Source organism: Canis lupus, chromosome 3 (assembly GCF_048164855.1).
Source record: "Canis lupus baileyi chromosome 3, mCanLup2.hap1, whole genome shotgun sequence".
NCBI classification, from domain to species: Eukaryota; Metazoa; Chordata; class Mammalia; order Carnivora; family Canidae; genus Canis; species Canis lupus.
In genome coordinates, this window is record NC_132840.1 from 70,176,924 (window position 1) to 70,249,012 (window position 72,089).

The 72,089-nt window shown below is 38.0% G+C and overlaps 1 protein-coding gene across 1 annotated transcript; it reads left to right on the forward strand.

Moving 5' to 3' along the window:
- The first annotated feature begins 19,198 nt into the window (after positions 1–19,198).
- Positions 19,199–29,588, forward strand: REXO2 (RNA exonuclease 2). Its single transcript, XM_072822083.1, has 7 exons — positions 19,199–19,436; positions 20,323–20,406; positions 23,543–23,620; positions 24,231–24,342; positions 25,706–25,814; positions 27,160–27,213; positions 29,151–29,588. The coding sequence occupies exons 1-7, from the start codon at positions 19,290–19,292 to the stop codon at positions 29,278–29,280; spliced, it is 714 nt and encodes a 237-aa protein (XP_072678184.1). The 5' UTR covers positions 19,199–19,289; the 3' UTR covers positions 29,281–29,588.
- The last annotated feature ends 42,501 nt before the right edge of the window (positions 29,589–72,089 follow it).

The following is a 72,089-nucleotide window of genomic DNA, read 5'->3' on the forward strand; positions in this document are numbered from 1 at the left end:
GTCAAATAATTGAATAAAAAAAAGGAGGCCTCAACATAGTTCTTTTTTTTTTTTTTTTTTTGGCCGTTTCCTAACCCTGAACCATCATTGCATTCTGTTATAAAAACTCTGTATTATTGTGCCTTTAATAACAGTCTAGAATTATATTCTTCAAAAATATTAAGATTTGGATATTCATGAGGTTTTCCTTAAAATATTATTTGATTTGGGAATTACAATTCTGCTAGTCTTATAGGAGTTGGTAATCAGCTTACCTTTTTTTTTTTTTTTTTCTTTTTCTATGCCCTGGAAAGAAAATTGAATAATACAGGAAATATCTGTTAATTTAGGACTTGTTGAACTTAAAAAACTAAGTCTTAGAGGTAATTGATTTTTTCCTCTATTTTCTTTTATTAGCCATAAGGGAAACTATTCATGTTTTCTACTTCCTCGGCAATTTGAGTAATTTATACCTTTAAAGCAACTATTTTCTTTATCTTTCCAAATTAATCAATAGACAGTTGTACATGATATTTCTTGTAATTTTTGAGAAACTACCTCCAGCTATAGTCAAGTTTTAGTTCCTGATATATTTTACTTTCCCTCCCACATCCTGGCCAGACTTGCTTGAGGCTGTGCTATTACACAGTTTACATTCATATATGTAAAAGCTCCATTGCATTGTTTTTTAAAACATTCTCTATTAAAGAGATTTAAATAAAAATCATATATTATTCCACTAGTTAACCATTTCTGGAGCTCTTTGTTCCTCTACGTAGATCCATTTATCCATCTGGTATTCTACTTGAAGTTTTTTTGGATATCTTGTACAAGTGCAGGCTGGCTGATGATGAATACTTTCTGCTTTTTGTCTGAAAGTATCTTTCACGTTTTTTTTTGAAATATCCTTTTGTTGGGTATAGAATTCTAACTTGACAGGTGGTGGTGGTGGTGGTGCTGGTTTTTACTTTCAATATTTAAAAAATGTGGCTCCACTGTCATTCTGCTTGCATTTTTTCCTATAAGAAATATGCTGACAGGTGCCTAATGTGTCATTTTTCTCTAGCTGGTTTTTAGCAGTTGGATGATAATGTACCTTAGCACAGTTTTCTTCATGTTCCTTTTGCTTGAAGTTCATTGTGCTTTGTGGATCTGTTGGTTTATAATGTTTATCAAAATTGGAAAAATTTTGGCCATTATTCAAAAAAAAAAAAACCCCTCAAAACATTTTGTCCTAACTTTTCTCTTTGGAAACTCCAACTACACTTATATGAGACCCCTGATGTTTTTTTATCCTATCGCTCACTGGTGTTCTGTTCATTTTTTAAATTATTTTTTCTCTCTGTGTTTCATTTTGGATAGTTGTATTATGAAGTCTTCAAGCCCACTTTTCTTTTTCTGCAATGTCTAGTCAGCAATTAATTCCAATATAATCTTCGTCTTAGACATTATTTTTCTCTCTAGAAGTTTGATTTACATCAAACATTTTCTTCTTTTACTCTTTTTTCTTCAGCTCTATTGAGGTAGAGTTGACAAAATTATAAGCTATTTAAAGTATACAACATGATTTGATATACTTGTGAGAGGGTGCTCCCCCCTACACACACCTTAATTAACACATGACTTGGATTTTTTGTATCTTCCCCATATTTACTTAAAATTTTCAACAAATAGAATAAAATTATAGTAATTTTTAATGTCCTTGTGTGCTAATTCTAATATTTTTGTCAGTTCTCAGTTGGTTTCTGTTGATTCACTCTCATTATTGGATATACTTTCCTGCTTCTTTGCATACCTTGTCATTTTGATTGAATGCTAGGCAATATGAATCTTACTCATATTGGATGCTTGATAGTTTGCATTTCTTTTTTTTTTAAGATTCTATTTATTTATTCATGAGAGACAGAGAGAGAGAGAGGCAGAGACACACAGGCAGATGAAACAGCAGGCTCCATGCAGGAAGCCCGACATGGGACTCGATCCTGGATCTCCAGGATCAGGCCCTGGCTTGAAGGCGGCGCTAAACCGCTGAGCCACCCGGGCTGCCCGATAGTTTGCATTTCTATAAATATTCTTGAGCTTTGTTCTGGAACACACATACATGTAAGCCGTTGTATCCAGGATATGGTATAAAGTTTATGAGGCAGAGTTTGAGAACTATTTAGTATTAACTCACCCCATTACTGAGGCAGAAGGCTTGAATGCTGTAACAGGTGCCTCACGAATTACGAGACTTCCAGTCTGACTAGTGGGAACAGATACTGATCCTGGTCCTATGTGAGTGCTAGTAGCAGCTCCTCTGATTCTTTGAGACAATTCTTTCCTCAGCCTTTGATAGTTTCTTCAAACCTATATGCTGCCTGTTACTCTCAAGAATACTGGAGGAAACTTGCAGATCTCTGAGAGTTTTCTCCTGGGCAGCTTAATCCTCTTCAGTCCTGTGTACTGGACATTCTAACTGCCTTGGTGTCCCCTCTCTCTCTAAGCTCCCCATCCCATGGAGTTTGCTAGGCTCTGCCCACCCTGCCCCCAACCACATTGCAGGAAGTTCCCCCCTCCACTACCCACCCCCCGCCCCCGCCCCTGCCCTGAGCAGCAAGCTCACCTCATTTGTCTCCTGCTTCTCAGGATCACTGTCCTTTCTAGCTGGTGTCCATGGTCTTGTTTTGTGTTTTTTTCTATGTATTGGTTGTTTCGGGCAGGAGGGTAAATCCAGTCCTTGTTACTTCATCTTGACTGGAGGTGGAAGGTAATTCCTGGGTTTTGACATGTAGTGTCCTCGCCATTCTTCCTTTTATATGGTCTGTATTTTTATGTTTGTTTTTTCTCTCTGGGTTATTTAGATCCTTTTTAAAAATTCTAAATGACTCCCCCGCACCCCTTCTATTGTGACTTTTAATTTCATAGCCTGTGGACAGAGAATGTGGCCAATGTAATCTAAACTTGTAGAGATACAAATCAGATCACTAGATGATCACAAGCTTTTTCTAGGTTTCCTGGCAGGGAGCTGACTGGCTGACCTGTGGCCCAGACACACCTCCCCGGAGGTTGCCAAGGAGCTTCTGGGGCCGCACCCATTCTCCCTGGCTGGCCTTTCTGTCTAGGAGTTCCATCCTGTACAGTGTGATGCCTGCAAGGTGTTTGTTGAAAGGTTTCTTTTCCTAATTTTTATAATGGTTCCATGCATGTTTGAAAAACATTCATTTTCTCTGTTTCAAAATTCTGTTTTTACAAAATTATCTCTTACCTGACAAGATTTGTAAATCAAAAATGTCAGAATGAGGAGTCATTTAAAAAAAAAAAGGAAATGTATGCATTTTAGTTTAATACACATAAATATCCATTCATTTGCCAGTCTTTTGATGTAGGGCCAAGGCCTTTTCCTTAATCTAGCTACACTAATAGGAGTTTAGTGGCCTTTCTCGTATAAATCACTGCCAGACTGCGTTGCTGGTAATTTCCATTTGGGGTTCCTTTATGGTGGAACGCAAATGCAGAGAAACTTGTGAAATATTCACATTTTCTAGAATTCATATCTTTTTTTTTGTAGTTGTCTTGCTCATACTTAATCCGACAGCAAATCCTTATAGTGATTTATCCTTACTGAATCTTTACAATGTATTCAACTAGTTTTCTAGAAATTATTATTTTTCAAATTCATATTCATATTTCACATTCAGATTCTTATTTGTTTATATAATATGTAGGCTAAGAATATACATTAATGGGAACTAACATAAGCAGGTTTAGAACCACTTAACTAATAAGAGTGAGAGTGGGTTGACCAGCACGTAGCCTGAAGTGTGTCCAGGACAAAGACATTTATTACTGAAAGAATAGAGATTATCAGTTAATCCAATAAATCAGTTATGTGGAATTCAAGGAGTTTAATGTGCTAACTTGGTAGATAAGTTCTGTTAATTATATGTTTTATGTCCTATATGTTTTTCTTGATCTCTTAGTTGTGAAAGGGATGATTTTAATTTATCATTTTCTCTGAGTAATAAATATATCCTGAAGTTGGTGTATATCCTAGAGCTATGCTAGATGCAAAAAGAGGTATGACATTCCTTCACTGTGCACTGTAATGTTATCAAGGTAAATATCCTTGACCCGTGTTCATACTATTAACTAGATTCTATCCTGTTTTATATTGATATTTCACACCTTTATTTTTGTTAATATTGGTCTGCTTTGTCTTTGTCTATTTGTTAATTTTTAATACCTCTATGTCACTTGAATTTAGGAATACCTCTTATAGTAAGGTATATTTTAATTTATTCCTACTTTACTTCCTTGCATATGTAGGTTTATAGGATTGATCATCTTTTCGGTTTTTTTTTTCCTCCCTTCTAGGACAGCATTTAATAACCCTAGATACATACTGGTATCACCTTTCAAAAAATGCTTTAATGCCTAAACTTTACCCCAGAATCTCAGGGGAGAAGAGTGGTATCAATATTTTTTTAGAAGTCAAATGCGCTATCCATTGTGCAATGGAGCCACCTTCAATATTTTTTTAAAGGAGTCTGGTATGCGGTCAGGATTGAAAACCATAGTGTCATTTTTTTTCTATTCCTGCAGTGTATTCCTTTAAATTCTCATCCATCATCTTAAAGCTTTTAAAGCTTATAGTTTTTATCAGACAGAGACAGTTATAGCAGTCAAGGTAAACTCAGTGTAAAGTATAAGGGACTTGTAGGGATTTCGCCTGATGCAATTGTGATTGCAGTTGGAAAAATCTGTTGCCCTGCATCTGGTGTTGAGTCTGAAGTCATTAAGTTAGCCAGATCCACAGCTGGGAAGAAAAGCTGAACAAGAACTGGAGCAGGGACCAACCGGAAACTGCTAGAAAACCAACACAGAGCTTGCATCTGTCTCTCATTACTTCTGCCTTCAATGACTCGGACAATGCCTGCAGGTGCCGCTGGTGCTCTGGGCTACAGAGCTGCTCTTTTGTTTGGCCCAGGACTCAGAGAAGTTGGAGGACAAGCGGTGGCGGGACCTGGAGGAGCCACATGCTGGGTGCCGCCTATGCCAACAAGGCAAGCCAAGAGATCAGCAATAATGTGTGTGAGGTACTACAGTGCCTGGCACTCTCTGCTAATCTTCTGGAGTGTAAAATACATGACTGCTGTTTTCCTTATGATGTCCAGATCTCAAGTGAATTTCTCTTGTGGTCAAAACTGCATTGCAATTCTAACACCACCCAGAGTTAGGACAAACTTCACAAGTTAAGCCCTCGCTTGAAACACCAGCTGCATGCTCAGGGATTCCTGGGCCACCCACACTTCTGACCAAGTGGCTACAAATTCAGGAATTCCCACTAATCCCTTGGGTTTGATAATTCACTGGAATGACTCACAGAACTCAGCTAAAAGCTATGTTTATGATTACAGTTTTATTATAGCAAAAGGATACAAATCAAATGAGACAACAGAGGAGACACATAGGGTGAGGTCTGGGAGGGTCTGCAGATGCAGGGTTTCTGTGCCCTCTTGCCATAGAGTCAGGATGCACCACCCTCCTGGCACATCAATGTGTGTTACCAATCAGGAAGCTTATCTGAGCTTTGTGTCCAGAGTTTTTACTGGGGTTTCACTATAGAGGTATGATTGATTGAACCCTGGCCATGTGATTGAACTCTCTCAGGAGTTTGGACTGGTATCAAGTGGCTCAAAGCCTCAACTCTAATCGCATGGCCAACTCTAATCTTTCCAGCATGGCCAGCCCCAATCCTGAAACTAGTATTAGAGATACTCTTCTCACTTGGGAAATTCCAAGGAGTTAGAGACCTCCTCTCCAAGGGAGCAGGAACAAAGGTCAGTCAAAATCTTTACTACAGAACACCAACTCTAAATGGAACTAGACAGGGGAACCATAGTTAAGTTGACACAGTGCAAAACCACCACAACAGGATTATGTCTGATGCCCTTGCACCCCATCAAGAAGATACCTTTAGCATGCCTTCACTGTCTTTATATAAACAAATATAAATATAAATATAAATATATATTTTATTCACTTGAGAGAGAAAAAGAGAGAGAGAGAGAATGTGCATGAGCTAGGGGTAGGGGCAGAGTGAGAGGGAAAAGCAGACTCCCTGCTGAGGAGTCCTCAATCCCAGGACCCTGAGAACATGACCTGAGCTGAAGGCAATCCTTAACCATCTGAGCCACCCAGGCACCCCATGTCCTCACTTTCTTTGCCACTTCTCACCCACAACAAGCATACAGACCACCTTCAATGCTTTATCACAATCACTTGGATTTTAGTTTCAGATTGCTATTAATATTTAAACATTTTATCTTCTTAGGGTGCCTGTGTGACTCAGTTGGTTCAACAACAGACTCTTGAGTTCATCTCAAATCATGACCTCAGGGTGGTGAAATCAAGCCCTGCGTCAGGCTCCATACTGAGCATGGAACCTGCTTAAGAATCTCTCTCTCCCTCTCCTAACCCTGACCCTAAATAACCCCAAAACTTACTGTTAGGGCAGCCCCGGTGGCTCAGCGGTTTAACGTCGCCTTCAGCCCGGGACTGGATCCTGGAGATCTGGGATCGAGTTACGCATCGGGCTTCCTGCATGGAGCCTGCTTCTTTCCCTGCCTGTGTGTCTGCCTCTCTCTCTCTCTCTCTCTCGCTGTATCTCATGAATAAATAAATAAAATCTTAAAAAATAAAAAGCAGTGTTAAAAAAGCAGTCATTTGGGGGATCCCTGGGTGGCGCAGCGGTTTGGTGCCTGCCTTTGGCCCAGGGCGCGATCCTGGAGACCCGGGATCGAATCCCACATCGGGCTCTCGGTGCATGGAGCCTGCTTCTCCCTCTGCCTGTGTCTCTGCCTCTCTCTCTCTCTCTCTCTGTGTGACTATCATAAATAAATTAAAAAAATTAAAAAAAAAAAAAGCAGTCATTTGGCTGGGGCTCAGCAGGGATGGCTCTTCTCTGCTTCGCATCACTGGGGTGACTCAATTTGAGGCTGGATGATCCATTGTCAAGTTGGTGCTGGCTATTAGCTGAGAGCTCAGTCAGAGTTGTGAACTGGGTGGTTTGGTTCTTTTCCAAGTGGGCCTGCTGGGGCTTCCTTTCAGCATGGTGAATGTGTTCCAAGAGTGGGGATCCCAAGAAAGCAAGGTGGGAGTACAAAGCATTTTATAATCTAGTTTGAGATTTCCTGTTCTTTTCTTTTATTTTTTTTTATTTTTTTTTTATTTTGTGCAATGACACAGATGGAACTAGAGGGGATTATGCTAAGCAAAATAAGTCAATCAGAGAAAGACAATTATTACATGATCTCACTTGTATGTGGAATTTAAGAAACAAAACAGAAGATCATAGGGGAAAGGAGGGGAAAATAAGACAAAATCAGAGAGGGAGGTAAACCATAAGAGGCTCTTAATCACAGGAAACAAACAGGGTTACTGGAGGGGAGAGGGGTGGGGCAATGGGGTAACTGAGTGATGGGAATTAAGGAGGGGACGTGTAATGAGCACTGGGTGTTATATAAGATGATGAATCACTAAAAAAATTATTTACATTTCTCAAATGAGAAAAAAATATAATTTCTAGCCTGATAAGTCACTTTTACTGTATTCTGCTGGTCAAAAAGGTTACAGTGGTCTACCCCAGTTCATGAAGAGGGGACACAGAATCCAATGATCAATGAGAGGAGGTTTTTCTTTTTCTTTCTTTTTTTTTAAAAAAAGATTCTATTTATTTAAGAGAGAGAACTAGTGAGAGAGAGCACAAATGGTGGGGAGGGGCAGAGCAAAAAGGAGAAGTAGGCTTCTTGTTCAGCAGGAAGCCCAAAGTGGGGCTCCATCCCAGGACCTCGAGATCATGATCTGTGCAGAAGTCAGATGCTTAACCAACTGAGCCACCAGGTGCTCCAGTGAGAGGAGTTTCAAGATCATATTGTAAGAGAAGAATGTAGGACAGGAGCTATGGTTGTGACCATCTTTTAAAAAATTAAATCTGCCATACTGCTCTTCCAGGACCTAGATTCTGCAAAGCACAACTAAAAACAACTGTTGTTTTCTTTCTAGCAACTTTATTTCTAGTTTTACCCACTTAAATGCTTAATCCATTTAGATTTTCTTTTGGTGTAAATTTTGAAGTCAAGAGCCAATTTAATTTTTTCTTGAGATAGCTGCCTAGTTGCTAACAAAAATTTATTATCAATCCATCTTTCATCACTCATATGAAATGGTGTCATTACCATATTCTAAGTTCCCCTTTGGATTGTCTATATCTGGGCTTAATATAATCTATAAATGTCTGGCTATAACTGCCCTAGAACCTAATTATTGTAGGACTAGTTTCTTCTACACCCACCTATCAGTCTTCTTTTTCAAAATTTTGCTGGGTAATTCTTTAAAAAAAATTATTTATTTATCCATGAGAGATACAGAAAGAGAGGCAGAGACATAGGAAGAGGGAGAAGCAGGTTCCCTACTGGTAGCTGGATGTGGGACTCCATCTCAGGACTCTGGGATCATGACCTGAGCCAAAGGCAGAGACTGAACTACTGAGTCACATAGGCATCTCTTGCTGGCTAATTCTTGCATGCTTATTTTCCTATGTGAATTTTTCTGTGTCAGCTTAGCCTCTCTAGTTTTATTTTAAACCAGTCTATTGGTATTTCCATCAAAGTACTGATTATTAATTTTAAATCACTTTTATCATTAATGGGGTATTTTGACTACTTTCTATCAGCCAATTCCATTTCTTCATGAATTGTTCATACCCTTTGACCATTTTTCTACTAGGGTTTTGATTCTTCTGATCAATCTGTGAAAGCTCTTTGTATTTGGGAATATTAGAGCTTTGTTTGAAATGTTTCTTATAAATAATAATTTTCGCCAGTTACAGGAGTCCTCCCCCATTGTGGTTTTGTTTTCTCTGGTTTCAGTTGTCCACTGTCATCTTTGTTCAGAGAGCAGATTATCCTCCATCTGGTCATCTGTCAGTAGTAGCCTAAGTCTAATGTCACAAAGCCTACGTCATCCCACTCCCTTCATTTCAGCACTAGACATCTTACCATTTTGCATCACAAGAAAGGTGAGTATAGTTACAATAAAATATTTTGAGAGCAAGAGAGAGAGACCACATGCACATAATTTTTATTACAGTATATTGTTATGATCTAGTATTTTTTATTTTATTTATTTATTATTCTATTGTTGTTAATCTCTTACTGTGCCTAATTTATCATAGGTGTGTATGTATAAGAAAAAAACAGTATATATAGGGTTAGGTACTATCTGGTATCCACTGGGGGTCTTAGAACATGTCTCTTGCAGATAAAGGGAAACGGCAATAGTTAATTTTGCTTCTGATATTTTTTTAAGTACTGAAATAAATAGTAACTGTGTGTGTGTGCGTGTGCACACGAGTAGGCATGGGGAGTGAAAGCTATCTTGTGTGGTTTCTTTTGTCATTTTGAGCAGATGTAAAAATATGTAAATAGTCATATTTTTTCAGGATTTTTTATGGCCTTGTTTTTCTATTTAAGTGTTTAACCCATTTAAAATTTATTTTAAGTATTGTGTGAAGTTCTGATCGAACCAGTTTCTTTGCTAGTCTATTTCTCCCAACACTATTAAACCAGTGCCTTTATTTAACTATTTTTTCAGAATTCAAAATATAATCAAGAAAACATAATTTTTCAGGTTGGAAGAAAAATTCAATTATGATTTTGACTATGATTGTATGAATCCCAGAAACTAATAACAGGCATTCAGGTTTGAATGTGAAATGACTCATTGCTGGAGTATAAGCACATCAAGTCACAGATTTGAGATCCTCTAGTATCTATTTTAAGATGGGCCTCCCTCCAAATTTGGCAGATCTCTAAGTTTAAATTAAAAAAATTAATTCCTATTCATAAAGAAATAATTCTATTAAAAATTTCTTATTGTGGTAAAATATATAAAATTTGGTATTTTAACCATTTTAAATTGTACGGTTCAGTGGCATTTAGTACATTCACATTGTGTAACCATCACTCTGTATTTCCAAAACTTTGTCACCGCAAACACACTCTGTACCTGCTAAGTAGTAACTTCCCGTTCTACTGCCCTTCCCACCCCCAACATTTTAGCCCACAGACTTTCTGCCTCTATGAAATTGCCTTTTCTAGATATACAGGTGAAATCATGCATTATTTGACCTTTTATGTCTGGCTTATTTCATGTATCATAATGAAAGGAGTAGTTGTAGGAAGTAGTTGTTACTATTTGTTTATGAATGAAGAACAAGATGCTTAGACAGTTTTCATTACTATCCCAAGGTCATATAGGTAAGTAGTGTCAGAATTTGAATATAGGTCTTTCTGACTCCTAGTACCTCATTTTACCCCCATCGCTGGTCCTCTGGTCATCTCAAGATGAAGTGTTTTGCTTTGGAAACCACTGTACAGATGGGGGAAAAAAAGGTAAAAATAATTTATTAGTTTTTTTATGTCTGTAATTTTTTATTTTTTTAAAAGATTATATTTATTTATTCATGAGAGACACAGAGGGAAAGGCAGAGACACAGGCGGAGGGAGAAGCAGGCTCCATGCAGGGAGCCCGATGCAGGACTCCATCCCAGGACCCCGGGATCACGACCTGAGCCGAAGGCAGACGCTCAACCACTGAGCCACCCAGGTGTCCCTACATCTGTAATTTTTAAAATCCATACCTTTTCCTCTCAAAATGGAAATCAAAGACTACTTTGAGGTCAGTGCAGAATGAGAAGATAGGAATTGGAGAATGTCTTCCTTTTTGAATAGTTGGGATGAGTCATCAAAGTTTTCTCTAAAGTGAAGTACATATTTCTTACTGCTTTTCACAGGAAGCGAAAGAGATAAAACAAATTCCAAGAATGACATAGTTATACTAAGGAGTTAGTAGAGTTTGCCTTTAAAGCAATGCTTACATTTAGCTGTATGAGTAATAAGTCTGTGAAATAAAATGAGATATGTGAAATTAGATGAAACAGAAATAGGTCATTAAAATTTTGGTTGTGGCCTGAGATGACTAAAATACAAAGGTGAATGATAAGCTCTGAAGAGAGTCTAATTTCATGAACATACTTCTGGTGTATTAGTTCACTCTTAGTTTATTTGCTGTTAAGGAAAATTCAAAAAATATGGAAAGCTAATTATGCCATTTTCCCAACAATTACTTTTCTGCATGAAGTTTTGTTGTTGGTGTTGCAAGATTTCTCCCCTTTCAAAATTACATTCTGAGTGCTGTTATGCTCATTTAAAATTTAATGCAAGTGTTTGAAGATGGCACTTAATTTACCATGTAGAAATAGAATTACTGCTGTCAGCACTTATGTTTGAAAAATTTTGTCAGGACAATATAATTATTTTAAAAAACAATGTTCATTCAAAGGAGAAGATTTCATTTGTGAAAGTGATCATTCTAAAGCTTGTCCCAGCAGCTGTGCTTCTGTGGTTTATTCTCCTAGAACCAGGTATCTTTTCTCAATTTCATTGTTTTTTATCTCTTTCCCTTTATTTCTCAAGGGTTTTTTTTTTTTTTTTTTAATCAGTGGCAGTGTGTTTCTTAATGAACTTAATAAACTGATTTGCTCTTCCATTCTCTCCAAAGCATCAAGAAAGAACCTTTATGGGACACGTGGGTGGCTCAGTGGTTGAGTATCTGCCTTTGGCTCAGGTCATGATCCCGGGTCCTGGGATTGAGTCCTCAATCCCACTCCCCAGAGGGAGCCTGCTTCTCCTTCTTCCTATGTCTCTGTGTCTCTGATGAATAAATAAATAAAATCTTTTTTTTTAAAAAAAAGAACCTTTATTACTCACTTTGTCAACTTGTAATTCTCTGATTTGTTTCTCAAGCTGCAGCAGAATTTTGTTCTTTTTAAAAAAATATTATATTCATTTATTATTTGAGAGAGTATGTGCACACAAAAGTGGAGGCAGTGTGAGGGGAGGCAGGAGGAATAGAGAGGGGAAGAGCAGAGGAAGAGGGAAAGGGACAAGCAGACTCCACGATCCATGCAGGGCTCAATCTCACAACGCTGAGATTATGGTCTGAGCTGAAACCAAGAATCAGAAACCCAACTGACCGAGTCACCCAGAATTTTGTGTTTTTTTTTTTTTTTTTAGATTTTATTTATTTATGTATGAGAGACATAGAGAGAGACAGAGGCAGAGACACAGGCAGAGGGAGAAGCAGGCTCCATGTAGGGAGTCCGACATTGGACTGGATCCTAGGTCTCCAGGATCCTACCCTGGGCCAAAGGCGGGGCTAAACTGCTGAGCCACCGGGGCCACCCAGAATTTTGTGTTCTAATGACCAAATACGATGACATCTTTCCAAACTCCTCCTGAGTTTGAGACTGATGACTTCATTCACATTTTTTCTTCCTTTATTTTCTGTAATGCTGCATTTTGTTAAAACGTTTCCTATTCTTACCATCTTGACCAACAGTTAATTTGTCTCTGATTTCCTTTCTTCACTCACCACTTAAATATAGGTAATCTCCAAAGCAAGTTCTGTAGGGGTTAGGAATTGAGTTAGGTTATCAAAAACAGAGGCTCAAAGATAGTAGCTTCACAAAGTAGAGATTTTTCTTACACCCAAACCAAGTTTCTAGCTAGTATGGAAGCTCCCCCAAGTCACTATGCCTAGAGAGACCAAAATTGCTCCTATCTTCCTGCTGTAGCGTCCACACCACTAGTTCTATGTTCAAGATTGTACCATGGTGCATGATAGATGCTAAGGCTTCAGCCACTGTGCTAAAATTCCAGGTAACAGGAAGGGCAAAGAACACTTCCAGTTATGTCAATTCCTTTCAAGAAACCTTTTGGAAACCCAATCATATCATTGACTAGAACTTAGTCACATGACTACAGCCAGCCACAAGGATGGCAAGTGTTTTGCTAAAACTCAGAAATATGTCATGCCTGAAGAAAGAGGTGTATTTGATAGTTAATGATCAGTCTTTGCCACGGTCTGTTTTCTCAGATGCTGGCTAGATGATCAGAAATGATCAAGAAGTGGTGAGTGGGGTGGGTCTGTCATATACTAATGATGATTTACGCTATTTATTAAGCACCTGCCCCATGCCAGGTATTAGAGTCACCTTGTTTAAGGAAATATTGGTAGCAATGAGCTGAGGTAGGTTTGAAATTCAGCTAGTTTGTCTCCAAAGCTTTTTTTATATATTATACATTGCCTACACTGAATATTCATGTACATATACATATTCTTTGTCCAGTAATTAGACTGCTCTAGCCTGATGTCATAATTTCCAGGAGTATTACACTGGACTATTCAGAATTATAGAGTTGTCTAAATTTGGTTGCAATGTTAATTACTAATCGATTCAAGTTTGTAATCAAGACACCTAGAGATCTCCAGGTAAATTGGTAGTAGCACAGCACCAGGTGCAAGAGGCTAAATCTGAACAACCTGAGGGTGCCAATGAGAAACTGACCGAACGGACTCACACTTACCTCTCCGAGGCCCTCCACCTGAGTCACACAGGACCTCAGCTCTGCAAAGCCTTCACAAGTACTTGCAGGACTTCTAAACAAGCCTAACCTCAGGACACTGCCTTTGTACGAGGTTGCCCTTGTCTGATTTCCTGTTTCAAATCTTGAAATGTTACTCCATGTTTTCATGGAGAAATTAGCAAGGCCAGGTGCAAGAGGCCAGAACTGTTACGCCAGTGGCCCTTCTTCCACATGGAAGGTAAGTATGAGGAATGAGAAGAAATATTCCTCTTGATTCCCCACCCTTGCTCCTGCATTGCTTCGGTTTTGTCTTTTTAAAAATTTTGTTGGACTGGTGGAGAACTCAAGCAGTGTTGTGTGATACCATTATCATATGTACTTTTTATTGAAAAAGTTCTTCTGGAACACCTGCATCCTCTCTGTTCTCCATAGACTTTAGACACATATCCAGTAGGGACTAAGCCAGGAGACAGATCTACTACATGATAGGTGCTGTGTTGTCAGAATTACCCTCTTCCTCCCTCTGACTTAGTCGGCTTCTGTGCTACACTATGCTTTGTTTCTGGCTGCTTCTTCCTTTAGTTGATTTCTCTCCCAGGATTTGTCCTACTCTTCCAAGAAACCTGCTTCTCATGGGCTTGCTTCACCAGTTTGTTCAATATGTGCCAACATGTATAAATCCAGCTGGGATTTTTTTTTAATGTGTGAACTGGGCTTAAAAATTAGGTTTGCAAAAAATGAAGTTTGGAATGAGCCTATAGCAGTATTTTTTAGACAACTTGCAACCTTCTCTCCCATTGCTCCATCTATCCTCTCTATGTATATGACTTCCAAGTTCATGTCTCCATCTGTGCCCTCTTCCTAGCTGCCTGCTGGATACCTCTGTGTAGTTGTCTAACCTTTCCGAAGTGTGACTCCAACCATTCCAAAATTGAACTCTTTTCTTGCATTTGTTCTCTCCATTGGGTTTCTCTCTTATTTTAAAGACTAATCATTCTAGTTGCTTAGATTCAAGATATTTTTTCTATATCAGTGAGGGTGACAAAACACGAGAGACACCGAACTCTGGGAAATGAACAAGCGGTAGTGGAAGGGGAGGTGGGTGGGGGGTTGGGGTGACTGGGTGATAGGCACTGAGGGGGGCACTTGGCGGGATGAGCACTGGGTGTTATGCTATATGTTGGCAAATTGAACTCCAATAAAAAAATTTAAAAAAAGGATATTCTTTCTATCTAGGATAGGCTTACCATAATACCTGTTGTAAAAGTTACCTTTTATAAGAATTTAATTCAATTTCCATCCTCCTGTATTTCTTCAGACAAAATGAATCCTTTCCCCTATATTCCCATAGCACTCTCTAATCTCTAAAGCATTGGCACAACTCCCTTTATTAAATTTTGTATCTTCTGATTTGCTTACAGAAATAAATGAGCATATATTATATATTACATTAGACATTTTATATGTTTTTGTTTAGTCAACCTATTTTACAGATGGAAAAATTAAAGCTGTTTCCTTATCTGCAAAAGAAAGAATTCTTTTTTTTAAAAAAAATTATTTATTTATTCATGAGACACAGAGAGAGAGAGAGAGAGAGGCAGAGACACAGGCAGAGGGAGAAGCAGGCTCCATGCAGAGAGCCTGATTTGGGACTAGATCCCGGGTCTCCAGAACCACGCCCTGGACTGAAGGCGGTGCTAAACTGCTGAGCCACCCAGGCTGCCCAAAAAGAAAGAATTCTAAACCCAAAATAAGCCATCTTATTCTTGGATGGTAAGACCATCTTAATATCTTAAATACCTACAGTGTCTGGTATAATAAATATCATCTTAATAAGTGTATTTTTGCTTTGATATTCTAGCATAGTGTTTGATATACACCAAGGATTCAGTGTTTGTTGAACTGAATCGAGATAAAATGCAATTCAAATGCCATGAAAGCCTTTATAGAGTGTCCATTTTGTGCAAGCTGTATTTTGAAGATTATGTTTGGCTTCTATTTTTACCACTTTTTTTTTTACAGTGATAAAGGGTAAAGGCAAAAGATTTATCCTTTATTCCCTAGATCACTAGAAGGAAGTAAATAACAGTTATCAGTAGTTATCTGCAGTAAACCTGATGTCAACATTTCTCAAGACAAAATTCCACAAAGCAGTTGAAAGGAAGAGATATTATCATCAACTGGTAAGTATTCATGAGGTACCTACTGCCTGTTTAAAGATATTTTATAAACTGTAGGACAGTTTACAGGTGTGAAGTAGTTTCATTACTTCGGTGACTACTAACCAGTACAGCTACTATTATATGGCTTTGTGCTAGTCTTATGAAAATACAAAAATAAATGTGTTTGGGGACACCTGGGTGGCTCAGCAGTTGAGTGTCTGCCTTCGGCTCAGGGCGTGATCCTGGAGTCCCACATCTGGCTTTCTGCATGGAGCCTGCTTCTCCCTCTGCCTGTGTCTCTGCCTCTCTCTCTCTCTCTCTCTCTCTCTCTCTGTATCTCTCATGAATAAATAAATAAAATCTTTAAAAAAATGTGTTTGGAAATTAAAGTCTAGTTTAATAGAATGGTGGTAAAGCATATCAGATCAAGTTCACAACACAATTTTATTTTTTTCAGTTTTAACGTTAGTTTTATAAACTCGCTATCACAATTAACAGGATGAACCACGACTTCTAAGAGGGAGTAGTATAGGGAAGGACATTTTAAAAGGTAGGATTTGGAATGGTTCTAAAAGGGAACCAAGGGGAGTGGGGATAACCTCTGGATTATTGTATTTATTGTATAGTCTTTGCTTAGGAAGTGAGAGAGCAAAGTAGGTCTGGGGAAGTCCTGGTAGGAAAGCTCAAGTAAAAAAAAAAAAAAAATATATATATATATATATATATATTAAAAACCATGTCAGTATTCCCAATAGCCAAAGGGAAGAAGCAACCCAAGTGCCCATCAACTGATGACTGGAAAAACAAGATGCTATATTAATAAAAATATAATGAAATATCATTCAGCCTTAAAAAGGAAGATAATTCTGATGCATGCTATGACATGGATGAAATTTGAGAACATTGTGCTAAGTGAAATAAGCCAGACACAAAAGGACAAATATTGTAGGATTCCACTTATCTGAGGTACTTAGTGTAGTCAAATTCAGAGACACAGGAAGAATGGCCAAGGGTTGGGTGGGTGGGAATGGAAAATTAGTGTTTAATTAATATGTATTTTCAGTTTGAGAAGATGAGAAATTTCTGGAGATGCCTGGCATTTATGGTTGCACAACAATGTAAATGCACTTAATGCCACTGAACTGCACACTTAAAAGTGGTTAAAATGGGAAATTTTATTTTACTATAATTAAGAAAATCAAAGTAAAAGCAATGTAAAAAAATAATGATTTCCCAATTAGGGGAGAGTTTGTGTGGCCTTGGCCATGTTCTGCTAGAAACATTGTCTTTGATTCTGTTGGAAACATCAAGGGCTGACTACCAGCCGTGCTGAGAAGCTAACTCAGAGCCCTGCTTATTCTTATTTAGACACTAAAAAGTCCAGATAAATGTGGAATGCTGTGTCTGAACACCTTTTATCTGATCTCTGCCCCCTGGGGTGACAATTGAAGCAGCTTCTCTGTGTCAGTGACTCACAAGGGCTCAGATTCTTTGAGTAAGAGATGTTCTATTGTCACTAAAATGACTTCAAACACCAAAGTTTATCACGGTCTGTGATATTAGAGGACAAGATTTCTTATCACTATAACCTTGTTAATTAACAAAAGCAATTTTTATGGGACCGGAACAGAATTGAAAAAAACAAAGTATCTGACAGAGTGGTGTGGAAAAGACAAAGAGATGATTGAGCCCGCTGTGGGATGAGGCTGCTTGCAGATTCTAGTGTTTCATGTTCTTGTGTCTGTCCTCATATACATGGGGGGGCGCGGAGTGGGGGGGGGGGAATCTGTGAATTTGGTGCATACGTTGCTCTGCTTTGGGACCTTAAGATCTTTAAGATCACCAATGCAATGATATGACACACAAAACCCAACAACTGTTAAGTCTCCTTACATTATAGCACCATTTACCTAACGTGTGTCTTTTTCGTCATAAAGTACGTTACTATGAAAACCTAAGTCTGAAAAATGTCCACACATAATTTTAACTACACAGCATTTTAAAATTAAGGTCATCCGTTTTTAGGATATAAGTTCTTAAATGTAAAATAGCATTTTCTAAGTTGTGATTTCTAAGAAAACAATGTTCCAGTAATAGCTCTGAAAGCAAAAGGTGTTCTGTGAAAATTTAAAGAACTAAGAATCCTTCAGAAGGATGATGAAAAGCCCAACTGATAAAAGTTTCTGCACTCCAATTGATTCTACTTTCTATGAATCAAGTTAAAAACTAAGGGGAAAAAAGGAAGGAATGTAGACTCTTTATCTTATAAAGTAGGCTACACATGAGTAAAAAGCTATAGCAAAACAATGTGACTCATCAGGCAATGCAGTTATAATGTATACAGGCTGTGCACAATAAAAGGCTTTATGAAATATGCAATCTGTGCACACCATTTCATGACCCTTCAAAGAGTTTCTATGTGCCCTGGCAGGTGGTGGGTTGGGTTACACCAAAGGAATTGCAGGTGATACCCAGTATACTACACTGTCCTTACAACTCTGATTAGGCAACAAGTTTCTCTCTCACAAAACCAGCTCACCAGGTATGAATTACTATGCGATGGACCACAAGCTCTGTAATTAGTGGCAATACGGCTTTCAGAAAAAAAAAAAAAAAAAGAAAAAGAAAAAAGAGGGTATATTAATTCCAGGCCAGGCCAAGATGCGTGACAAAGTTGCACGCTGCACGCGGATTTGCTACTGAATAGCCAAGATTTAAGAGACTCATGCAATTTGACACCACAGGGTCCACTGGTTCTGTTGGTGGCTCTCTGGACTCCTGGAAATGATGGAAACAATAGTTACCTCTGACAGATACTTCGATCAAAACCAAAGCCGATTGCAGAGCGAACCAGCTGTTTCAGTTCATTTTGATTTGCTGCATAGGTTCCTTATGAAAGGACGAGATTTAAACTCCGAGCACTTGAAAGGGTGAAGCAGGAAGTCCTTCCCATTGACACCCCACAGCTGAGCTGATAACACAGACCACCTCCCTGCATCAGGAATAAGGAGCGACCCTTTGCCAAAGAAGGAAAGTCTTACTGAACAGGTAACGTTCAATCCCCCCTAAAGGGATCTCACGCATCTCTAAAGGATTTGACAGTAGTCGACTTGGCCTTCTAGCCTAAAAAAGCAGCACACCGCAGTCCTGCTGTATGTCGACGAGATAAATACTCAGTGTGGACCTGAGCTGCAGGTAAGTTAAAAAAAAAAAAAAAAAAAAGGAGGGGGGGGGCAAAAAGGGCAAGGATATATTTGGAAAAAAAAAAAAAACAGTTCTTTTTTTTTTTTTTTTTTTACCAAATAAAGTAGAAGCTTTCTTTCTTTCTCAACCAGGCGGTTTGCAACTAATCCAAAACTCAGGAAATAACTCTGCGAAACGAATAAACTTAGTTCAGGAAAACATGCGCGTCCAGTAACATCCGAAAACACGTGGCGGGGGTGGGGAAAGCGGTCGGAACACCGCGCGAGACTCCAAATCCCATGACCCCATTCGGCAGGTGAGCCGGGCTGTGCAGGGCCCGCCGGCGCACTGGATGCTGGGGCTTGTGGTTTGGGCTCCTGCGCCTCCCCGCGGGTTTGCGACGTTTAGCGACCATCGCGCCTGCGCCCGCGCCCGCGCCGGCTGGGAGGCTGCGAGGCTGCGAGGCTGGGGCCGCGGCGGCTCGCGCCGGGTGATGCTAGGCGGCTCCCTGGGCTCCAGGCTGTTGCGAGGTGTGGGTGGGAGCCGCGGGCGGTTCGGGTCGCGAGGTGTCCGCGAAGGTGGCGCAGCCATGGCGGCGGGGGAGAGCATGGCTCAGCGGATGGTTTGGGTGGACCTGGAGGTGAGTGCGGCGGGCGGGGGCGGGGGCGAGGGCAGGCGGGCGGGCGGGCGGGGCAGCGGCGGGGCCCGGGGCGGCAGGTGGGCGGCAGGTGGGGGGCGGCGGGCCGGCGGGGCGGGCTGTGCGCTTGCTTTCCCGAGGGGACGGCTCCTCCGTAGGGCTCCCCCGCCCGGGTGCCGACCCCCGCCGCCGTGGCCGCTCGGGGCTCGGGGTCCCTGGGCTGGACCCCAGACGCCCCCGCCCCGCCCCCCCGCCCTTCCGCAGCCTCCCGGGATCCTGGCTTGGTTTAGCCGGACGGGACTCCAGAGATGACTCAGCCTTACCTCTTCTCCCACAAACGAGAAAACTGAGGCCCGGAGAGAGGATGGAGCCCCTTCAAGGTCACGCTGTTAGGTCCTGAGTGGGGACTAGAACCCAGTTCTGATCCCTTTGGGGTTTCCACACTCCTGCCGAAGCCTCCCTCCTCCTCGGTTGAACCTCAGTTTTCTTACCTAGGAAATGGGGGTAACAGCAGTGCTTTCTACACTCGATGGTGGTGGAGATCAAGGCGCGTCATTGACACGAAAACTTTGTGAACTGCGGGGATGTAGTGATGGGAGTTGTCTAACTCTCACCAAATTGAATGCTGTCAGCACTCAATTTTGCTGACTTTGCATCCGTCCCACAGTAGAACCGGGGTGCCGGACATATAGCCGGCCTTTGGTAAATATTTATGGAATAAATGACTCATGTTTAGTGCCTCGGGGGCTTGCCAGAGAAGCATTATTGTCTTTTATCCTGGCAATGGGATATAAATGGAATATGCTCGAGGGAATTACTGTTAAATGAAATTGAGAAAAATAGACCGGGAAGATGGTTTTGTGTGTTTCATATTTGTTTTTGATTGCAGATGACAGGATTGGACATTGAGAAGGACCAGATTATTGAGATGGCCTGTCTGATAACTGACTCTGATCTCAACATTTTGGCTGAAGTAGGTGATGCCGTGTAATCCAGTCATACTGTTTATAGAGTATTAGAAACCTAAATCCTTTCTCCCCCCCCCCCACATCTCTTTATTTAAAAAAAGTAATAATAATAAAACTGAGGTACATATAGGTTAACTTCCAAAGGAATATGCTAGGTCATAGTAGGGTTACTTCTGGAACCAAAGTAGTCTATCTCACAATCTGGTTATTTTTCAATAATCCACGCCCAAAGTTACAGAAACGTATAATGCTCTCGTCTACTGAGACCTTACTGTGTGCTGCGCACAGTTCTAAGTGCTTCACATCTCTACTCTCAGTCTTCACAACAACTATAAGGTTGGTAGTTAATACTCATTTTATAGAGGAGGACGTTTTGGCACAGAGGTATTGGGTAATTTGCGCGGGGCCACCTGGCTCATTACTGGGGGAGTCAGGAATTTATCCCAGGCAGTTTGAATAAAGTGTTTCTAACCAATAAGAAGACAACCAGCTATTGTATCAGGGTTAGTGACTCATGCCAGAATTATATTGTCACCTTATTTAAACCTATATTGTCACCTTAATTTTCACTTGACTCTCTGTGTCCAGTTTCTGCCTTCTCAACGAGGATGTGTGCTTGTCTAGATCTGTAGTAAGACTTTGGAATTCCTGTTGATAAAGAATCAGAATAGTCTCTTGTTGATTTATTGGGCATGATTAAGGTTTTAACATGCTGCTTTTAACTGAAGTATTAAGCAGAATAGCACACCTGTTGCCTTTTGGACACTTAAGAGGCATTTGAGAAGTGTGCGAGGGCATCTGATTGGTAGTGGGCCTGGAATTGGTCCCTGGTCTCATATTGTCAGCAGTTTCAGAGGCCCTAAGGAACTCCAGAATAGGAACACAGTAGGGATGTTTGTGGGAAAAGGTTAGTCCTGTTAGAATCAGTTCCCAGAGAGCGGGAATGATGTGCTCCCTACATCAAGTGGATTTCATAAATCTACAGTAAGACTTCCACTTAGTAAGCAAGGGATGGGAGAAGGCCTGTATAGATGAATTGCTACTTTTGTGGAGTACCAGGCATACATCCTGGAGTTACCACTTGCTACATCAGCTGGAGGAAAATCATGAGACTTGGTGTTTCTCATTGTAACAAGTAGCTCCTGTGGTTTTTTTTTTTTTTTTTTAGCTTTATATAAATAAAGTTCTGCGTTTTAGGTTTGGTTGTTTTTTTCCTGTCACTTGGAATTTATTGCGGATGAATAGTGAAGAGAAGTGTCTTTATTTTGTGAGCCCTACTTACCCTTGGCTGAAGAAGAGTTTTTCCTTTAGACTGTTGATATAATGTGAAATACTGACAGTTTAATGGACCAGTTAGTTAATATGTACCCTGGAGGAAATTTGGGTCTGTATTCACACAGCTGCAGATGAGTGTAGCATTTGTAAATAGACTCAGTCAGATGAGGATAAGAATGTTAAAAAAAAAAAAAATGCTCAGGGGCTGTTGGCACTAAAGTGTCATTTCTGTGGAAAATATGTTTTATTCTTGTGTATGAGTCTGAGGAAAATGTTTTATGCTGGTAGAAGAACAAACATCCTACCCTGAAAATTTTTCTGTAGGTAGCTTAGTGTGCCAAACTGGGACCTAGAATAAGTTAGATTGCCTTAGATTAATAGTTTGCTTTTCCCATCATAGTTTGTTAAAAATGTTTTTTTGTTGCTTTTTTTTTTTTTTTTTTCCAATATGAAGTTTTTGGTTTTTTAAAAAGCATGTCATCAGAGCAAGTTTTTTGCTTCTTAAAAGATTGCCTTGACCAGTTTTCTTATTTGGCTGAAATTCCTTGTTAGTTGTAAGATGTCAGATAGTCAAATTCGAGCCATCTCTCTCAGGGATCACAAACTATTTTTACCAGCTTAGTAGGAATAATGCCTTGGATTCATAAAGTACTTTTCTTCCAAAAAGTTCAAAGAACTTTGATGTCTGTAATTTCTTTTATCTTGTTAAACATCCCGTTGAGGAAAGGGGGGCGGTTTGTTATCACTATCATACAGGAGAAACTATGCCCAAGATGACTTGTTTTAATGCCACCAGTCAGGCTTCTGTTATTGCTGGGACTCTGCCTAAGACACTCAGAAGTTCTGTGTTCTGTTAAGTGGAACAGAGAATTTGGGACCAAGTGTTGCTTTTTTATCCCCCCAGATGTTGCCAGTTACCTTTTTTTTTTTTTTTTTTAAGACTTTTTAAAAATGTATTTATTTTTTTAAGATTTTATTTATTCATGAGAGACACAGAAAGAGAGAAAGAGAGGGGCAGAGACACAGGCAGAGGGAGAAGCAGGCTGCATGCAGGGAGCCCAATGTGGGACTCGATCCCGGGTTTCCAGGATCAGGCCCTGGGCTGAAGGCGGTGCTAAACTGCTGAGCCACCCAGGCTGCCCACCAGTTACCTTTTTAACTTTTTGATCTAAAAGTGCCATTAAAATTAAGCAGTATAACTTTATCCGAACTCTATTTGTATTTTGCCCTGTTCTGCTGCTGCATCCTATTCCCCAAAACTTGTGTATTTTCTTGGCATTTTGTATGCATATATAAATGTATGTTTTTTTTTTTTTTAACATGTGTACATGAAATCACATGCACGTATATACTGTTCTGCAATTGCTTTTTTCACTTGGCAATATAGACACTTTCCAAAATGAACTCCTAATTAGAGGTTGGCAAGCAGTTTCTAAAAAAAAGACTGAATGGTAAATATTTTAGGCTTGGAGTGCCACATACTACCTATCACATGTTTGTTTTACAACTCTTTACAAATGTAAAAATAATTCTTAGCTTACTGATAGTAAAAAACAACAACAACAAAAAACCAAAAATATACAAAGGCTGGGGCTATGGTTTGCTGACCCTTGATAGACTACCAGTGTCCTCTGTTAATAGGCATTTCACTTTTCAGAGGTGTGTATGTGTGCGTGTGTGTTCAGTCATTCCTTTTTGTCATTGTAAACAGTGCTGGAATGAATAAGGACTACTTAGATAACAAAGGGCCCTCATCTCTTTCTCTGCCATCTATATATTTAATCCTGACAGCAGCGTAAACTTTACCTCAGAAACCACGGTTATCCCTGTCGATTCTGGATGACTAATGGCTTTTCCCATCCACAGGGTCCTAACCTGATTATAAAACAGCCAGATGAGTTACTGGACAGCATGTCAGATTGGTGTAAGGAGCATCATGGGAAGGTAACATTACCAAATAACAGGAGTGCTGCTTTGGGGATCAGTAACAAGCGTGTTGCTCCCACATCTGAATCCTATACCATTGTTGGATGGGATTTTAAAAAGGGTTAGAGGAAGATTGCTTGGCGAGCCTGGGAGACTGCTTGCTTGTTTACCTGTCATCTTTGGGACCTCTCGAGATCATCTCCTCGTGAATGTTCTCTTTTTTCCTCTCCTGCATTCAGTCTGTCGCGAACGCATTGTGGATTGTCAAGCATTGCTCAAATCAGTCTTTTGGATAAGGTTAGACATCAACTTTCAGAGAAGGGGGCGTGCTGCTCACCTGTTAATAGTTGTTTCATCCCAGAGCTTATATCCTTGGACTTTGAGCACCATCTTTTTTGACTGTGTGGAAATGCTATTAACAATCAGGAACATAGCTTATATGACCTGGATTCTTTAAGAAAAAAAAAAAAATCAGTGCAAAGATGGCAGTTTCAGTTTGAACTTGTGCTTTATAAATGGTCCATCTATGGTTATATTTGCCCATTTTAGAAGTGAAGTTTCATTTCTGGATGCCTTTGAAAACTGACTTGATGTGTTTCTGGTGGGGGCTGGGGATTCTCTCTTGCAGTCTGGTCTAACCAAGGCAGTGAAGGAGAGTACAATGACATTGCAGCAGGCAGAGTATGAATTTCTGTCCTTTGTACGACAGCAGACTCCTCCGGGGCTCTGTCCACTTGCAGGTAAAATCCAATCCTATGTATACCTTGTAGATAGTCTTCCATTGTAGTGGTTCAAGAGACTGCAGTTCCAGAAAGATCAGCTAAGACCATCATGCCTTTCACTTACCCTGATTTGGATTATACATCTTAATTTTGTGTTCACGTTTCTTTGTGTAATTTGTAACATGAGTATTGGGGAAATGCCCTGAAACCCGACATGGGATCTGGGGTACATAGACTCACTCAATAATATTTCCTCTCCTATTTTTATCATGGAAGAATTTCACATGTACAGGAGAGTTGGATTTAGTAACGGTTACCCTTGCGCCATGTTTGTTTTCCCTCTGGTTTTTTTTTTTTTTTTTTTGTTTGTTTGACATTTGAAAGTAAATTGCAAGCGTTTTGATGTCTCATTCCTAAGTACTTCATCAAGCATTTCCTCAGAGTAAGGACATGTTCTTGTGTAGCCACAATATCAATATCATGTTTAAGGTAGTTAAAAATAATTCAGTAATACCGTTTGAGATCTGGTCCACATGCAAAATGTCTAATTGTTTTTGAACCAGGACTCAATCAAGACTCATGCATTCTACTTGGTTATGTCTCTTCAGTCTCTTAATCTAAAATGTCCACCTGTTTTTATTTTTTAATTTTTTTCCTGTGTAACATTGACTTCTTAAAGAAACCAGGCTGGTTCTACTAGGATTTTGAAAGTCCTGCCATTGTCAGGGAAAAGTTAATGATCTGTGGAGGTGTATTTGTATTTGTATATGTAATTGATGTAATAACTTACACTTTCCTTAAATTTCACTTAAAAAAAAGTTTAACTTTACCTCCTAGAGCATATATTGTATATATATTTTCCCTCTAGCTAGTGTGGCTGGTGTCTATTTTAAAGTACTTATTTGAAATTTAGTGTTTTTTATATAAATTACTGTATGGAAACATGAATATGGATATGATTTGTTAAAATTGGAATGTGAATAAAGGTTTATTTACTTAACGTGGTTCAGTTAAGTTTTTAGTGTTAATAGTGTGGATTTCATGACACTGGGAGAAAATTTGCACATCTGGTATGATCTGAGAAAGTAACAAATAGATTTGTGCATTATTTTAAGTATGTGGAATGATAGATTTATTCTTTTGTCCGTAGAGAGGCTGTTTATAAATGTATTATGAGCTAGACTGACTAAATACTCAGAAGTCCGTACTTGTAACCAAATCAGATGCACTCAAACCTGATTTAAAAGTTCTGGGATGCTTTTAGGAATTATCTGAATTAAAAAAAAAAATCATCTCCATTTCCATACCAGTTAATGAATTTTTATATCCTGTTGTATATTGCTAGAAATACACAGATGCGGTATGCTTCGTGTCTTTCTAGGAAATTCAGTTCATGCAGATAAGAAGTTTCTTGACAAATACATGCCCCAGTTCATGAAACATCTTCATTATAGAATAATTGATGTGAGCACTGTTAAAGAACTGTGCAGGTAAGGGCTATATTTAGGACACATTAAATTGCCTCATTTAGCATGTTTTAATTGGGAATTTGTGGAAAGTAATTGAACTGTAGAACTGAGGGTGCCCAGTGGGTGAGTAACTTCATCCCTTTCTCACTTGGACAGGTCCTTAATTGATTCTGGACCGGTGAGAAATGGGGGAAACAATGTCAAAAATCTTTTGTATAAATTTCATTAGTCCAGAAAGTTTATTGAGCACCACTCTGTGCCAGGCATTGGCCTATGTGCTGGAAACATGACAGATGAAAAGCCTTAAAATGGCGTAGAAACTAGTGGGGTGACAGATGTGTAAAAAACACACCTGACACATATACTGTGTGGTGACTTCTGTAATGGAAATGTGCATATTGAATATTGAAAGCACCCAAGGGGAAAGGCACCCCTCCCTAAATGTTGGAGGAAGGAATGGGGAAATTGGGGAAAGCTTTACATAGGAAATTTAAGTTGAGATTTGAAGAGGAGTAGATGTTTTCCTGCCATTTAAGTAAAGAGGGAGGGAGGATTCCAGAGAACGGGCAGAAGGATGAAGAAATGAGGGCTCGGGAGGATAAGGGAATTAAATAGTTCATCAATGTGGGAGTTCCAAGCACACACTTTGGAAAAGGTGGGATCTCAGGCCAAATGGCATAGGGCTTGTGTGGTGGGCTGAGATGGTTAATGTAAGGGATAGGTTCCTTTAAAAAAGTGTAAGTAGAAGGAGTAGATAGGATTAGATCATTCTAATTATAAGGTGGCAAGAAAAGAGGGAGGTAAGAAAGGAGACTTTTGCCTTATCGGAGAGAGAAGAATCAGCTAGGGATATGGCACTTAGGTTGCAGAGAAAGATGCAGAGAACGTCCCAACTGAGAAGGTCACTTGGCATGGTAGAGAAAGAAAACCTCTAAAGCAATTCTAGTGTTTCTGTTTTGTACAGTTAGGTGGATGATGAATCTATTGAAAGATAAAGGGGGAAATAGGAGCAAAAGCAGATTTGGTGGATGGGAGCAGGGAGGTCTTGAGGATAGTGTGGTTTTTATAAATGTTGATTAGAAGTGTCCGATGGATCTGTAGGTGGAGAGGTCTAGCAGGTGGTTGCCTGTCCATGACAAACGAGGTGAGGGCTGGAATGGAATGGATCTAGGAATCCTAGACAAGGATGAGCTTACCCTAAGAGAATAGGATAAAGAGAGGGTGGAAGAGAGTCCCCTGCAAGGAAGCATCTTGATAGTCACAACCCAAAGTCCCATTTCCAGTGTTAATAAATAACTTGAAGGAGGTAATTATCCAGTATATTTGAGACAGTTTCCTTTGAGAGTTCCATTTTTGCTGTGTATAGACGCTGGTATCCAGAAGAATATGAATTTGCACCAAAGAAGGCTGCCTCTCACAGGTAAGTTTGGGTCCTTCCAAGCGCTTGACATGCACATAATCCCGAATTCCTGACTGCTTAAAACAGTATCTCTTCTGCCCTCTCTTGGAGGGTAGGGGGAAATAAAGGTCAATTGGCATAAAGATCACCTTCTTTTGCTAAGATTATTAAGAATTCTGGTCAGGATTCTAGTATTCTGTTCTGAGATATGCAGCATCTTATGTCTTTACCACAGTTTTAAAACTAAAAGATAGCTTAGTTTATAGGTGTGATGAAACAGTCTGTAATCTTTCTAGTAATGAGCAGTACTAAGATTCTTCCCCCACAAGGATATGAATACTTGTAGCGACTTAAAATTAATTAGAACACTTTGTGGACAGTTGTGTAACATAGTTACTTTGTAATATAGTTACTTTGGACACTTTTGAGGGTTTTTTTTTTTTTTTCAGATCTTTTTTATATTATGTCTATAGACTCAGGCACAGGTACACAAGAAATTCGAAGATCTTGTTTATCTAGTGTCCTGTACTGGCTTTTTTATTTAAAAAAATTTTTTTAAAAATAAATTTTGTCATTTTTCAGGAGGAACGTAAGACTTGATTGGGGATTTAGCAGCTGGCTATGGAGGACATTTATTTAGTTCATCCATGTTCTGAGTCCCTACATACGGTTATAGGCAAACAGACCAAGTCTCTGCTGTAAAAACCCTGGTATTCTAGTGTTTCCTTGTAGGGGTAGGTTACACTGACCATTGCACAGCAACACAGGTTTAGAATACCTAATCTGAAACAATTAGGGTTTGATGTCTTTCAGAATTTTTCAAGCTTCAGACTGGTAATAGCGTATCTGTAGTGTTTGCCGTTATATAATATGCCATACAAGGTCTGAAGAAGCATCCCATGATCAAACACATTGATGATTCTGCAGCAAAACATACGGATATGCACACCAAATGGCATTACTAGGAAGTATATACAGCTTCATGTTAAGATCAGGTTTTGCCACATAGTCATAAAAGCCCTTTGGATTTTCAGATGTTTTTTGGATTGAAGATGTAGGTAAGATACCTTATACCTTGATTTAGTCAGATTGTATATTCGACAGTCTGAGCTCTCTACTGCATATCCAAGACCAGGGAAGAAAGCAGAACTCACTTCAGTCACAGCAATAACCATTATAAAACTCTCGCACTAACATGAGTGCAGTTTATTCTGTAGAAGAGGCCTTTGGCTTATTGTACAGAGTTTACTGATTGAGCTGCACACGGTTCAGATAATTTTGGTTACCTGATTTTCAGACCTCAGCAGATGAGAAGCAGCATATTGGAGTAGAAGAGAGGCTATTCTAGCTGGTTGTAGCACAAATCTTTGCCAGAGAGGAAGTAGATCCTCTGTAGCGGTTTGGTACTGTCGATGATGTTTATCATGACTGAGTCGTGAGTTATGTTTGCACATGTCCATATATTTTGTGTAGGGCTGTCAGTATTGCACCATGTTTCCCAAACTCTGTTCCATGAGCTGTTAATGACTATTCCACAAATGTGGTCGATTAAGATTTAGAAACACTGTGTGTAGTACAGCCTCCCCTTGGAAATTCGCAATACACATTAGTATATAAAATACTTTGCAGAGAAGTTCAAGAAAGGAATGCTTGATCTAGGTTTTCCTAGACTTACTTGACACTAGAATTCTTTTTTTCCCCCCATAGAACACTTCACCATCTTGAATAGGACAGTTAGGAGACTTTATTTGATAAATTTTAGGAAAATTTTTACTCCAACTCACTTTAAGGAAAAAAAAAAAAACAAAAACAAAACTTAGATTTGCTTTATTGAAATGTTCCTCTTTATGATGTCAGATAGTGGCATTTACTGTCGTAAGTCTTGTTACTGTGTAAGAAGTCCTCTTGTTGATTACTTCCTCTGTGGACATTTCAAATCAGTATGTGTTTGCTTGTAGGGCGCTTGATGACATTAGCGAAAGCATCAAAGAACTTCAGTTTTACCGAAATAACATCTTCAAGAAGAAAACAGATGAAAAGAAGAGGAAAATTATAGAAAACGGGGAAAATGAGAAGACTGTGAGTTGATGGCAGTGCTCATGCTGTCGGCACATAGTTCTCGGGAAGCAGCTGCTGGTAGTTGCATTTGGTTTTCTGTTTTGTTCCTGCTGATTGCTTGGCACAGCACCTTCTTTCACTTGTGTCTCCAGATTATTCAAACAGACATCACCTGAAATATCATTTTTCTCCTAACATTCTGTTTTCATTTATGACACAGCAGCATCTCTGTAAGTACCAGGTCATGTCCATCCCTCGGTACATATCTGCATTTGCTTTTAGACCATTTCTTTTGTTTAATAATAATAATAATAAAGCTAGTTCTATTGAAATGCAAACGTTTTTGTACCATCTATTCTTTAGTAGTTTGATGACTGGTACACCACTGGAAAGGGTGGCTTTTTGTCAGTGGTATGGCTAATGTTTCAGTTCTCTTAATGATGTCAGGAATGGGTTACTTTCGTGTGTGAAACAGGAGATGAACCTGTCCTGTTCTACCTTTATGTGTCAAGGATAGATTCAGAGAAGTGAATTTGGACTCACTGTTATAGTTACCAAAGTACCAGAGCTCTGGTTAGCTACTTTTCACTGTACCCAAGAAATTCAAGTCCATCATCAGAGAGGGATTCTGTAACTAATAACGTTTACTGAATAGATATTATGTGTAAGGCTGTCACTGTGCTATTTTTCTAGAACATTGGTAGCCCTGGGTGCAATGCTCTGTAAGTATTTGAGATAGGTTTTTAGCCTGAATATCTTAATTCCTAATTTATGTACTTCACAGCACAGTGTTAAGGTGACTCCTTAGCCAGGGTGTATGTTAGAATCACCTGTCTGTAGAATACAACTCACTCTGACAAATGTCCTCTTAAGACAAGAAATCAGAATTGAGAAAGGCCCATAGGTGACTTCCGCTTGTCCCAGAGAACCACAGGATCTGCAATTGCATTCCCCAGTCCATTATGACCATTATAGGAACATAGCAGTGTGCTCCTACTGTGTAAGGGTAGCAGATCCAGAAATCACTAGACTGTAGATCACAATTATCATAATTGTATGTACTAAGTTGTTTTCGTTTTGCAACAACTGTCTGAGGCGAGAAAGATTTCAACTTTTTCCAAATGAGTGAAGTAAGGCTCAAAGTCATTAAGTGTAGTTAAGTGTAAGCTGATGAAAACATCTGTCTGCTGACTTTTCTGCATGGGTTTTAGCTCATGTGCCAACTTCAGTGGCTTGGAAGACAGGATTATATGATAGTCAAGGACGGAGCTCTTGAATCAAACTCTGACTTCAGACCTGAGCTCTGACACTTACTGAGCGGCTTTGCCAGTTCATTTCTCTCAGCCTCAGGTTTCTTATTTATAAAATGAAGATGACGGTATCTAACTTAATGTTAGAATGAAATACTTTTCATACAGTTCTGAGTTCGGTGCTTGGTACACAGTGAGTTACCCTGTCGTGATAACTAATGTATAGTGATCATGGATTCATTCAGTCCAGGATCTCTGGGAAATGGTGCAATGACTGATTAGCCAGGGTGGCTGGGACATTATTTTAAAAAAAGTGCTCACTTAATGGCCTATGATGACTATGTGTTGCTGAGGATTGCTTCACTACCAGTGTGACCTTGCCTTCATGCCTCCCACTAAATTTGGCAAGGTAGTCTTTGTCCTTACTTGGATTTCAGGAATGTTATAAATTCTAGTATGAGAATAGATAGGAATACACTGGGCTTGGAAAAGGTTCCAAGGAAGCCAGATTGCTGCCATTAATGCTGTGGGGTTCTCCCCTACAGCAGGTCTGCATATCCATCAGGTTAATGGTTTGAGCCCTACTGTTTAGTTTTCTTAAGAATTTTAGCTCCTGGTGCTCATTTTAAATCTTCCGTCCCATGAATGACCTGCTCACTGATTTAATTCTCTGTTCCCTATCTTCCTAATGTAGCAGTGTCCCTTAACGGAGCACATGTTAATTTTTAGCAAGACAATCGGCAACCTGTGAGATAAGCAAATCTGGTCTGATGCAGGTCTGTATGAAGGCATGATGGTTCAGTGATCAGTTCGTTATTCATTAGTCTGCTTAAAAAAAAAAAAAAAAAGAAATTTAAATCGGTAGTGCTAATTTCACAGGGGATTCCTGAAGCTATGAAGTAATTTCTGTGAAATGAACTGCCACGCAAATTGGTTTAAATATAACTACAGCCTTAGGAATGATCAGTATGTTTGTTTAGCAAAGCTTGCTGTTCAGCGCTCCTGAGGGCTTTTCATTTGGTGGTTCTTCTAGCTGTGCTGTGATTATCCTGCAAGCTGTCTTTGTAGGATTAACCAGGTACATTTCCCCCCGAATTACACTCATAAGGTAAACGAATTAGTACAGTGATGGTAGTCTCCAGTCAGCATTCCTTGAGTGCTCACAGTAGGTAATCTTGCCATTATGATGAGTGTGTGGGCAAGATGGTGTGTGGGCAAGAAGGACCTCCCCGCCCAACCCCAGTTTAGCCATAGGAGGTAAGAAGGAACCGAGACCCCTGTGTCTCTCATTTAAAAAACAATAGGTCTATTTATTAAGAAACCAGCTGACCGATTCATAGGGAAATCGATCATGTCCTTTGGCAGAAGTGGGGTTCTTAAAGAAAAGAGTTAAAAAATAGCTAGTTGTAAGATGTTCAAGTGCAATCTTATCATTAAATAAATTTTGACATATTGATTGCCTTGTGATAGTGCATGAGAGGTCTAGGTACACTCGGGTTTACATCTTGAAAAATTAATAAGCAGCAGGGACAGTGGAAAATTGGTTGTTAGGATAAGCCATCTGTAGCAGATTGATGAGAGCAAAAGCTGTTATGTTCCGTATCTTCTGATGAGGCAAACACTATTAATGCCATGTACTTTGATATATGCTGTATATCTGTTGTGAGTATTGAGTTTCGGTTATTTGACCAAAGCCTTTTAATTTTATGCACTCCCGATTATACCATAGCCATGGTGGTCACTTAAATGAAGAGATTTTCCTTAGTTGAGTATTTTCTACTGAGGAGAGAGTACTTGAAATTTTCTAAGAGGACACTAGTCAACACACAAAAGAGTAATTATGTATGGATATTTATTTAGCTTGCTGTTTTTATTTTTCCCACAATGTATTCATATATATGAAAACATTAAGTTGCACCCCTTAAATACATAATTTCTGTATGTTAGATATCTCAGTTAAGGGCTACCAAAAAGAAGGGATTATAAATCTTCATTCCACTAGAATGTAGACAGATGTAATAGTTGCTTTCATAACTGACTTGTCAAGTTGAATGCATCTGACCTGAGCTTTAATTTGGTGTCCAGGAGAATTTAATCAGTTTCGTTTTGCACTTGGGTTCTATGATAGCGAAAGTAAGAGTCTCTCATTTTGGATTAAGCCCTAGAAAATGGGAAGATTGGAGAGTGTGGAGCAAAAAGATGTTCTTGCCCAACGAAAACATACCATAAACAGCGTGCAGAATCTTTGGGGACCCACAAGAACTTGCATATAACTTGCTTAGCTATGTGAATTCTACAGTTGACCCTTGAAGAACATAGGGGGGTTAGGGGTGCTGACCCAGCACAGTCAGAATCTGCATATATAACTTTTTACTGCCCTGAAACTTTACTAACAGAATCTCTAGAGATCACTTTTCACTGCAGTGCTCATGGAGGGATGATTAGTGACACATGGCATTTTAAGTGGATACTCAACAACACTTGATGTCCCCTCAGTAGCCACAGGTGGTGGCTAAGAAATTATCATAGAAGTACAATTTGTGATTAAGATTTAATACTGCATCTTCATATTTGTTTATATTCCTCTCAACTGTGAATGGTGCCGTGTACAACCTGCACTACACAGACTACACTGGTTTGTGTAAGTTTTGATAAATCTTATAATAGATTTGTATATATTTTATGGTAGTAAATGTTAAAATAGTATCTACATACATTTTATGCATTTGTGACATACCTAACTTTTTCTTAAATTTTTCCACATCTCCAGGCTATGCAGTTCGTATTATCTGTGAGTTATTTCACGTTCTCACAAATCTCCCAAATGTTTCCAATAGATTTATTGAAAAAAATCCATATATAAGTGGACCCATGCAGTTCAAACATGTGTTGTTCAAGGGTCAGATGTACTTAGTGCAGAAAACTCTCTACACTTAACGCAAAAATGTAAATTTCAAGTATATCTCCCTCACCCCCCCCCCCCCCCAAATGCATAATTTGACACCACCCATTTTCAGAATGATCCTGTCTTAGGACAATTGTGTAAATCAAAGCCAGCTTAGAGGAGCTGAACTTGGGGAACACCTGGTTGTGCCTTTGAGGAGAAGAACTTCTGTTTCCCAATTTGGAATAGCAGGAAGTGGATGATTTGGGAAGCTGCTTTCTCTTATGTCGTCATCAAAGTGGTACAAGGAATGGCTGGTTTTGTTTAGTGAAGAAAGAAAGTTAACAAACAAACATCCTTTGGGAGCACCCAGCCTTCTTTCCTACCTTTAAATTTAGTCCCATGAGGTGGGGGAGAAATGTTTCTGCTGTCTGAGTTAGATATCCTTTCTGCACAACCGAGGTTAACAGGCTCGTGGAGGCTGCCCTGGCATCTGGGCTTGTTCTGCTTCTGTGTGGAAACTACATTTTCTATCCTACCTCACCAGCTCTCTCTTCCGGGCAATGGGATTCATTGTTGGATTAGAGACTGTATGTCATAAATACTTTGTCTCCTTGGTTGTACTTCTTCTGTCCAAGTCATTTATTTTCCTTACACATTCATCTTTACTATTCTAAGGGTTCTAAAGTATTTCATTCTACCTTATACCTCCTTCCTCTTAAAGTGCTTTGTGAGATATGTCGACACAAGTGCCCCATCATTTTTACATTCACATTTAACTAGCAGAAAGCAGTGTCAGAAGAAAAGTGGGACAGACACTAGAGATACTGTGAAAGGAATCGCTAGCCGTCCCTAGAGTGGGATAGGAAGAAAGGTAACTCTTGTTTGAACTATATGTTAAGCATAATCTTCCAGAAATAATGGAGTTTGGCATTGCATGCTCCAGGGCCTGCTCTTCCTAGAAAAACTTGTTCTCTTCCTCAACAAATACTATCCATATTTGTTTTCCCTAGCTTTAGGTTTTATAAATAGTAAAAATGTTGTTATTTGGATACTCTCTAGAGATTGCCAACGTTTATTTTGCCAGATAAAGATGTTAAAAATACCATCATCTCAGAAAGGACATTATAAAACATAACAGAGGTATATGATTTCAGAATAAGGGACAGTTAACTTTAAGGGGAATACATTTAGCTTTGTGAATAATCCAATTGTGTCCTTATTTTCATTGCACTTCAGATTGATTAAAAAACACACTGTCTTCATCCTGTTCAGTTCCCAGACTGGAGTTTGGGAATCACTGGTATTATTTATGCTTGGGGTGTCTGTCCAAAACACTCGTGGAAGAGAAGAGAAAAAAGTTACATTTTAGACTATCCAAATGATTCTTTTTTGACGGTTACTAAAGCCATGCAGTGGTATAGTTTTGAGATGATATTGTGTGATGTGCTAATAATCAGAGCATCAAAGCAAGATGCTTTGTCTATTTGTTTTATACCATTGTTGACTCAGGCCTACTATTCTGTTTTTTTTTTTTTTCCCCAGGTGATTCTAGGAATGCCATGAGTTCCTTGGTTATTTGAAACTTTTTCCAGTTTTAACATTCTGAAATTGTTTTTGTGTGACCTTTAGCTATAATGTCTTTGATGTTCAAACACCGGCTTTCTGAGGATGGTTGGGAGAGGTGATAGTTTTAAAATTATTTTAGTTTCAAATAAAGCCTGAGAATTAAAAAAAAAAAAAAAAATCACCTGAACTAAGTCCCAAATCTATTTTGAAGTTTGAAAACTATAGGTAAGTGTTTCCTGTGATTCACACTGGTTTTTGAGGAAAGAATGACAAATATATTTAAATACTGAGCTCCTGAAAGACCCTTGGAAATGCAGTGTTAGAGATCACTGATAAAAAATGGTTCTAAAATTAAGTGGGAGAATGGTCCATGCCTTGGGATTTTCTTCTCTGAAAATAGCCTAAACTACAGAAATGTGATAGCAAATCTGGAGAATAAAATTAGAATTAAATTAGATAGTATTTAGTTGATAGAAAATAACAATTTTATGACTAAGTTTATTTTTACTTATTTCAATACTTTTTTGAAGATTCTGATTATGGTGTTTACTTATGAAGTATAATTGACATACAATGTTATTTAGTTTCTGGTGTACAACATAGCGGTTCCACAGTACATTACTCTGTGCTCACCACAAGTACAGTCGTCATAGTGTTATTATAATATTGTTGACTATATTCCCTATGCTGTACATTTTATCTCCCGGACTTATTGACTCTGTAACTGGAAGTTTGTATCTCTTAATCCCCTTTATGTATTTTGCCCCAACTCCCCCTTCCCCCAACTTCTCTGACAGCCATCAGTTTGTTCTCTGTATTTGGGAGCCTGTTTTTTGGTTTATTTTGTTGTTTAAATTACACATATAAGTGAAATCATATAGTATTTGTCTTTCTCTAACTTACTTCACTTAGCATAATGCCCTCTAGGTCCATCGGTGTTTTTGCAAATGGCAAGGTTTCTTTTTTATGGTTGAGTAGTATTCCATTGTATAAATATACAACCTCTTTACCCATTCATCAGGTGACGGACGCTTGCCCTGCTTCCATATTTTGGCTGTTGCTAAATAATGCTGCAATAAAGATAGGGGTGCATGTATCTTTTAAAATTAGTATCTTTCTCTTGGGGAGTATTTTCTTTGGGATCCAGTAGAATTTCTGGATCATGTGTTATATTTATTTTTAATTTTTTGAGCAACCTCTATTCTGTTTTCCAGAGTGGTTGTACCAATTCTCATTCCTACCAACAGAACACAAGGGCTCCCTTTTCTCCAAATCCTTACCAACAGTTGTTGTTTCTTGTCTTTTTGGTGCTAAGCATTCTGACAGGTGTGAGGTGATATCTCATTGTAATTTGGTTTGCATTTCCTTTATTAGTGAGATTGAGCATCTTTTCACATCTGTTAGCCATCTGTATATCTTTGGAAAAATATCTGTTGAGGTGTTATGTCCATGTTTTAATTGGATTGTTCTTTTTTCTGGTGTTGAGTTGTATAAATTCTGTATAGCTGTAACCCATTATTGAGTGTATCATTTGCAAATACTTTGTCCCATTCAGTAGTTTGTCTTTTTTGTTTTTTGTTTTCCTTTGCTATGCAAAAGCTTTTTATTTTGATATAGTCCTAATATTTTTGCTTTTGTTTCACTTGCTGAGGAGATATATTCATAAATATATTGCTAAGGCCAATATCCAGATGATTACTGCCTCTGTTTTCTTTAGGAGTTTCATGGTTTTAGTCTCACATTTAGGTCTTAAATTCATTTTGAGTTTACTTTTGTGCATGATGTAAGAAAGTGATCTAGTTTCATTCTTTTGCATGTAGCTGTCCAATTTTTCCAACATCAGTTTTTGAAGACTCTTTTCCTTGTAGTCTATTCTTGCCTCATTTGACTATATGATTATGAGTTTATTTCTAGGCTCTCTGTTCCATTGATCTGTTCTTTTGTTTTTGTTTTGTTTATGTGTGTGTGTGTGTGTGCGCGCGCGCCAGTACTGTGCTGTTTTGATTACTACGGCTTTGCTGTATATCTTTAAATCTGGGATTGTGCTATTTCCAGCTTTGTTCTTTTTCAAGATTGCTTTGACTATTTGGGGTCTTTTGTAGTTTCATACAAATTTTAGGATTATTCTTGTTCCTGTGAAAAATGCTATTGGTATTTTGGTAGGGATTGCATTGAATCTGTAGATTGCTTTGGGTGGTAGGGATAGTTTAATGATACTCTCCCTTTTTTTTTTTTTTTAAAATTATTTATTTATTTATTTATTTATTTACGATAGTCACAGAGAGAGAGAGAGAGAGGCAGAGACACAGGCAGAGGGAGAAGCAGGCTCTATGCACCGGGAGCCTGACATGGGATTCGATCCCGGGTCTCCAGGATCGCGCCCTGGGCCAAAGGCAGGCGCCAAACCGCTGCGCCACCCAGGGATCCCTAATGATACTCTTCCAATCCAAAATCTTTCCATTTACTTTAATTTCTTACTTTAGTGTCTTAGAGTTTTCAGAGTATAGATCTTTGACCTTCTTGGTTAAATTTATTCCTAGGGTGTTTTTGTTTTTGTTTGTTTTTGGCACAGTTGTAAATGAGATTATCTTCTTAATTTCTCTTTTACTTTGCTATTAGTTTATAGAAGTGCAAGAGATTTCTGTATATTAATTTTGTATCCTGCAACTTTAAATTCTGTTTTTTTTTAAAGATTTATTTATTTATTAGAGAGAGAGAGAGAGAGGCAGAGACACAGACAGAGGGAGAAGCAGGCTCCATGCTGGGAGCCTGATGCGGGACCTGATCCCGGGACTCCAGGATCGCGCCCTGGGCCAAAGGCAGGCGCTAAACCACTGAGCCCCCCAGGGATCCCCATATCCTGCAACTTTACTAAATTTATTTCAATAGTTCTTTTTTGGTGGGGCCTTTGTTTTTTTTTATGTGTAATATCATCTGCCCTCGATAGTGATAGTTTTACTTTAAAAAAAAAACAAAAAACAAAAACCTATTTATTTATGAATGAGAGAGAGAGAGAGACGCAGAGACAGGCAGAGGGAGAACAGGCTCCCTGCGGAGGTCATGATGCAGAACTTGATCCCAGGACCCCAGGATCATGACTTGAGCCAAAGGCTAAATGCTCAACCACTGATCCACCCAGGTGCCCTGACAGTTTTACTTCTTCCTTAACAATTTGGATGCCTTTTACTTCTTTTTCTTACCTAACTTCTGCAGCTCAGTCTTACAATACTGTGTTGAATAAAAGTGGTAAGAGTGGACCTCCTTGTCTTGTTCCTGATCTTAGAGGAATGTCTATCAGTTTTTCACCATTTAGTATGATACTAGCTGTGGGTTTTTCAAATATGGCCTTTATTATATTGAGCTATGTTCCCTCTAAACCCACTTTGTTGAGTTTTTATCATGAACGGATGTTGTATTTTATCAGAAGCTTTTTCTGCATCTGTTGAGATAATCATGTGGTTTTTGTCCTTGTTAATGTGATGTATCACATTGATTTGCAAAATTGGAACTACCCAGACATTCCTGGAATAAATCCAGCTTGGTCGTGGTGAACGATCCTTTTAAAATATTGTGAAATGTGGTTTGTTGATATTTTGTTGAGGGTTTTTGTGTCCATGTTCATTGGAAATATTGGCCTGTAGTCTTTTTTTTTTTTTTATACAGTGTCTTTGTTTGGTGTTGGTATCGGGGTAATGCTAGCCTCGTGGAATGAATGGAAGTTTTCCTTACTCTTCTCTTTTTTTGGAATAGTTTGAGAAGGATAAGTATTAACTCTTTTAAATGTTTGGTAGAATTCACCTGTGCAGCCATCTGGTCCCAACATGTTTGTTGAAAGTTTTTGATTACTAGTAACAGAATGGAACTGGTAATCTGTCTGTGCAAATCTTCTATTTCTTCCTGGTTGAGTTTTGGAAGATTGTGTGTTTCTAGAAATTGATTTCTTCTAGGTTGTCCAGTTGATTGGCATATAATTTTTTGTTGTAGTCTCTTGTTTCTTTGTTTCTGTGCTGTCAGTTGTTTTTCTTCATTTCTGATTTTGAGTCCTTTTCTTGATGAGGCTGGCTGAGGGTTTATCAAATTTGCTTCTCTTTTCAAAGAACTAGCTCATGATTTCACGGATTTTTTTTTTTTTTTTAAGTTTTATTGTCTCTATTTCTGCTCTAAACTTTATTATTTCCTTCTGTTTACTAACTTTGGGCTGTTTCTTCATTTTCTAGTTCCTTTGAGCTTTTTCTTTTTTCTTGAGGTGGGCTTAAATCCCTATATATTTCTCATTTAGAACTGCCCTCACTGTGTCCCAAAGATTTTGGACCATTGTGTTTCATTTTCATTTTTCTTTAGGTATTTTCTGATTTATTTTTTCATTGCTTCATTGTCCCCCTGGTGGTTTACCATATTGTTTAACCTCCACCTGTTTTTGCTTTTTCCATTTTTTTCCCCCATTCTTTTTTGTGATCAGTTTCTAGTTTCATACCATTTTCATTGAAAAGGATGCTTAATATAATTTCAATCTTAAATTTATTAAGACTTGTTTTGTGGCCTACCATGATCTATTCTGGAGAATGTTTCATGTGCACTTGAAAAGAGTATGTATTCTGTTTTGGATGGAATTTAATGTATCTGTCTCTTAAGTCTAGTCTGATATGTTGTTCAAAGCCACTGTTTTTTTTTTTTTTTTTTTTAAGATTTTTATTTAGTTATTCATGAGAGACAGAGAGAGAGAGAGAAAGAGAGGCAGGCTCCATGCAGGGAGCCTGATGTGGGACTCGATCCCGGGACTCCAGGATCATGCCTTGGGCTGAAGGCAGGAGCTTAAATGCTGAGCCACCCAGGTGTCCCAAAGCCACTGTTTTCTTGTTGATTTTTCTTTCTGGATGATCTGTATTTTAACATAGATGGTGTTTAAGTTCCATACTATAATCGTATTACTCTCAATTTCTTCCTTTATGTATGTTAAATATCTACTTTATGTATTTAGGTGTTTCTGTGTTGGGTGCATAGATATTTATAATTGCTATTTTCTTGTTTGATTGATTCCTCTGTCATTATGTAATGCCCTTGTCTCTTGTTATAGTCTTTGTTTTAAAGTCTTATTTTGTCTAGGGTGCCTGGGTGGCACTGGCAGTTGAGTGTCCAACTCTTGGTTTTGGCTCAGGTTGTAATTTCAGGGTCATAAGATTGTGCCCTGCATCAGGCTCCTCACTCAGTGTGGAGTCTGCTTGAAATTCCCTCCCTCTGCCCCTCCTGCTTGTGCTCTGTCTCAAATAATCTTTAAAAAATAATAAATGAAGTCTGTTTTGTCTGACATAATTATTACTACTCTGGTCTTTTTTTTTTTCTTCCATTTGCATGGGCTATCTTTTTCTACTCCTTTACTGTAAGTTAGCATGTGTCTAGGACCAAAGTGAGTCTTTTTTTTTTTTTTAAGATTTTATTTATTCATGAGAGACACACAGAGCCAGAGACATAGGCAGAGGGAGAAGCGGGCTCCCTGTGGGGAGCCTGATGTGGGACTCAATCCCAGGACTCCAAGATCATGACCTGAGCCAAAGGCAGACGCTTAACCACTGAGCCACCCAGGCGTCTCTGAAGTGAATCACTTTTGCAGCTCCTAAATGGATCTTTTTAAAAAATGCATTCAGTCATTCTATGTCTTTTGGTGGTAGCATTTAATCCATTTACATTTAAAATAATTATTGATAGGGGGATGAACTTATTGCCATTTTGTTGTTTCTTTTTCTTTTTCTTTTTTTTTTTTTTTTTTTTTTCTTTTTTTAGTTCTCTGCTCTTTCGCTCTCTTCCTTTCTGGTTTGATGACTCATTAGTGTTGTGCTTGGAGTCCTTTCACTTTACTTTTGTGTATCTATTTATAGGTTTTTGATTTGTGGTTACCACTGGGTTTATATATGCCATCCCATATTAGGTTGTTGGTTGCTGAAGTTCATACACATTCTAAAAACACTGAATTTTTACTTCCCCCTCCATGTTTTTATATGTATGATGTTATATGTCTTTTATTTTGTGTATCCCGTCATTGATTTTTGTAGGTAGAATTGCTTTTTACTACTTTTTTTTTCACTTCCACACTGGCTTTATTATTCATTAAGATATTGTCTTTACTATATGTTTACTTTCACTTGTGACATTTTTTTTCTTGATAATTTCTTCCACTTTTGGTTTTTTTTGTTTGTTTGTTTACCATTTAAAGTCTTCCCTTTGACATTTCTTGAAATGCTGGTTTAGTGGTGATGAACTCCTTTAAGTTTTGTCTGGGAAACTCTGTATCTCTCTTTCACTTCTGACTGATAATCTTGCCATATAGAGTATTCTTGGTTGTAGCGTTTTGTTTTGTTTTTTTCTCCCAACACTTCTGCTCCCTTTTGGCTTGCAAAGTTTTTTCCTGAAAGGTCAGCTGATAACCTTATGGAAATTTCCCTTGTATATAGCGGTTTTGCTACTTTTGCTGCTTTTAAGATTCTCTCTTTAATTTTTACCAGTTTAATTCTTCTGTGTCTTAGTGTGGACCTCCTTGGGTTCATCTTGTTAGGGGCTGTGTGTGCTGCCTGGATCTGGATATCTGTTTTCTTCCCCAGATTAGGTAAGTTATAAGCTATTATATCTTCACACAAGTTTTTTTTTCTTATGTGTGTCCCCCTTCTCTCTTGTCTTTCTGGGATCTTTATAACACAAATATTGTTATGCTTGATGGTGTCAGATTTCCCTTAACCTGTTCTCAGTTTTTAGAATCATTCTTTTTTCTTTTTACTATTCAGCTTGGTTGCTCCTCTTTACCCTGTCTCCCAGATTGCTTATCTGTTTTTCTCTATCTAATATGCTTTTGATTCCCTTTAGTGCATTTTTCTTTTCAGTTATTGTCATCTTCTGGTTTGGCTGGTTACTTTTTATATTTTCTGTCTCTTGGTTGAAGTTCTTACTGAGCTCACTCACCCCTTTCTCAAATCTGTTTATGATCATTATTTTGAACTGCTTATCAGGCATATTGCTTATTTCTGTTTTGTTTTTCTCTGATTTTTTCATTTGGGACATACTCCTCTGTCTCCTCATTTTGTCTAATGCTCTGTTTCTCTGTGTTAGGTAAGTCAGCTCTGTCCCCTACTTTTGAATGTAGTGGCTTTGTGTAAAGAGGCCCTGTAGCATAATCCTCCCCACCCCTCACCCTGCTCACCAGAATCAGACACTCCAGTGGGTTTTGTGTGGTTGCATGTGCAAGTTCTATTTTGACAGAAATACTATTGCTGTGGGCATGTTTGTTGGTGGGCTGGCCTTTAGCCCGGCTGACTACAATGACCCACTTCACCTGCTCTGGGTGCACTGTGCAGGGTTTGGTCCTCATGCTGTAGAGAAACCCAACTATAGGTGGTATGAGCTTTTGGTTGCTGGGATTGGTACTCAGCCTGGCAGCCTGCAGTTAACCTCTGCCACAGTTCAGCCACACAAATGACAGTCTTTGTCCCCTCCACAGCCAACTAAAAGGCACAGCTACAGTGACTAAGAGCATGCTGGCATGTTGGGTTATCTCTCCCCCATTCCTGGGGCAAGAGTAACTTTGGAGTGGTTTTGGTCCTGGCCAGGGCTGTCTGAAGAGTATTGCAGGGCTGGCGTTGTTTTGGAGGAGCACCTGCTAAGGTGGGTGGGTTGACTGGGGCCGATCTGCAGAGTAACAGGCTGGGTGAAGGCAAGAAAAATGACACCCACTAGCACTTTTGTTCCCAGAGAGAGCCCCTGCAGGTCCCTGTCCATCTGGCACACATTTCTAAGATTAGGTAAGAAATCTTCACATGTACCCCAGGCACCTTTCAAACTGCTGCATCTGTGCTGTGTCAATGGGTGAGGTGGCTATGTAAGGGTGGGCAAATTCCTCTCACCTGTCAGGTCTCCCAAGGTAAGTCCCCTGATTTTTAAAGCTTCTGGAGTTAAGCCCTGCTGATTTTCAAAGCCAGACATAAGGGAGACTCCTCAGTGCGGGTGCCCTGTGTGGAGTCTGTCTCCTCCAGTTGCACCAGAGTCTGCTTCCTAAGTGGTCTTCAGCCCTTCTACCCTCTTGCATGTGGCCTTTTCTCTACAACCAGCTGTGGAAGATCTCTTCTGCCAGTCTTCAAATCATTTTCATAGTTAGTTGGCTATGGCTGTAATTGTGTCTGTGGGGTGAGAAGAGTCTGGTCCTCCTCCACCATCTTCCTCCAGCCGCCTCTGTGCTGAATAGTTTTAAAAAATTGAGCATCTAGCCAAGATATAGTTCCATCTCCCCATGGAGTTTTATGTTCTAGTGAGAGAGACAGACAAGTATATAAATAAAGCAATAGTTGTACTATTAAATAAAAAGGTGCTGTGATGAAGACCAAGGGTTGGGTATTGTAGGAGGAAGGGCTATTTTAAATAAGATGGCTATTGCAGGTTGCCTTGGTTAGACAACATTTTAGTCTGGCTCAGAAAATTGAGGAGGAGGCTCTGGGAGGTAGTGAATTTAGTATATTCTTGGAACTGTCAGAAAGTTAGCTTGGATGGAACTTGGTGAGCTCAAGGAGCAGGGGACACTCCAGGCTCTTTGAACAGGACCCCACTAAGTTTACTTAATGAATGAGCGAACAAGTGTACGGTTTTTATAGCCTCAATTCTGGTACATCATTATGTACTAAAATCCCTTATTGCAAAGTAAAAGGTGATTGTGAATGAGGTGGATATCACTGGGGATGATGGTCAACTCAGTGACTCAAGAGCAGTATACTCAAATGTTGCACAGATTTAGGTTCTTCTGGTTGGCAGTCCTAGAATTCTGAGTTCATCAGTACACCAACAGCAGACCAATGCCTTAAGAAGGAACTTAACTCCAGGCATACACATGAGGACCTGATGTGTAATTCTGTGCTGGTCAGTATATACTGTGATCTTTTTCTCTGATAAGGAAGATACCATATTAATATGTGCTCTATGGGGCATTGCTTTTTGCAGCATCAGGACTTTGGGAAAGTGCATTTGTAATCAGAAGCCCCCCCCCCCCCCTAAGTAAATTTAGAAGAAAACTTCAATGTTACAAGTGTTCTCTGGATTTACTATCTTTTTAGGATAGGACTAGATTTATGTGTACTTCTAGGTTACTGGTTTGTTTATTCTACGGTTGTTTTTCCCTTATCTTGACACAGTCTTTGTTTTGTATGCATTTTGTGTTTTGTATGTCATTTTTTTCTGGATTATAAAAGAACAGGTGAACATTTTAGAAAATTGCTGCACTGTACAGAGAACACCACTGTTAATACATCAATTCCTATTCTTTTTTTTCCTATGTGAATTTGTATGAATAGCAGGCTGCTGAGTGAGGCCTACTTAAAAATGTAGTTCTTTTACCAGAAATATTTAAAGTAGATTGTGTCAGAGGTGATACCAAATCATCTTTGAACAGATTTATGCTTTAGTAAGGTCATCGAAATGCCTCTTGGGTTATGATTATAATACAAATATTCTTGTAATTTTTTAATGTGGATAAAGTAATCAGAATACAAATAAATGATTAAGAATCACTCATGGCTTGTTTCCTTCTCTGCTTTTTTTCCCCCTTCCCATATGTGCATCTGTTTTCTTCTTAAATTCCACATATGAGTGAGATCAGATGGTATTTTCTGACATATTTCACTTATCATAATAACATTCTAGCTCTATCCACGTTGTTGCAAATATCTTAATGATAGAGAACAAACTGAGGGTGATAGAGGGAGGTAGGTGGGGGGTGTGCTAAATGGGTAATGAGCATTGAGGAGGGCACTTGTGATGAGCCCTAGATGTTGTATGTAAGTGATGAATCACTGAATTCTCCAGAAACCAATATTGTACTGTATGTTAACTAACAACACTTATTTATTTTACTTTTTTAAAAAAGATTTTATTTATTTATGAGAGACACAGAAAGAGAGAGGCAGAGACACAGGTAGAGGGGGAAGCAGGCTCCATGCTTGGAGCCTGATGTGGGACTCGATCCTAGGACTCCAGGATTATGCCGTGGGCCAAAGGCAGGCGCTAAACCGCTGAGCCACCCAGGGATCCCCTTTTATTTTACTTTTAAAAAGATTTTATTTATTCATGAGAGAGAGAGAGAGAGAGAAGACAGAGACACGGAGAAGCAGGCTTCCTGCGGGGGGAGTCTGATTCAGGACTCGATCCCAGGACCCCCGGATCATGACCTGAGCCAAAGGCAGATGCTTAACACTGAGCCACCCAGGTGCCCCACCTAATAGCATTTAAGTAATAAAAAGAATACAAATAAATGAGATGGAGATACCAAATAATCTGTTTAATAATCATAAATGATTCTCTTGAGGGAAAGTGAATCTCAGCAGAAATTTATTTTAGAAATGTTTAATAGTGTTAAGACATGCAAAAGTTGAGACTAATGAGCCCCCAAAGACCTTTACCCAGTTTGAAGTTCTCTCTACTCCTGTGTCATTTGTATCTCCAACTAGTCTCCCCCATTATTTTATAGTAGTCCCCAAACAGCATATCATTTCTCCTGTAAATATTTCAGCATGTATCTCTATAAGATAAGGACTCCAAAAAAACAAAAAACAAAAACAACCAATGGCCATGATATTTTTATCTGGAAAAAAATGATTTCTTAATATCATACAGTAAATGTATCCATTTCCCTCTTCTGTGTTTCCCATATACAGTTTGCAGTTGGAGCTAGTAGATTTGTGAGATTCAGGTTTGATTTTTACTATATTTTCTTTTCCATACTACAAAGTTCATTGGAGCCAGTAACTGAATGCATCCTACATTGGAGGAAAGTGGGCCTTCAGCTTTTCCTTCTGGGGAGAAGAGAGTAAATCCAGACAGTTACGTGATGTCAAGTAATTTTTTTTTCTGGTTGTCTCTTTGAGGCTGGTAGAGTGGAAGAAGGAAGGAAGAACCCAGAGCTGAATAGGTATAGTAGGCTGCTGGAACCGTAGGAGCTGTAATGACTACAATTTTAGGTTTTCCTTTTCATGTGTTATAATTCATAACTTTAATGACGTTTACTATCTAGCATCAGCAATTAGTTAGCAAAGCAAAATTGAGGGAAGTAGAGCATGTAAGTTGCGGTAGTAAACTGGTCAGTGGTTCTCAGCAGCATCTGTAAAAGGTGACAGTAGACAACCAAGACGTCTAAGCCCCTTGCAGGAATCCTCAAATATTCAGGAGGGACTTGACTTTCCTTTAGTAAAAGGAGAGGTTTGATTCTTTTCATTAGAGCTTCAGGAAAAAGATAACTTCCAGAAGGCTGTGGTCCTGGGGTTACTCGTGTTGCATAGGAATTTTCATAAACCAGTGGATGCAGTATGATGAATCATTTAGGGATTATGGTATGAAACAGACTGATTACATGGACACCCATTTCTTATAAAATATTAACGTGTTTTCTGTAACATAGACTCCAATAGGAAAATAGCTTTTATGAGTGGCGGGAACATCTAACTCGTTTTTTTTTTTTAAGTTTTTAATTTTAGTTAACATGCAGTGTTATATTAGTTTCAGCTGTACAATATAGTGAATCAGCATTCCCATACATCAGCCAGTGCTCATCACAACGGGTATACTCCTTAATCCCCATCACCTATTTAATCCATCCTGCCACCCCCACCTGCCTCCCCTCTGGCAACCATTAGTTTGTTCTCTATGATTAAGATTCTATTTCTTGTTCTGTCTCTCTTTTTCCCCCCTTTGCTTGTTTATTTTGTTTCTTAAACTCCATATGAGTGAAATCAGATGGTATTTGTCTTTTTCAGACTGAATTTCACTTAGCATGATACTCTCTAGTGCCATCTATGTTGTTGCATATAGCAAGATTTCATTATTTTTTATGGCTGAGTAATATTCCGTTGTGTATATATACTATCTCTTTATCCATTCATCAGTCCTTGGACACTTGGGCTGCTTCCATAACTTGGCTGCTGTAAATAATGCTGCAGTACACCCAGAGGTGTCCCTTTGAATTAGTGTTTTTATATTTTTGGGGGTAAATACCAAGTAGTACAATTGTTAGATGATAAGGTAATCTTATTTTTAAATTTTGAGGAACCTTTTTATCGTTCTTCTACAGCGGATGCACCAGTTTGCGTTCCGACTAGCGGTGCGAGAGCGTTTCTTTTTCTTTACATCGTTGGCAACCCCTGGTGTTTCTTTATTGTTGTTTTTAGCCATTCTGACAGATGTGAGGTGATGTCTCATTTTCCTGATGGTAAGTGATGATGAGCATCTTTTCATGTGTTTGTTGGCCACCTGTAGGTTGTCTTTGAAGAAATATCTGTTCACGTCTTCTGCCCAGTTTTGGTTGAATTATTTGTTTTCTGGGTGATAAGTTTTAGAAGTTCTTTATAGATTTTGTATACTAACCTTTCATTAGCTATGTCATTTGCAAATATCTTCTCCCATTCCATTGGTTGCCTTTTAGTTTTGTTGATGGCTTCCTTAGCTGTGCAGAAGCTTTTTATTTTGATGAAATCCTGATAGTTTATTTTTGTTTTTGTTTCCCTTGATGCAGTAAGAAGTAAGTAAGTAAGAAGTTACTATGGCCAATGTCAAAGAGGTTGCTGCCTGGGTTCTCCTCTAGGATTTTAATGGTTTCGGATCTCACATTTAGGTCTTTCATCCATTTTGAATTTGTTTATGTATGGTATAAGAAAGTGGTCCAATTTCATTCTTTTGCATGTTGCTGTCCAGTTTTCCCAACACCATTTGCTGAAGCATCTGTCTTTTTCCCATTGGATATTCTTTTCTGATTTGTCAAAGATTAATTTACCATAGAGTTGTAGGTCCGTTTCTAGGTTTTCTGTTATGTTCCATTGATCTTTGTTTTTTATGCCAGTACCATACTGTTTTGATTACTACAGCTTTGTAATATAACTTGAATCTGGAATTGTGATGCTTACAGCTTTGATTTTTTTTTTTTCCTTAAGATTGCTTTGGTATTTGGGGTCTTTTGTGGTTACATACAAATTTTTTTAGAATTGTTTTAGTTCTGTGAAAAATGCTGTTGGTATTTTGATAGGAATTGCATTAAATGTGTAGATTACTTTGAGTGGTATAGACATTTTAACAATATTTGTTCTAACAGCCCATGAGCATAGAAGAACATGTAACTCTTCTTTTAAATGGCCAGCTGCTTATGTTTTTTTAAATTAAACTTTTTATTGTTATTTTGTTTATTTTTAGCAGTAGTGAACTGCTACCAAAAGCGCTAATTGAAAGCTAATGGTTAATAGAATTTTAATAAGCTCATGGGTGCATACATTCAAAGGCTTATGAGGTACTTTTTTCTCCTCAGGTTGTTTTACAAAATATTTTTCTTTCTCTTTTCACTTTCCACATTTACTGAATTTAATTAATTATACTTCTCAGTTCATTGATGGCACATTATTGATTAATGCAAAACCCTCTTGTTTTATATTAGTGCATTTTCCATCTCTGCTGCCATGTTCAACTCTGTTACATTGACTATATGTTCCTCCATTCTATCTTTTTAATTCTTAATGTATATGATGCTGTGTTTGTGTGTTTTTACTTTATGTAATTGGTATTTGGACTTTGTGGTCGCTTTCTTTAGAGTTTTCTCTAAAGTATGTATTCAGAAGTAGGATTTCTGGATCATTGACTATCCCTATATTTAATTTTCTTCTTAAGTACTGGTAACATTTTCTTACAGTGGCTGTAACAGTTTTAGTTATGACCAGAAATACAGTATTACTATTTTCTGAGATCTTTTGTCAGTATTTGAGTTTGTATGAGTAAAATTTTTGCCATTTTATCTACAAAATAATATTTCCTTATGAAATTTGCATTTCTCCAAATATGGGTTTGAGCATGTCTTTGTTTCTTGGGGTATTTTTCTAAGTTGTTTATTTATATCTTTTTTCCTACTTTTTCTTAGTGACTTTCATTTCAATTTTTACTCATTTGTTTCATTTCAATTTTACTCATTTGTTGACTTTGTGTGTGTTGACTTTCTTTAAACAGAGGCCTTTAATTTTGTTATTGTAATGTCTGTCACTTTTCTTCCTTAAGGTTTGTTCTTTGAGAATATTGTATAAGAAATAGTTTTCTACCTCAAGATCATGAAGGTATTTCCCTATGTATCCTTTTATAAGCTTTATACTTTAATTTTGCTTTTCATGTTTTGAGGTTTCTAATAAATCTGGAGTCCACGTATGAAGACTAAGGTAAGGATTCAACCTTATTTTTTCCATGGAGTGCACCAGTTTTCCCTCATTATTTGCTAAATAATCCATCATATCTCACTGACTTGTGGTATGACTTTTATTACACACCAACTTTTCATATACAGAAGGGTTTGTTTCGGGGCTTTTATTCTATTACATTGGTCTTTGATTCCAAGGCACTGCTTTTTGTTTTGTTTTTATACTCTGGTTTTGAACTAGGTCTTAATTTTTTTCTTTTTTAAAGATTTTAGTTATTCATGAGTGACAGAGAGAGAGAGAGGCAGGCTCCATGCAGGGAGCCTAATGTGGGACTCAGTCCCGGGACTCCAGGATCATGCCCTGGCCTGAAGGCAGGTGCCCAACTGCCAAGCCACCCAGGCATCCCTAGGTCCTAATTTCTTATAAGGTCTTTCAATAGGATGGTGATTATTCTGGGTTTTCTCTGTGGATTATAAAGTTAGCTTCAAATAATAATAATCTCTTACATATTATTTCTTTTTCTTATTACATTACCAGAATGTTCTATACCATGTTGAACTGACCTGTCGTGGTAGCATTTTTATATCTTATTGACTTTAAAATAAATGTATCAAAAGTTGTTGCATTAATTATGATGTTTGCTCTAGGGCATTAATACCTAGCTGTCAAAAAGTTCAATTCTATCCCTGTTTTTTTGTTTTAAGAAAGAAATGATAATTGAATGTTGAACTTTGTCAAATGTCTTTCCTACAGCTTCTGAAATAATTGTGTCTTTTCTTCTTGGCTATATTGCTCTGGTAAAATCCATTTATAGATTTTTCTGATATTAAATCATCTTTGTATTTATAGAATAAACTCTTAATAAAATAAATACTTAATGAAAGTATTATTAGGATTACTTTTCAAACTCCCAGCTAGATTCTGTTAGCTGATATTTTATGCAAGCTTGCTTCTATCTTTGTTAGTGAAATTGGCCTATAATTTTCTATCTTGTCTTCATCAGGTTTTTTTAAAAAAGATTTTACTACCTTGAAAAATGGACATTGTTCAAAGTTTTTCTAATTTTGGATAAATTAGAGCTTATCTATTTCAGTGCAACAAAACACCCCCGTAAGACCTTCTGGGAAAAGTTTCTCCAAGAGATTGTTTTTCACATTACTATTTTAGTTTCTTTTATGTTAGTGTATTCAGGTTTTCTATTTCATGTAGTATGAACATTTTCATTACCATATTTTGCCTAATTTGTCTTGTAAGTTTTCATCTCTTTATTCTTTAAATCTTTCTGATCACTATAATTTGTCCTTGGATTTAAGTATATTCTGTTTACTTGCATTTTATTATTTTGTTGAACAGACTTTCCTGAAGTTGTCGGTAGGAGGCTTAAAGAGGGAGCTTCTGGCACCATTACTCTTTTTCAATACAATTTTGTTTCATATTGGGTCTACCCTTTATTATTTTCTCACTTTTAGTTTCTTTGGGTGTATTTTCTTGCTTACACTTTCAGTTCTGCTTAGTCATTTTTCAACTTCACTTGTTTGTATTTTCAACTTCACTTGTTTGTATTTTAAACCTCTCTTTAAAAAAAAGAAAAAAAGAAACCTCTCTTAATAAGCATCCATATAGCTCTATATGCATATAGAGCATCCCCCTAACAACTTCAGGATAAACTTTCTTTACAAGCATTCTGTAGTTTAAACAAGTATTAGAAGATTGAAATCCTGTGAGTGTTATCTAATAACAATACAATTAAGCTATAAATTAGTACCTCTAGGTAACTGGAAAAATTTAATATAATTCCAAACAGCTTAGGTCACAGAAAATTTTAAATAGAAATTAGAAAACATTTGGAACTAAAAGTTCATGGAAACACTACAGAGAAAAACTTTTAGCTAATTATTACTTTGAGGTTAAAGTATAGTTGTAAATCCTTATTTTAAAAAAGCGTAGTAGGCAGAGGGAATGATAAAGTTATGAGCAGAAATTAATGAAATAGAAATGAATATTGAATACTGAATATCAAGTAAGCTTAAATACTAACAGTGAGAAATGATAACTTTATGCCAGAAAAAAGAAGGCACATATAACCAAAATCGGTGGGGAGAAAAGAGGGTATAACTAAAGCTGCTGTAAACAGTGACAAGATAAGAAAATATTGTGAACTACATATAAAGGCTACAGTCTGCCCATCACTTTATATGCATTCAAATAGTAAAAATCAAATGTCTGTAGCACCAAGTATTGGAGAGGATCTGGATTAATGGTATATCACTTAAAACTTTGTGCTGTGAATGGTAGTATAGCCATTTAATGAAACAATTTGGCATTATCTTAACAGTTAAACATTTATATACTTTACCAGCACTTGCATGTCTAGGTGCAGAAGAAAGTTGCAAAATATGTACAAGTAGTTCGTAGCAGGTTTATTTGTTAAAGCAAAAACAGAAACGATCCAGATACTCACAAACAAGTGGATGGATAAATAAAGTATATTCCCAAATGATTATATAGGTATCAAAATGATTGAGCTAAATGTGTATGCAAAATTTCTGCTACATAAAATTGAGTGAATAAATAAGTTCCCTAAAGATTAAGTGTACCATGATGCTCAGTGTAAATAAAAAATATACTCTTTTGGAATAAATATATGTATTTATAAATATATATTTATGTATTTATTCATTCCACCTTGGAGAATGTCTCATCCACCTATGGCCCTGCCCTGTGCAATAGGGTTTAGTCTTCATGAAATTTTGTTGGGTATAAATATAGTAAGAGCTCCTCCATCTTACAGCATATACACATGAGATCTTGAACAATTTGGGTTTGAACTGCATGGGTCCACTTCATGTGGGTTTTTTTCAAATAAACAGATAGCCTAGAAATACAGAAAAAATTAAAAAGATATGTCATGAGTGCATAAAACGTATGTTGATATTAACCTGTTCTGTCATTTACTACCACAAATTATGCACAAATCAGTTATAAAAAGTTAAAATTTATCAGAATTTGTGCACACATTTGGAGACTGTACACGGTGCCATTCGCAGTTGAGAAATGTTGAATGAAAGGTGCAGTTTTAAACCGTAACTAAATAAAATGAACTGTAGTACATACTATCCTGTAGTAGTTTTGTAGTGTTGTTATTGGGGTAAGCTCGAGGCTTGCAAGTATGCTTAAAATGCCACATGACGCTAATCACCTCTCTGTAAGCAATCTTTCCATCAAATTACATATCACAATAAAAAGTGATCTTTCTTGGTTCTTATGTATTTTTCTTCATGTTTAGTGCAATACCATAAACCTTGAATAACACCATGGGACTCATACAAAGTGCCACTAGTGATGCTGGAAGTGCTCCCAAGAAGCAGAGAATAGTCGTGACATTATAAGGAAAAGTTGAATTGCTTGATATGAACTGTAGATTGAGCTCTGCAGCTGTGGCTTCCTGCCATTTCAAGATAAATGAATCTGCCATAAAGACCATTGTAAAAAAAAAAAAAAGTTTGTGAAGCCATCTTGCCAGGTATACCAGCAGGCACAAAAACATCACACTTTTTGTGAAATACCTTTTTGTCTCATATTGAAAGTACAGCTTTTATGTGGATGGACTATTGCTGTAAGAAAATCATACCTGTAGGTTCTAATATGATTAGAGAAAAAGGAAAGTCATTATATGACAACTTTTTTTTTTTTAAAGTAGGCTGCATGCCTGACATAGGGCTTAAACTCATGACCCTAAGATCAAGTCAGATGCTCTACTAAATGAGCCAGCCAGGTGCTCCTAATACATGACAACATACAAGGAAGATGAAGGATCTGAAGCTGAAAAAATTAATTCCAGCAAAGGATGATTTGATAATATTAGAGATTTGACTTTAAAAATGTCACACTAACAAGAGAAAGCAGCTTTTACCCAAACAAGAGGCATCCAGATGGGTTTCCAGACACTTGGAAGAAATCACTGAGGAGAAAGGATATCTGCCTGAACAGGTTTTTGTTTTGTTTTGCTTTTGGTTTTTGTTTTTAATGCGAATAAAAGTGCCATGTTCTGGGGGGAAAAGTGCCACACAGACATTTATGAGTAAGGGAGAGAATTGAGCACCAGGATTTAAGGCAGGAAGGGATAGATTAACTTTACTATTTTGTACAAAATCAGTTGGATTTGTGACCAGGATTGGTCTTATCTATAAAGCTGCTAACCCCTGAGCCTTAAAGGGGAAGGGTAAATACCAGCTGCCAATCTTCTAGTTATACAGGAAGAAGGTCTGAACAATAACAGCATTCAACATTTATTCTGGATTGATTCCTTCAATGCATTGTCAGGTAGGACTTTGCCAGTGAGAGACACTACCTTTTAAAATCCTTTCAATATCCTACAATGCCTTGGATCACCCAGAACCCCATGAGTTTAGCAGTGAAGGTGTTGAAGTGGTCTACTTGCCTGCAAACACAGTGTCTCTAATTCAGCCTCTAGCTCAGGAGGTAGAAAGGACTTTTAAAGCTTCTTACACATAGTACTCTTGAAAGGATTGTCAACCGGATAGAACATCATGAAAGTCTGGAAGGATTCTACCATTGAAGATGCCATTGTTGTTATAGAGAAAACTGGAAGACATCAAACTCCAAACTATACATTATTGCTGGAGAACAGTATCTAGGTGTTGTGCATGACCTCACACAGGTTTTAAGACATTCAAGGACATCATAAAAGAGATTGTGGATATGGCAAAAAAAAAAAAGAAGAAGTGTGTGAAGGTTTTCAAGATAATGGATCTTGGAGAAATTCAAGAACTAATAGACATGATACCAGAGGAATTAACAGAAGATGACTTGGTGGAGATGAGAGTTTCTGAATCAGTGCCAGACAATGAGGAAGAAGACGTATTGAGCAGAAAAAAATTACAGTGCCAGAAAAAAAAACTTGATAATGCACAATCTGGCCGAAGGATTCTGATCATTCAAGATTGCCTTTGACTTCTTTTATGATATGGGCACTGAAACTAAAGCAAATGGTGGGAGAAAGATTGGTATTGTATCAAAACATTTTTTAGAGGAATGAGAAAGCAAAAGAGTCAGATGGGTCCCTGGGTGGCTCAATCAGTTGAGCATTTGACTCTTGATTTTGACTCAGGTCATGATCTCAGGGTCATGAGATCGAGCCCCACATCAGGCTGTGCACTCAGTGAGGCGTCTGTCTGAGATTTTTCTCTCTCCCTCTGCCCCTCCCATCCCCCCACACATGTACTCTCAAATAATATTTTCTAAAAAGTCAGAAATTATGTGTTTATGTAAAGTTACATCTGTGTGCCTGCCTCTCCTTTCATCTCCACCTGTTCCACCTTTGCCACCCCTGAGATGCCAAGACCAACTCCTCTTCATCTTCAGTCTACTCAACATGAAGATGATAAGGATGACGACTTTTATGATGATCCACTTCCACTTAATGAATAGTAAATCCTGATGCTATTAATTCACCAATCTGTTAATAAACCTATCTGTTGTGTATATGTGTCTTTGAAAGCAAGAACTGTGGATGATTTGGGGCCAACATCATTGTCTAAGTATTCATCTTGTAGAATATCACTTGCAAGACTTGCGTTGAAATGGATACCTTATTACATAGGCATCAGGTGAATGATACTTTAGTATAAAAAATTACTAGTGTGTTAGTTTTCTTACTGTTTTATAACTTTGCTTTCAAAGAATTATATCACCATACAGTATACCTCTCTTTCATAATTGGAGAAATTGTGTTTCAGCTTATCATCACAGGTGTATTTTTTTTAATGCAATGGTGTTTCCAGCACTGTATCATGAATATGACTGTAATACTGTATGCTATAAAAATTTTATAAGGAATTGTTCATTAGTGTGTAGGCTAGGCTACCATGAAGTGATTCTATCAATTATTGTTAGTCTACCATAAAGCAATCATATTGTTGCTTCTTTGTTATCAGTATATGAATTGTTATACTTGTAAATAACTATGAATTTCCTTTTCACATCTTCATTTTTGATATCTAGTGTTAATATGTATAACATTGACAGTGTTTTGCATCATATAAGTATTGATGTAGGTGCTGACAGATACTTCGTCTTGTAAACAAGGTGACATAAACTGGCAGTATTGATACAGCATAGTACTAGAAATGTTTTTTTTTTTTTTGAAAGATTTTATTTATTCATGAGAGACACAGAGATTGAGAGAGAGAGAGAGAGAGAGAGAGAGAGAGAGAGAGGAGCAGAGACACAGGCAGAGGGAGAAGAAAGCTCCATGCAAGGAGCCCAATCTGGGACTCTATCCCAGGACTCCAGGATCACACCCTAGGCCGAAGGCAGGCGCTAAACCGCTGAGCCACTCAGGGATCCCCTAGAATTTTTTTTTAATGATTTTCTTTTTTCCTCTAGCTTTATTATAGAATACAGCATATAACACATATACAAAATATGTGTTATGTTATTGGTAAGCCTTCTGGTCCACAGTAGGCTATTAGTGGCTAAATTTTGGGGGAGGCAAATGTTATACAAGGATTTTCAACTGCCTGGTGTAGGGGTAGGTGCCCCTAACCCCACATTGCTCAATAGTCAACTATATTTATGTGTATATATATGCATTTTACACACACACACACACACACACACATATATATATATGCAAGAAATGCAAGAAATACTCTGGGCCAGGGTTATGGAATGGAGGAGGATCATATAAGTGCATCAAAATTTATGTCTTTTCTAGTTCTTGAGTTCACAGGTATTTATTAAAGTTAAAAGATGGCTTATATAAACCACCGGGTGAATGTTATGAAGCAAGGGTTATGAGTTTAACAAATATTAAAATATCAATTTAGCATAATGATATACTAAGGGAGAAAAATCATCTGATCATCTTAGTAGGTACACAAAAATCATTTGTTAGTCAAAGTCCATTTAAAAGGAGAAAAAAGACTTAAACTAGGCATACAAGAGAATTTACTTAATCTGGCATATGGTATCTATAGAAAATACTACTACAAACACCAAATATTATCCCTTCCCCTCCACTACACTCCTTATTACTAGCATCTTGCATTAGTGCAGTGTTCTTGTTACACCTGATGAACTAGTACTGATATATTATTATTGACTAAAGTCTATAGTTTAGGGTTCGCTCTTCATGTATATTCTGTGTTACTGGCAAATGTATAATGACATATATTCACCATTACAGTATCTTACCGAATAGTTACATCCTAAAAATCTGTATTCCACATATTCATTCTTCCCTTCTCTCCCCAAGCTTGTAGCAACCACTGACTGATCTTTGCACTGTGTCCATAGTGTTGCCTTTTTCAGAATGTTATGTAGTTGGAATGATAAAGTATCTAGCCTTTTCAGATTTGCTTCCTTCACTTAATAATACGCATTTAGATTTCCTTCATGTCTTTTTATTGCTTGATATCTCTTTTTATTTTTTATTTTTTATTTTTTTTAGCGCAGAGCAACATTTCATTGTCTGGATGTACCACAGTTTATTTAGCCATTCACATGCTAAATAAAGGACATCTTGGTTGCTTCCAAAACCTCATTCTTAATATTAGCTGAAAGTTCAAAGAATTCCCATTGAGAAGGGGAGCTTGTCAGGGATGTTCACTACCAATTCTATTGATTATTGTACTGTAGCTAGCCAACATAGTAAAAAATAAAATCATGTTTGGGTTGGGAGGTAAGTAATAAAACTTACTATCCATAGATGATTTGAATGTCTCTATGGGAGGCCCAAAAGAATGTATAAAACATTTTTAGAATTGATAGACTTTAGCAAGTTGGCCAGATAAAAAAATCAATATACTAAAACAAATTGCATTTTTATATACTAGCAAACATCAGCTAGAAAGTTAAAAAATTTAAAATACACCATTTACAACAGCATAGAAAAATATGAAAGATTGAGATAAACTTAACAAAAAAATCTACAAGAAAACTAAGGGAGAAAATGATAAAACTATATTGAAAGAAATTAAGGAATGCAAACAAATGGAGACACAAGAAAGATTCATAATGTGAATGTCAATTTTCCCAAATATTTATAGTCATTATAATCCTAGTAAAAATCCCAAGCTTATTATTTTATAGGCCATTGATAAAATGATTCTCAAATTTATATTGAATCATCATACCCAAGTATTGGCCCACTTGTGAAGAGGAATAAGGTGGGCCCTCTTAAATATAATGACTTATAAATCTAAAGATGAGTGTATTTTTGTTGCAAGGGTAGACAAATAGACCAATGGAGCAAAATAAAGAATTGAGAAAGAAGCACATGTTATAGGACTCCTGATATATAACAAGATTTCAAATTGGAGAAAGGATAGCTTTTTTCAATAAATATTATAATATTAAATATTAATCAGCAAATGGGACAATTGTGTGCCCACATTTAAACAAATGAAATGGGAGGCACCTGGTGCAATAAGTTAAGCATCTCGCTCTTGGTTTCAGCTCAGATCATGGGACTGAGCCCTGTGTAGGGCTCCATACTCAGCAGGGAATCTCCTTGAAAGATTCTCTCCTTCTGGCCCTCCCCTCACTTGTGCAGACGTACTCTCTCGAAAAAAAAATAAGATATGTATATATAATTGGGGAGGGAGAGGATGTGACTCTTGGGATAGGAAAACCAGGAAGCTTCTAAAGTTTTGGCAATATTTTCTTTATAAAAAAAAGTGTGGTGTTTACCTAGATGTTTGCTTTTTCTTTTTCTTTTTTTTTTTTTTTTAAGATTTTTATTTTATTTATTCATGAGAGAGACAGAGGGAGAAGCAGGCTCCATGCAGGGAGCCTGACATGGGACCCGATTCCAGGTCTCCACGATCATACCCCAGGCTGAAGGCGGCGCTAAACCCCTGAGCCACCAGGGCTGCCCAGATGTTTGCTTTTTAAAAATGATTATTCTTTGGGATCCCTGGGTGGCGCAGCGGTTTAGCGCCTGCCTTTGGCCCAGGGTGCGATCCTGGAGACCTAGGATCGAATCCCATGTTGGGCTCCTGGTGCATGGAGCCTGCTTCTCCCTCTGCCTGTGTCTCTGCCCCTCTCTCTCTCTCTCTCTCTCTCTCTCTCTGTGACTATCATAAATAAATAAAAATTTTAAAAAAATGATTATTCTTTGAAAAATGTATGTTTTACCTTCACGAGTATATATTGTTACAAAGAAAACCCCAGGCCCAGAATGATGTCACTTAGGCCAAGTCACCAAGCCAGGACTTAATACTTAACCTGATTGCAGTTTCAACTCTGGTCAGTCAGCACCAATGAGGTAATTGGTCAAAAGGGTCCACTCTGTCCCCCAAAAGGACGATGAGATAATCCACCTAATAAGATCCCCAGCTCTTCCTTCTAAGGGGAAAGTGACCTTGCCTAAAACAGTCCTTTGTTTTGCTAAAACTTTGTCTTCCCACCCTCCTTCCTATGAAAACCTTAAATTTTATACAACTCCTCTGAGCTCCCCTCTACTTGCTAGATGGGACGCTGCCAGGTTCACACACTTCTTGATAATGGCAATTAGACCTTCAAATTTGCTCGGTTGAATTTTTGTCGTTTAGCAATGTTTTACAATAAATACAATTAAGAACTTTAAATGTGATAACGAATGAAAACTTTAACAAATACATAGCATATATTTTTTCCCTTATTATCCAAATTTTTACCTTCTACATAGAGTTGTAGCTATATCTCACAAACCTTTCATGTGGTGCTTTTGTTTAGGTTGAAGTCTTTTTAAAATTCCCTTTATAATTTTCTCCTTAAAACAAATATTATTTAGTAGACTACTTTATAGTTTTCAGGCACCTAAGATTGCTCAACCACCCTTTCTCCGTTTTATAATAGTGCTGCATTGTACTCAGAAAACAGTCTCTATGGAGGTAGTGGTTTTTTTTTATTTTTTTTATTTTTTTGAGACATTGAGTTTGTTATTTGTAGCTTGAAATAACAAAATGTACTTAGATGAATAAAAATACCTTTATTGAAATTCCTGCAGTGAAAATAATCTTGGTATTGCAGTTCTGAAACTCTCTACACCATTCCCTCTTTTCCCATAATGGCCTGGGCTTTAATATTTCTACTTTTGATAATCTGAGGTTTCTTAGTACTAGCCATAATGATACCACAGAATAGGCTATGATTTTCTCTGTTTATTTGTATTGTTTAGTGTTAATTTATTATTTTTTTGAAGGTTTTTTTATTTAACAGAAGGAGTTGCACATAAGCAGGGGGAGAAGCAGAAGCATAAGGAGAGGGAGAAACAGGCTCCCCATTGAGCAGGGAGCCCAATGTGGGCTCTATCCCAGGATCCTGAGATCATGACCTGAGCTGAAGGCAGATGCTTAATTGACTGAGCCACCCAGGGCGCCCTGATTTAGTGTTAATTTAGAACCTCAGCTGTACCCATTTCTTTGTCCCTCAGAGAGTATGTGTGTATGATTATATAAAGTTTAACTTTTTTATTCCATATTATCCAGTTGTCCTTTTATGTGAGTTGTTCATGTTCTCTACTAACTTTGTATTGTCGAAACTGTTTTTTAAAATTAATTTTTAAGACCTGTTTATATATTAGGGATATCCTCCCCTGTTGAAAATTTCCCCTTCCATTTGGCATTTTAATTTCAATGTACTCTTTCTTCTTTTCGTCATCGTTTTTGGGAACAGATATTCCCACCTTTTCCTTCGTATTTCGTCTAGAGCAGTTTAGTCTTTTGTTGCGGAGAGATGATCATTTGCAGATAATGTAGCCCGGATAGCAGAATTGAGTTGCAGGTTGGAGTATGCCAGCTCTGATTTTTGCCAGTTCCATAAGTCAGTGAATATCACATCTATTCAGACAGCTCCCAGATAACAGATAACTTTGCAATATAGTGACCCCACATTTAAGCATGTCAAGAAAATATAACCTTCTGACTCTTTGACAAAATTTTATCTTAAGAGTCTTCATAAATATACCGTGCACACTTTATCAAGCAATCCAAGGTAAAACACCTTTTCTGTCTATAGTGAGAGAATAGCTTTGACATTTGTCAAAGGTCAGGGCTTCAGAAATTTAATATTAATAAATCTGTGAACTGCTAGTATTTTTATATTGTGAGAGTAAAAGAAAGAATGCACTTAAAAAAAAAAAAGTTTTAGTTCCTACCAAGAGTTTCTAAGCACATTGTTTTTGTACTAAAATACAAACCATTCTATATTTTTGATGGAAAAGAGATAAATCTTTTCTTTTTGGAAAATAAAAAGCAGTCTGTTTTTTAAGGATTATCTATGCAGAACAAAAGCCTAGGAAATATGTAAACCTCAGTACAGACTTTCCCATATTCCCTGAACTGACTTAAACTGACTCCATGATAGGGCAGATCTTAAATGGGCTTTGGAAATAGGGACGAAAGGTATCCACGTGTCATAATACTAGAGATCATCCACTAACTGTAATACAAGAGGTACAGGAGGAGTGATGAAAGAAGATATTAGAGCTGGCCTGCAATATTGCTCTTTAAAAAAACATCAGAATCAAAGAGCAAAGAAAATTATGGGAAATCCCTGCTAATAGCCCTGAATTTTTCTGGGTGAGCTAGAGGTGAGGGCAGACTGTGGGACAGAAAGTGAGCACTTGTAAGAACCAACTATTGGCATTTCACAAACTGCAGAGTTGTATGTGGTGGCCCTATGTAGTCCACTCCCAAGGAAGGGACTCTTTATTCTTTTTGTTTGTTTATATTGATGTATAGTTGACCCACAATGCTACATTCGTTTCAGGTGTACAACATAGTGATTGGACAGCCCTATAACGTTAATGTATATTCACCACAGCTGTAGCTACCATCTGTCCCCGTATACAGTATACAATATCATTAACTGTATTCCCTGTGCTGTACTTTTTATCTCCTATGACTTTTTGCATATCTGGAAGCTTGTACCTCCGTACTCTCCTTCACTCATTTTGCCTATGCCTCCAACCTCTTCCCAGTGGCAACAACCAGTTCTCTGAATTTATATGTCAGTTTCTGCTTTCTGTTTTTTAAAATTCCACATAGGAGGGAAATCATAGGAGTTACTTCATTTAGCATACTACTCTCTTTTTTGTATATTTTTTTATTGGAGTTTGATTTGCCAACATATACCATAACACCCAGTGCTCATCCCGTCAAGTGCCCTCCTCAGTGCCTGTCACCCGGTCACCCCATCCCCCCCCACCTCCCTTTCCACTACCCCTTGTTCGTTTCCCAGAGTTAGGAGTCTCTCATGTTCTCTCACCCTCTCTGATATTTCCCACTCATTTTCTCTCCTTTCCCCTTTATTCCCTTTCACTATTTTTTATATTCTCCAAATGAATGAGATGCTTGGTAGTATTTACCTGGGAATCAGTCTTGTCCTGGACTTCTGTTTGTTGGGAGTTTGTGATTAGTCATTCAATTTCATTACTAGTAATTGGTCTGTTCAGATTTTCTATTTTTTCCTGATTCAGTTTTAGAAGATTTTGTGTATTTAGAAATTAGACCACTTCTCTGTGTTGTCTAATTTTTTTGTATATAGTTTTTTGTAGTAGTGTTTTATAATTCTTGTGTTTGTATTTCTGTGGTGTTGGTTATTTCTCTTTTGTCTTTGATTTTATTTATTTAGGTCTTCTCTCATTTTTTTTAAGATCTATTTATCTTAGGTTAAGTGCACGAGTTGGGGAGGGGTAGAGAGAGAGGGAGAGCATCTCAAGCAGACTCACCCCTAGCTTGAAGCCCACTTGAGGTTCAATCCTACAACCCATGAGATCATGACCTGAGCTGAAATCAAGAGTTGGATACTCAACCTACTGAGCCACCCAGGTACTACTACTCTCATTTTTTTTTCTTGATGCATTTGGCTAAAGGATTCTCAATTTTGTTTCTGTTTTGGAAGAATTAACTTTTGGTTTTATTTATATCTTCTGTTGCTTTTGTCTCTCATTTTTTTTCACTCTGATCTTTTTTATTTCCTTCCTTCTACTAATGTTGGGCCTTGTTTGTCTTTTTTCTTGTTCCTTTAGGTGTAAGTTAGATTGTTTATTTGAGACTCTTCTTATTTCCTGAGATAAGCAGGTATAGCTATAAAACCTCTTTGAATTGCTTTTGCTGTTTCCCAAGGATTTTAGACATTGTGTCTTTATTTTTATTTATTCTTGGTATTTTTTGATTTCCTCTTTGATTTCTTCATTGACCCATTGGTTGTTTGGTAGCACGTTGTTTAGCCTCCTTGTGTTTGTGGGTTTTTTCCCAGTACTATTCTTGTAATTGATTTCTAGTTTCATATCATTTTGTTTGGAAAAAGCTTGATATGATTTCAGTCTTCTTAAATTTCTTGAAACTTGTTTTGTGGCCTATCATGATCTATCCTGGAGCGTGTTCCATGTGTTTCTGAAAAGAATATGGATTCTGCTATTTTGGGTGGAATGTTCTGTATGTATCTGGTTAAGTCCACCTGGTCTAATTTGTCCTTCAAAGACACTGTTTCTGTATTGATTTCTGACTGGCTTATCTATCTGTTGATATAAGTGCTGTGTTAAAGTTATCTGGTGGTATTGTATTATTATCATTTTCTCCCTTTCTGTCTGTTAACATTTGCTTTTTATATTTAAGTGCTACGATTTTGTGTGCATAGTTATTTATAATTGTTATATTCTCTTCTTGGATTGATTTCTCCATCATTATGTAATGCACTGTTTTGGTCTCTTGTTGCAGTCTTTGTTTTACAGTCTGTTTTGTCTGATGTAAATGTTGCCATCCCGGCTTTTTCTTCTCCATTTCCATTTGCATGGAATAATCCTGTTCTATCCCCCACTTTTGGAAGTCTTTGGGAATTCTTAATTGTTCTGGGCCTTCTAAATAGTGGTGGCATTTGCTAGAGAGGAATTGGCTAGCAGCAAGTTTCTAAGGGTACTCTACTCAAGTGAAACAATTAACTTTTTTGTACTCTTAAGTTAGACATAATAGGTCAGAGGTGTCATCTTATCATAATTGGTTTTCCTTTCTTGGGAAATGAGGAGAAACTTAAAAACAAAACAAAAAAATCTTTTCTAACAAAAACTCAGCTATAATCTTCAAAGAAAGTTTTTAATGAGTGATCTTGAGGTGCTGTTTTCCTCATTTAACTGTAGAATATCATTTGGGAAAGAGGCACATAGGCCTTGCTATAATGGAAGAACAATGGACAGTAATTGTAATCTGCTAATTTGATCTCTATTAGAAAAGAAATACTATTAAATGATGAAGGATGTCATGATTTTTCTCAAGGTCACTCAAAATACTGCTTTCCTCATGTCAGTCTGGGAATGGTAGTTGAGTTAGGTTAAATAAAGTATATCTGCTTTTCTTACCTCCTTCCTGAGTATTTCTTTTTTTCAGAATAGGATCTTTGCTTCTTTGCAGAACCAAAGAGTATTTTTGCCCAAACATTGTGTTAAAGGTAATGAAGGTTAGCAGAATGTGACACCCCAAAACATGTGTCTTTCCTTGGTGTAAGGACTATTTTGAGCTCTCTAGTTTGAGAAACTACAGATACCTAAGAAATTCTGGTAATATAGGTTACTCTTTTTGTAAGGGAAATTGACATTAGAAAGGGGACCTGAAAAAAAAAAAAAAAAAAAAAAAAAAAAAAAAGAAAGGGGACCTGTACCAGGAAGGGGTGCTATTGCCAGAGATCACTCTTTAAACTGAGAGATTTACCTGCCTGACAGGGCTGATTTTGTTTACCATACATTTCCTCTTTTCACCTTCCTATGAGTTACTTTCCCTTGCCTTTGAAGTTTCAGATACTTATCCCTTTCCTTAGCTCAGGATGGTATATAAGCCACCATTGTTTGGTTGCCTTTTGAGCCTTTTTATCTTTGTTGGGCTCTTGTATATACATAATTAAAATAGTTTTTCTCTCTTATTCTTTTTATTGTGTGGGGAATGGGGAATCTCAGCCAAGAATGAAGAAGGGTAGAGGAAAAGTATTTTTCTTTCTTCCCAGTGAATTAAACTCTCTATTTTTAGAGAAATAAGAAAACTGCTTGCAGTTTTATTTTATTTTTATTTTTTTTTTTTTTTAATTTTTATTTATTTATGATAGTCACAGAGAGAGAGAGAGAGAGGCAGAGACACAGGCAGAAGGAGAAGCAGGCTCCATGCACCGGGAGCCCGACGTGGGATTCGATCCCGGGTCTCCAGGATCGCGCCCTGGGCCAAAGGCAGGCGCCAAACCGCTGCGCCACCCAGGGATCCCTGCTTGCAGTTTTAAAATGGCCAATTTCCTTCTAGTCCTAAAGTTTTCCAAAAAATTGAAGTTTAATTTTAGAATTCTATTATGATGGATAAAATGTTAAGATACATATTAAGAAAAAAAGAAAAAACCCAACTGAAAAAATTATATGTAGAAACACAAATATTATAAAACCGGGAAAGCTATGTTTTTGGGGTTGCCTGGGTGGCTTAGTCGGTTAAGCCTCTGACTTGATTTTGGCTTGGGTCATGATTTCAGGGTCTGGAGATTGAGCTCCATGTAGGGGCCTGCGTTTAGTGGGGAGCCTGCTTTTTTAAAAAGCTATGTTTTGGTTTGCAAAGTTATCTTTTATATTAGGTATACCTTTACTTATGGAATTGTCTTTTTGGAAGAAACTTAGAAATTGTTTTTTTTTTTTTTTTTTTTGTCTTTATCAAAACTCTTCTTGAAATTATACCTAACTTTTCTTTCTTTTTTTAAAACCCTGGCCAGAATTGAGGAAGTTTGCATTTTAAACCTCTAAAGTTAGCCTGCCTAGGCACAGATCTAGTTCTGTCCCAAATCATTTGTGTGACCTTGGAAGAGTACATAACTTTTACTGTGGCTCAGTCTTCTCATCTCTAAAATGAGGATAATTCTAATGGCTGGAAGGTAGGTACTAGGTTGACAGAATATGCTGATGGCTTTGGCACAGGGTATATGTGTGCGTGAGGACAGTGAGGAGGGAGAGAGGGAGACGGAATCCAAAGGTTTTGCCCTGTGGCACTCTAACATGGAAGGGTGGGGGGCGGTACTAGAAAAGGAGATTGGGAAGGACCCATTTATAGGACAGGAGGAAACCAGGAAGGAGAGAGTGGTGTTTAGGAACCAAGGTCTTTTGTGATTAATTGAATTAAATGCTGCTGTCAAGTGTATTAAGTAAGATTTACAGCTACCATTGGATTTAGCTATTCAGAAGTGATTGGTGACTTTAAAGAGCAGTTGTGGTGGAGGGTTGTGAACAAAAGCCTGGTGGGAATGGTTTCAGGAGAGAGTGGAAGGAGAGAAACAGAAGCAGCAATCATTGACATTAAAATATAACAACAGGGTCACCTGGGTGGCTCAGTGGTCAAGCACGTTGCCTTTGGCTCAGGGCATGAACCTGGAGTTCCGGGATTGAGTCCTACATCGGGCTCCCTGTGTGGAGCCTGCTTCTCCCTCTGCCTATATCTCTGCTTCTCTCTTTCTGTGTCTCTCATGAATAAATAAGCAAAAATCTTAAAAAAAAAACCAAACTGTCACATTAAAGCTGAAAAACAGTAAGTCATATCTTTGAAATAATAGGTGACACTTATTGAACATTTATTGCGTGACAGACACAGTTTTAGACACTTCTGTCAACTTGTTTAATGAGTAGGGAATACAGGCAGTCCTTGCTTTGCATGGTAGTGCAAGACAATGCAAGCTAAAACCATGCCAAGCAATCTTAAACATCAGTGGGAAAGCTTACAAGTGTTCCATGAACTTTAAAGTTTTGAATACATTCAACATTTTAACCAGCTCTTACTGTTGGTTATTAATGTATTGGGAAGTGAAAAAATAGAACTACTATTTACTATTATCACTGTAACTTAAAACATTAGAAACACTATAAAGATTAGTTTGAACAATGCTCACCTTATCATAAACGTAGGATAAGCATCTTTTTTTTTTATGATTTATTTATTTATTCATGAGAGACAGAGAGAGGGAGAGAGACAGAGACAGAGACACAGGCAGAGGGAAAAGCAGGCTACCCGTAGGGAGCCCAATGTGGGACTGGATCCTGGGATCATGCATGATCTGAACCGAAGGCAGATAGATGCTCAACCGCTGAGCCACCCAGGTGTCCTGAATAAGCATCTTTTCTGTTTGTCTGTGTTTAGATGAGTTTCCAACATTGAATCCTTTCCTTTTCAATGTGCATATCAGAGTTCATTGAATGTGAAGTTTTTGTCGATGTCACTCCCTGTGGGACATCTCATTGTTTTTATCCCAGCTGCTTCTTCATTTATGTTTATAAATTTGTCTTCAGTAAGTTCCTGGGGCTGCATGCCTCTCGGTGGGTCTGGGTGTGAGTGTGTCCTGCCTGAGTTTTACATTGCTTAATATGCCAGAAGTTTTTGTTTTTGTTTCTAAACAGAGGAGTCGGGGACAGGAGGGCCGAAGTAACCTACTGGGGGAAAAAGACTTTTTTCAGGGCAGGGTATTCCCTCCCCGACTCACTGTGCTGGGTTCTCCAATTGTAAGGGTCCAGATGAAATGCACAGTGGCTTCAGCGTGCCTGCACCACTGGCAAACAACTTTTCAGATACGAATTCACCACCTTTCACTTGGTCAGCCTGGGTCGTGATTGGTGCTGTTGGGGAAATATTGAAAACAAAAATCTCCTGCCAACCCAGAAAACCTCTCCACAAAGGTAGAAAAACAAACAGTTTTATTATTGAATAAGCATTTAACCAAAATGCGATGTGCATCACAGACAATCAGCTAAAGAGAAAAGACAGAAAGGAATCTCACCCTTGCACACAGCCAGGCAGATACAACCTCTCACATCCATGTGCTCAGGAGAAATGGTAAGTAGTCTTCAGGTAAGAGGACATGACAGCACCGTTTGTCACACAAGCTCATCCTAGATTCACTTGGTAATTGGGCTGACCATCTGTGTTTGCTAATTTTCTTTATCCTGAAGAATAATACAACTTCTCAAATCTCTATGACAGGTAGATAGTTAGAGTTTAAGGCCAATGTCCAACTTAAACTCCGGGAGACTGAGATAGAGGTGCTATCTTCCTTTATGTTTACATTTTAAAGAGATGGCTGCTAGGTCCTTGAGAAAGACATTCTTGGGTTGTAAAACTGTCAAAAGGCTTCTTTAGCTTTTGAAAGAATCTAAATACACTTCAAAAGGGCAGAGAAAGAATGTGATTACAAGTTTTCTAAAGGAAACGCTTTAAGAAGAGTGGGGTGAGGGGAGAGGTCTCTTCCCTTTCTTATACCAGAGAAAAATTCAACTTTTTTTTATTTTCTAAGATTTGTATTTACCCATACAGTACATATGATCAGAAACTCTTTGAATGTAGTCCAAAGCTTATTTCTGTTCATTTGATCTCACTGGAGACTGGAGAGAGCTTGTTATCAACCTCTAAATAATTACTTTGATTTTGAAGATTAAACTTTCTCCTTCAGGCTACTAATTAATTACTCCAATCATTGTTATCTGAGCCCTTTCTTTTCTTGGTCTGTACACTTTATCAACAAATGAAGACATTTCCAGTCGTGTTTAACCAACCATGCTGTGAAGAGAGTCTATATTAAATTCTCTTTGGTTCTGAATGGTGATGAATATTAAGCAGATGTTGTGCTCCACTATCCTGGGAACTAGGGATAAATGGTAAACATGGCAGGCATGGTGTCTTCCCTCCTGGAACTTACCCTCTGGCAAGGAATCAGACTTGAATACATAATAACCAGGGTCACGAGTGCTTCTCCTGGAGGGCACGGGGTGCTTTGGGACAGAATCATGAATAAGATGTCCTAACCTTGCCCGGAACTGCAAAAAGATTGTGAAGGTCCTGTAAACCATAGTAAGGATTTGGGATTAAAAAAGTTAGTACCTTGGGTTTATGCCTAGAGATTTTGATTCTTTAGGTTTGATGTGATTCAAGAGGCAACATTCTAACAAGATCCACTCTAGGACTTTGGCGCAGTTAGTCCCCATACAGCCTGTTGAGACACTCTAGGCTTTTTATAGCAATTGAAAAAAATCTTAAAAGCAGAGATTGATTATATTTGGATTTAAATGGATTGGTGGAAAGGAGGAGACAGCGATTGGAGGGTAGTTAGGTGGCTACAGAAGTACTTAAGGACAAAACAACGGTATTTTGGACTAGGAGGCATAGAGAGAAGTGGACAGTTTTGAGATAAGATAGTGAGGAGGTAAAATAGGATTTTGTGATTGTTTAAATATGAAAGGAGACGTTGAAGGACAAGGAGGTATCAGGAAGGACTCCTAGGTTTCAAATTTGAATAACCGGCTGGATAGTGGTATCCTTTCCTGAGATAAACACTGTAGGAAGAGCACATTGGGGTTGAGGGTAGGATTGCAGAGTTAATTTTTGGACACAGAGACAGCCACATGGAAATGTTTAGTAGGCAGTGAGATACAGCACTTTGAAGCTCAGTAGCTCTGGACTGGTCTGAGCTAGAGATGTGGATTTGAAAGATGGTAATTGAATGGGAATGGGCTACCTAAAGAGAGGCCATCTATGAGAAGGGAATAAGGTCTAGAACAAAATATGAGCAACATCAGGATATGTTTTGGTAGGAAGAGGAGCCAGCGGTAGATTTTGAAAGGGAAGGAATAGAGAGATGGATGGAAAAGTAGGAGAGTGTGCTGTGTACGTGGGTATCTATGGAGAGTGGCCCCTGGTGGTTTTCCATATCTGTGATTGAGCAAAATCAGGTTAACAACATTTCAGTCTCATTTCCAATCACACAATCTGAAGGGTAGATTTTTAGTGCCACATTCAATGGTTTTATCTCAGGCATCAGTCACACACTGAGATCTTAAACATCCCCTTGAGGGTAAGTGAGTTAACAGAGCCACAAAAATCACCCAACCTCTCTTTGTCCATATGCACATCGTTAATGTTTTCCATCTTACTTTGGTGTCTGGACTTCTCAGGGGCAGACATTCAATGGCTCTTTGACCCTGTGAATGAAAGCATTGACAGGAAAGGGTCTGAAGTGCCGGCCAAGGGTGACGGCAGTGATTGTGTCGTTTGCTGCTACAGGGTCAGTTTCTCCAGTGATATCATTTATCTTTCACTGAGAAATGCTTCAGAATGTGAAATGGGAGGCCATGTCTTTTCCATTGAAAGTGAATGTTTTTTTTTTCTGCATCTAGAAGTACATCTCTCCTTTTTTTCCTCATTCTCTCTCTCTCTCTTCTTCTTCTTTTTTTTTTTTTTTTAGAGAAAGCCTGCCTAACCCTAAACTACTGACCAGGGATCAGCAAATGTGATCTGCCTCCTGCATTTGCATGGCCCACCAGCCAGGAATGGTTTGTACATTTTAAATCATTGCATTTTAAGGGATTACATATTTATATAACCTTGATTTTTGACTCTTAGCCCACAAAGCCTAAGATGTTACTATTTAGCCTTTTATGGAAACACTTTGCAATCCCTTCTTTCCAGTATTATCCCTTAATTGCCTAAGCCTGAAAAGAAATCTGTTCACTCAAATGGGAATGTCAGCTAGGCCAGTGGTTCTTAAACTTTGGCATTGGTTAGAATTCCCTGTAGGATTTCACGATAGATTGCTGGGTCCCTTCTCCAACGTCTGGAGTGGGACCAGAGAAGTGGCATTTCTTTCTTTCTTTCTTTCTTTCTTTCTTTCTTTCTTTCTTTCTTTCTTCCTTTCTTCCTTTCTTCCTTTCTTCCTTTCTTCCTTTCTTCCTTTCTTCCTTTCTTCCTTTCTTCCTTTCTTCATTTTTAAAATTGAGGTTATATTTGATGTACAGCATCATGTTAGTATTGGTGAACAATGTAATGATTTGATATTTGTGTATATTGTAAATTGACCACTGCAGTAATTCTAGTTAATACTTGTCTACATATACATAGTTACAACTTTTTTCTTATGCTGAGAACTCTTAAGATCTGCTCTCTTAGCAACTTTCACATATGCAACACAGTATTATTAAATCATAGTCATCGTGCTGTATATTACATCCCCAAGACTTATTTTATAATTAGAAGTTGGTACCTTTTTTGTTTTTTTAAGATTTTATTTATTTATTTATTCATGAGAGAGAGAGAGAGGGAGAGAGAGAGGGAGGCAGAGACACAGGCAGAGGGAGAAGCAGGCTCCATGCAGGGAGCCCGATGTGGGACTCGATCCCAGGTCTCCAGGATCAGGCCCTGGGCTTGAAGGCAGCGCTAAACTGCTGAGCCACCAGGGCTGCCCAGAAGTTGGTACCTTTTGACCTCCTTCACCCATTTGCCTACTTTCCACCACTCACCTCTGGCTGCCACCAGTTTGTTCTCTGTATTTATGAGCATGTTTTTTTCTTTCTTTTTGTCTATCTTTCTTTCTTTCAAATTCCACATATAAGTAAGATCATACAGTATTTATTTGTATAGAGGTCTTTTTGTTTGTTTGGAAAAAAATAGCATTTGTCATTTTGAAACATTTGACTGTAATAGTGATATATCTGCCAAAGCTATCCCTCTCAAGGAATCAGTCCCCCCTCATTCCACCTAGCAAGCTGTTGGGGTGTAAACCTGTCAGGTCTGGTGCCCTGCCACTAATGTTCTAGGAGATATTTATTAAACATCTTTAATAGGCCTAAAGTCCAATTCCTCTATCCCTCTATACTTACCATGACGAAATAGAAAAAGGATCATCAAATTGTGACATTTTAATTTTAGGTCACTTAACAGTATGTTCTTTTTCAGGGAAACAAATGATATTTATTACAACAGGGGAAGAGAATATATAATATTTGCTAGATTCCTTTAAGAAATCTATCTCTAGAAGTTATGCTTGCTGTTTTAATGTTTAATTAGCACACAGAGACTCTGCCCATTGGACTTGCCTCAAATATTATTCTAGAGTTATGATTGGATTCACCAAGGACTATTTATTTCCCTCCTGGATGATGAGCAAAAGGAGTCAGAACTCTTAGTCAGTTGTATCCATAGAACTTGGGTTTCTAACCCTTGGCATCAAGTGAGTTTCTACCTTAGCGTAGGGGTGGGGTGAAGGTATCACACTGTGGCAGGAGATTGAAAACTGTGATGTAATATTTGAATATTGCTTAGTGTTGCCTATGAAAAGAATGGACAGGGATCTTTGATTGGTGACCTGAAATTTCCATCTTACCGCTTAACAAATTTCACAGAAAAAGAACTCATCTCAGATTTTGGTAAGAGTTTAAAATACGTGCTAAGATAGTCAAATTAGATCATTGTTGTCTAAAAAGGGCAGAACCCTAGCTCAGAGGAATTAGAACTGCAATGACAGAACTTTTTTATTAGAACACGTCAAGAGGACAAATATTTTAAATTTAATTTTGCATTTTTCTATTATTGAGATGGCATACAATGTTATATTAGTTTCAGGTGTTCAACATAGTGATTCAACAATTCTATACAATACTCCTTGCTCACCATAATAGGTATAGTCACTGTACAATGTTATTAAAATATTATTGACTATATTCCCTATGCCATACCTTTCATCTCCCTGATTTATTTTATAATTGGATATTTGTAACTTGTAATCCTCTGTGTCTATTTTGCTCATTCCTCCACCCATCTCTTGTCTAGCAACCATCAGTTTTTCTCTGTATCAAGAGCCTGTTTTTTGTTTTGCTTTTTAGATCCCACGTATAAGTGAAAGCATGGTGTTTGTATTTCTGTGTGATTTGTTTTACTTAGAAAAATATTCTCTAGGTCCATCTGTGTTGTTACAAATGGCAAGATCTCTTTCTTTTATATGGCTTAATAATATTCCAGTGTGTGTGTGTGTGTGTATACCATATATTTATACATTCATCTGTGAATGGAAGCTTATGTTGCTTCCATATCTTGGCTATTGTAAAGCTGCAATAAACATAGGAGTGCATACATCTTTTTGAATTAATGTCTTCATTTTCTTTGGGTAAATACCCAG

Excerpts from the sequence above, each read along its gene's own strand:
- REXO2 (XM_072822083.1), top strand. The coding sequence starts at position 19,290 with ATGCTAGGCGGCTCCCTGGGCTCCAGGCTGTTGCGAGGTGTGGGTGGG. Across the intron at positions 23,621-24,230 it reads GTAAGGAGCATCATGGGAAG|TCTGGTCTAACCAAGGCAGT; the intron begins GTAACATTACCA and ends TCTCTCTTGCAG. Across the intron at positions 27,214-29,150 it reads AAGAAGGCTGCCTCTCACAG|GGCGCTTGATGACATTAGCG; the intron begins GTAAGTTTGGGT and ends GTTTGCTTGTAG.